Raw genomic sequence first — 71,848 nt, 5'->3', positions numbered from 1 at the left:
AATCAACCACAACCGGTGGAATCCCCAGCCCCCACCCCAGCGACATGGATGTTTGAATCCGTGGGCTCACTGTGGGGCGTGGACCAGACTGGCGGCTCACAGGTGGCTTGACAGGTGGCCAGCGCACAGGACCAGACGAGGCAGGACCAGCATGTGCCCTGACCTCCAGCGAAGAGGACGCGGACACCGCTGGACCGGATGGCATGGCGACCTACAGCTCCAGCAGAGCAGGTCCTCCCCAGCGCTGTCCACCGGGTCAGGTTGAGCAGGTAAGTGAGCAGGCGGTAAAATTGGAGGTTGCTCAGCTGCCCTCCTCCGGGGAACAGGAATGAGTAAAGACATCTGCCGGGCACTAGCCGCTCACACCAAAGCAGTGGGTACAGGTGCAGAGGTAGGCTGTGTCTTGCCGGGTCTCACCCTGGGGACCAGCATGGTGCCAGAACAGATCGGACAGCAGCCACTCACATGCAGTCGAGGGACGTCAGTAAGGGCAGCGGTGGTAGTGGCCAAGACCCGATCTGAGCTGCCAGACTATCTATCAACTGCATACGGCAGTGGGATCTGTCCTGCAGCTGTTTCAACTGCCGGTGAAACACCGCTACCTGCTCCCTCGGCGTAGCCGGGAGCTTGGCCACCACAACCTGGCTGGCCTGGTCGCGGTTCCACCATGCCCCAATACTGGGTTTTGATACCACTGTAAACGATGCATGGTTGACCCGACCACATTGTCACACTTTTATTTCCAGTTGCTGTTTTTACAATACTCAGCTGCAGCTTTTCCAGCTGCCAGCTGCCACAACGACAATAACTTCAGTCAGGACCCTGTACAGACTTAATGCAGAGGAGGCGTGATGAGCTGATGCAGCTCCGGTATGTCAGCCTCCCGGCAGCGGCGCCACATACCATGCCCCGCCCCCACCCCCACCCGTCATTAAATAAAGAAGTCTATATTAAATCGGCAGTAATGCTTTATACATACAAGCTTCTGATCTAAATATATTAACTGCTCATTTTTTATGGGTGTCAGCATACCAAACTAACTCAATTGACTCAGACCCGAAGTTCTTCAAATGAAAAGTCAAAAATGTATTTACAATCACCAGGTAAAATATATCCAAACTGTGGGGGTTGGGATATCCAGGGATCCATGGATAGGAGGGGGAAAAGGTCCATACAGAGCGTCTTAATCACACACACCATGCACCTTTCCAGTGTCACTGGATTAAGTGTCACTCCACACTCCACAACTCCGAAACTGGGAGTATGGAAAATCCATTTAGCTCACACCAGCTTTTTAATAGTTAATATTATGACATTGTATTTAGTTTTACATGGTAAACTCTATCCTGAAAGTAATTGTAAAGCAAAGAATTTATAAACAGAATGTAAAATTATATCAGACCTGCCATGGCTCCAGTGACCGCAAAGTTGCACAGCTGTTCCCACTGAAAGGCCCTCCTCCTGGTTTGCACCCCAGTATGTCATCAAGGGAATATGCCAGTGCATAAACAGCTTTGTACACATTATACTCAGGCCGCAGATTAGAAACATCCAAGAATTCATTGTCCACATTTTCTAGATCTTCCTGTCCAGTGCATAGTGCACCTCCACCTTCCAGCCAGCCTGCTGGAGCTGGTGCAAATCTACACTGAAATGCGAATTCCCAAAACTGGTTCACCTGAAATAATTTTTTATTGTTTTTTACAAATGATGGAAATTGTTCCAACTACTACATTATAAACTTTAACTCTCACCATACTATTTCCATAGCTGTTATTGTGATGTAAGTCAGGACGTATTTGTAACAAGAATTCCCTGAGTCCTGGTATCTCGCCTCGACGAATAGCAATACCCAGTGTACCACGCAGGTATGGCATAAGCTGAGGTGTTTGGAGCACAGCAGCTGCTGTCCAGGCTTCACTGGCCATCCATTGTAGGCCAGTTAGATTTTGCCTCACTACCTGTGAAATAGATTACACCATATTCTATGAAAAGATATTGTAACTACAACTTGTTTAGTGACATTATCATGCTATTTAAGCTATAATTCATCTTTTAAATAAATTCTGCATGAAGTTTTCTGTAATCATTCAAATAATGATCTAATAAATATTTTACACAATACCATGATTCAGACCTTTGTAATTAATAATAACTGGATTGTTTTAAAGCCAAACCTCTTCCATAAGGTTTATCATGCGACTGTAATGTTCAAAGACAATGACAACTCGAGCTGTGGATTTTTTCATCACATCAACAATCCTCCTGAGTTCTTCTGTGTCTTTGTCCCAGGGCAAAACCTCAGTGTAGGCCAGGCAACTTTCACTTAAAAGACTCAGCTCAGATTGAAAGGATCTTGCTGCGTGAAGTCCATAATCATCGTCACTGACAAGCAGACCTACCCAAGTCCAACTGAAATGCTTCAAAATCTTAATCATAGCACGTACCTAAGTGTAAGTGCAGAGACAAGAACAATTTTCCACATGATTATTACACCTTTATGGTAGCAAATTAGCTTTGTTCATAACAAAGTAAAACTGGAACTGAAAAAGCATTTTAGTATCATTGTATGCATATTGTTGCAAAGTAGGCAATTTCTTTAACCAAAACGTCTTTGTTGACAACAAAAACAATTGTTGACAGATTTTCACCTGGAAAGCATCACTTGGGATTGTCCTAAAGAATGATGGGTATTTTTGATGGTTACTCAGGCAGGAACATGTGGAAAAATAACTCACCTGAAAGATACAGACTACAGATTGTACCGATATTGATGTACAGATGTCTTAACTTTGTCATGTTACTTCAAGTGTCTTTAAATTTGCAATTAAATTAAAATAATCCAAGAAAACTGTTACATGGTCAAACAGAAAACTTACCATAGGTACTCTGTACAAACCTAAGACGTTGGAGATGGCAATAGAATTTGTAGAAGATGAATCACCCACAATCCCTATGACAGGAGGATTTCCAACACATGTACTCTTTAATATAATTTTCTTTTCTTGACCACTGGCCAATGACAGTGCTGCACGAAATCCAATTCCAAGTTCAAGGCAGTTATCATACAGAGTATATCCCAGAGTCACATTAGGTAGCAGGTTTGAGTTTCTGTTGATCTCATCAATAGCAAAGGCCATGGTTTGTGCGAGCTTAAATCCTAGGGCATAAACACTAAGAAAAGAAAAATTTAACTGAAAAATACATTTTCATCAAGATAGATTTTCAGATAAGATACTTTACTGCAACATGTGGCAAAATTAGTTATCATTAAAAAACATTATAAACAATTAAGGAAACTGAATAACAACAATTAACAAGATATTTTCATGACAAATAATATAGATGCACCATACAAGATACATGTATTTATCTTGAATAATAACAAATCAGAAAGTAAAGTTACTATAAATTACAATCTCATATTTCCTTTGCACTGATTTCCATTTCCCTTTTTTTCCCCAGCCATACTTACCCATTACAAGTAGGCTGTTGTGGTTTTGAAGTAAAAGACTGAATAGCAACACTTGAAAAGAAGTGGATTTGAAACAGTCCCCCTAGAACCACATCACCAGCCTTGTACATCCCATTTAGATCAAACTGTCCCTGTAACTGACATGAGAGAGAAAACTGTGAAGAGGATATGACCGAGGAAAAGTAGCAAGACAGCAAAACAAGCAAGAGCAAATTGGTTCTCAAAGCTGAGCACATGACAGCTTTCTGAATCACTGATCCCAGTCATTAGGTTTTATTTCAATGCCTTTCCTTTGTCTTTTATTGACTTTTTGTGTTGTTTTGTTCTTGCACACCAACCATTAAGGAAGAAGGATAAGAGTGGGCGGGGCCTAAAAGACGAAATTATTTTTGTAGTTTTGTATCCATATGCAGTTAAGTACTACTGTGAGTCAATTAGGTATGACCCCCCCCCCCACCACCACCACCACACACACACTTGATTGACATCATAAAATTTTTATTTGTGTTTTATTATTTACTTATTTTTATTCATTATTACATTTATCAAGTGATATAAAGCAAGAATGAAGACCAAAACGTATACAGTCATATTTCATGCATAGCAAGGTTCATGCTCAAAAACTCCATATTAAAAACTTCAAGTCCAAATCGCATTTGAAACGGAAAATAAAACCATTTAGAGTGTCAAAAAAATTTAGTTGCTTTGTAAGAAGCTGACTGTAAAGGGAAGACAAGACTGGAAAAGTTAGGGGGAAGACTATGCTGATGGATGTCAAAGGGATGGTTCATTTCAGAAGGACAACCTGTAGGTAGAACAGGGGAGAGGAATCTCTCTGAAAGTTGAGCAGATGTTCAGTAGTAATGATGAAAAGTCATTTGAATCTAAACCAGATGCACTCAGGAAGCCAAGGTGTCAGAGACCGTCAATGGCTACAGATAAAGTGGTCTAGCAATGAGGATGAACCCTTCTGGTGGCTGATTTTTAAGCTCTGGAGGCAACACTTGTGGCCAGTGGAGAGGGCAGTGTTTTGAGTGGTGAAGTAGTAGAAAGGCTCACAGCAAAACAGAGTAGGTAAGTGGCCTGATGTGAAGGCAGAGTTACATATAGGTGATGGACGGGTCCATTCATGTGGTTAAACTTGTGGCTAGCAGAGAAGGCATATGTTCTCATGGGGGTAAACCCAGTGAGATCGACCTGGTGACCAACAGTAAATGGGAATCACTCTAGTGGCAAGGATGGAAAGTGAACCCAATAGTTCTGTAGCCCAGCTTTAAACCTGGAAGAGTAAACAAGGCTGAAAAGTGGCCAGACCGCTGAGGTCAAATACAAAGTACAAAGATTTTTCCAGGCAGCTCAGGTTCTAATGTTGGAAAGGATGTGGGGATGTAAGACTGCAGGAACACAACCTGAGCCTGAAATACTGTGGTATTATTCGAGATTATCTTGGGGCCAGCTCAGACATAAAAACTTTAGCTATAAGGCTATAAGGACAACCTCAAACAAAGAAAGCCCAAATTTAGCCAGTACACAAAAGACACAAGAAACAGTTTCACTGAGTTGGCAGCAGGGAAACTGCTACGGGGAAGACAGCAAAAAGGGGGGATTCGCACAGGAGTAAGCTAATCATCACACAGTAAAACAGTTGTCTGTGGAAGACTGGGAACTCCCATCGTTTTAAAGCGTATTTCTATTATGAGTTAAAAGTGCAATAGAAATACATTTGACTTATGAAACATGAAACTCTGAAACAGTTCCTGGAGTAGCCAGCACAGGATCAGGACACCCAGTCATAGGAGAGGGTAGCTCGTGCACCAGAAAAAAACTCAGGATACACAATCTCAGGGCTAGCTAGCTTAAACGTATATTAAACGTACATTCTCAGTTTTGGGTACCTGCCGCTGAGAAAACATGGAGCAGCTCAGCAATGTGTCAAAAAAGGACAGCGATGCTTCCACCAAATGCTACCATGAAATTCTACCACCCCCCACATTCAACCATAGCTGTGGAAACATAATTTGGGGGTGTTTTTCAGCTAAGAGGATATGGTGTGTAGACGCATTGGTTGACTCTAAAGGGTTAAGGTAATGAAGTGTCTTAGCCACTATCCAGAATAAGTTCTAGAGAAAATGTGGAGAAAGCTGAAACCTCTGAACCTAAAGCATTTAGAGAATTCCTGTAAAGATGAGTGAGGCAAAATCCCTCATGACATGTGTGCAAACCTAGTGACTTACTAAATTGTACTATTGTGATTGCCAACAAGGGTTTTTCCACCAAGACCTAAGCCATGGGGATCAAATACTTTTTTCACTCTCTGACATGCAAATCAATTTATGACTTTTAAGTAATGTGTTTTCTGGATTGTAAGTTTGCTCGCTTCTTTGGAAGAAAGCAAATTTACAAATTCAGTAGTGATATATAGGCTGAGTCCCTCTTGAATGACTAGAATCCTCACCCAATCTCTCAAGGACAGCACAGCCCACCTTTGGAGGAGACTTATTTTCACCATTTGTATCTGCAGTCTCATTCTTTTGGTCAATACCCAGATCTTCGTGAACATAGGTAAGGGTCACAGCATAGATTGACTTGCAAAATCAACAGGTTTGCTGTCTTTCTTCACTCTCTTCATCACCAATGGAGTGTCACCATAGCTGCAGACATGACCCCAATCTGTCTATCAGTTAATAGACAGGGTGAGTCCACACTCTTGAACAAGACCCCAAGATATTAAACTCCTCCACTTTTGGCAGCAACTCGTCCCTTACTTAGATGGGCACTTCAGGGTTTGCCCGCTGAAAACCATTGCCTCTAACTTGGAGAAGTTGATTCTCATTCCTTCCACTTCAAATGTTGCTGCAATGCTGACAACCACCCCAGTATGAGCTGAGACCACAACCCAATGAGGCCAACAGAACCACATCTTTTGCAGAAAATAGAAACAAAAGCCTGAAATGACCAAAGCAAGAACCTTCTTCCACTTGTCCATACAAATCTGTGTCCCTGGCAAAGTCCAAATCCTATTAAGAATGAGTCTGACTTGCTGACAATATCAAACAAGCTCTCAAAGCCCTTCACCTTTGTTGTCCACTCTCCACTATTGATGGATAGTGGACAGGTACCAACTAACTTGGAGCTAGAGCTTAGTGAAGCAACTTCAACAATGGAGGTATGGAAGGTGGTCTAGTTGGACTTACTTTCCTGAGCCTCCCTCTCAAGATTGTTGAAATTTTGCTGGAGGTAGGGATTAAAGATCTTGTAAAGTGCCGTTACTGCCAGATGCTCCCAGCAGACCCTAACTATATGCTTGGGCATCCCAAGCTTGTCCATCACAGAGACAGGCTTGGGACAAAATACAGAGACAAGACTGGACACAGAAGGGAATTGGAAGTGTACAAACTTGGCTTTTACTTTTTCATAATACTCTCTTTGACCAGTGTTGGGGAGTAACGGAATACATGTACCAGTGTTACGTATTTAAAATACAAAATATGAGTAACCTTATTTCGTTACAGTTACTGTTTAAAAAGGTGATATTCAGAATAAAGTTACTTTGTTGAAATAAATGGATTACACAGCGTTCTTTTCCTGTTTCATATGTTAGGCTATGCCCTGTCTATTTTTGGCAATTCCACACCGGTGGAACCCCAAACAAAACATGCATTAAGAGGCTCTAATGCCTGGGTCTCAATCTCGCGGCCCATGTCACCTCTACTAGCAGCCCGAATAATGACTTGAAGAAATATTTTTAAAGAATATTATTAAAAAAATTATTTAATATGAAGGCAATAGGCCAGGGGTCAGCAACCTTTAACACCCAAAGAGCCATTTGGACCCAGTTTCCACGGAAAAGAAAACACTGGGAGCCGCAAATACTTATTGACATCTAAAATGAAAATAACACTGTTATTGTTTTTTTTACCTTTTATATAAACAACTAAAGTGTGTTGCTTATGAAATCCATGAAGTGCTACAGAGAAATCTAAATTTTATTTATGTAATGAACGCATTTTAAACTCCATACTTGGCCTGCCTAGGGTTGAAAATCTCGATAAGTGTACGGCATTTCTGCGGGTATGGTTTATGCGAATGTGACGCTTATTTTGAGCGATGAAAAATAATAACATATAATTTTATATTTATATTTCAAGATCACAATAATCTTCCAATTTAGAACTACAAGTTAAAAAAGAACTAACACAAATAAAATACACTTCAGTTAAATACTTATAAATTTTTTTTTTCAAAGCACGTGGAGCTGCAGTATAAGGACTAAAGAGCTGCATGCAGCTCCGGAGCCGCCTGTTGCTGACCCCTGCAATAGACAGAGTGTTACAGACATCGCCCTAAAGAATGTAGCCTCATGCGTAGTATATTCCATGCTGCAGAAAGAATGGACTGCCATACCCATTATGTGTCTGTGAGCACGAGGGAGGGAGGAAGAAAAAGAGAGTCGAAAAGTACGAGTTGTCACCAACCAGAAACGGGAGATGGAAACATGTATATATAATAACAACCACTGCAGCCAAAAAGAGTGCCTGACAAGCCCAGTGGTAAGAAAGCTATTAAGACTCAACTGCACACTGTGTTAGTGTTTTCCTCCAAAACAATAGGTTCTGTTGTAGCAGCCTTTCAACACCTCTCTCTGTCTCTCGCTAGCAAAGTTGACCCAGACAACAAAGTAAAACTAGTTTTGGCTACGAGCCCAACATGGAATCCCACGTATTAGCCAGAGGTCCCTTTACTACGGTTCGGAGCCGCGGACCTGTTTTATGCATGCACAGAATAGTTTTCTATACGAGATTGCTGCAAAAACTGCAGCCTTACCTAATTTCCACCGCCTTTGACAAATGACCCAGCACACACAGCGTTACAAGTTAAATGATGCAAATGTTTATTCACAGTTGATTTTTAATTCTATTTTCAATTCAATTCTGTTCAACTCAATTAAAATCAGTTTTATTTATACAGCTCCACATCACAAAAACAGTCACCTCAAGGCATTTTATATTGCAAGGTTGTCATGGTTCTGGGACATTGTAACCCAGCTTTTTGAGTTTCTGATGTTTTGTTGTCATTTTGTATTATGGTTTATCATTTAAGATTCATTTAGTAGTTTATTCTATTTTCTTTTCTCGTACATTTAGACTCTCCTTGTGTCTTTGTCGTGTGTCCCTCACTGTGTGTCTGTGTTTCTGTGCGTTTGTGTCAGTCCTTGTGTCTTGTTTCCCTCTTCTGTTCCCATGTTTCTCTCCCTATGTGTCATGCCATTTCCCCTGAGTGTCATGTCTTCTGTGTCACGTTGTTGTTGTGTTATGCTTTCATGTGTGCTCTCTTGTGTCCCCTTGGCTCCTGTGTCATGCAGTATATGAAGTGATCTATGATTTAAATGATTTAACAAACACTTCTAGATACATTTGATTGCACAGTTGATTTTGTGGTCTACACAATAATGAAAAATGTAATCTGGTATAGTCTCCATTTTAACATTATTTATCATCACATTTACACAAGATCATGAGTTTTGGGCCCAATATTCACGCAGATGGGACTCTGTGGGACAACCATTGCTCAAAAATTTTGATGATTGAGCATTGGTTTGATTCATAAGTTGTCACTTGTTTATTAAATAACTCTTTACCCAGTCCAGTGCCACCTCTCTAATCGCATACCTTTCCACTTTATCAAAAAATATCTGTTCAAATGTGTCAAAAATTTTCTTCTACTTAATTTTTTTGTGTTTATGTGTGTGCCCACTCTTGAGCAATTTACATAAAATGCAATTAGATGAAAAACGATATCCACTTTATTCAAGCTGGTGAAGGGGGAAGATCCACCTCCTATGTATTTTTAATGCATTAATTCAAAGTTCATGAGGATGCAGAAATTTGTTGGATGATGTAATTGAACACTAATCAGTATGCATTTAAAGGAACAATATTTTTTTAAATTAAATAAACAAAAAAAATCAACAATCTGTATGTTTAAATTGGGGTTAAATTTCACGAGTAAGCATCAACGAGTAGGTAATTACATATTAAGAGTATGATTAGTGTGTACTGCATCTTAAAAAATAAATGAAAGTAGAATGGATCACAGTATTTGTACATTTGCAATCACGTGACACTAGCGCCAAGATTTAAAAGGAATATTAAATTGATTTAAATATCAATCAAAATCAACAATCTGTATGTTTAAATCGGGGTTAAATTTCGCCAGTAAGCATCACAGAGTCAGTAATTACATATTACTGACTCATGAATGAATCATGATATTTGTACATTTAATGTACATTTTTGTACATTTGTACATATAAAGCAGCCAGGTATGACCTCTGAAAGTCCATAAAAAAAGGCCAGAAAGGACTACAGGGACAAAATGGAGTCCAGCTACCACAGCTTTGACACCAGGCAACTGTGGAATGGACTGCGCTGCATCACTGACTACAAGAAGGTCAACACAGTCAGTGTTCAGCCCACTGCATCTCTGGCAGACGAGCTTAACAATTTCTATGCTCGTTTTGACGCAGACAACAGAGAGCAGATCCTCTACCCTCAGGAGGACAGTGAGGCTGCAACTTTAAGTCTGAAAACAGAAGCTGTGAGATGGACCTTTAAAACGGTCAATCCTCACAAAGCTCCAGGACCGGACGGCATCCCAGGCCGGCTACTCAGAGTGTGTGCAGACGAGCTGGCAGAGGTGTTCACCAACATCTTCAACCTCTCCCTGAGGCAGTCAGTGGTCCCCACATCCCTCAAAACATCCACCATCATTCCCGTTCCCAAAAAATCAGTGGTCTCCTGTCTGAATGACTACCGTCCTGTTGCACTGACATCCGTCATCATGAAGTGCCTGGAGCGGCTGGTCAAAAGTCACATCTGCTCCTCCCTCCCTGACACACTGGACCCTCTTCAGTTCGCCTATCGGACAAACAGAGCCACAGAGGATACCATCGCCCTGGCAACGCACACCACCCTCACTCACCTGGAAAAAGGGAATACATATGCAAGGATGCTCTTCATCGACTACAGCTCAGCATTTAACACCATCATCCCCTCAAAACTTGCCACGAAGCTCGTCGACCTTGGCTGGGAACACCAATCTGCAGATAGATTCTAAACTTCCTCACAAACAGGCCCCAGGTGGTGAGAGTTGGTAAGCACACCTCCTCAACACTCATCCTAAACACAGGTACGCCACAGGGTTGTGTGCTTAGCCCCCTCCTATGTTCCCTGTTCACACACGACTGTGTTGCTAAACATGAGTCCAACATCATCATCAAGTTTGCGGATGACACAACCATCATAGGCCTCATCACAGACAATGATGAGACAGCCTATAGAGAGGAGGTGATGGCACTGTACGAGTGGTGTCTGGAAAATAACCTGACTCTCAACATCAGCAAAACCAGAGAAATGATAGTGGACTACCGGAAACGACCAGTCAGGGAACACCAGCCCATCCACATCAACGGTGTCAAGGTCGAAAGGGTCAGCAGCTTCAAATTCCTTGGAGTCAACATCACCGAGGACTTCTCCTGGACCCTTCACACAGACACTGCTATCAGAAAAGCTCGCCAGCGGCTTTACTTCCTGAGGAGGCTGAGGAAGTTTGGCATGAACACCAACATCACCTCAAATTTCTACAGGTGTGCAATCGAGAGCTTGCTGACGAGTTGCATTACAGTTTGGTACGGAAGCTGCTCTGCCAGCAGCCGTAAATCACTACAGAGGGTGGTGAAGGCAGCAGAGCACATCACTGGCATGAGGCTTCCTGCCATTCAGAACATTTATCTCCAGCGATGCCTCGGTAAAGCACACAGCATCATCAAGGACCACAGCCACCCAGCACATCAGCTGTTCTCCTTGTTACCATCTGGCAGACGTTACAGGAGTCTGTCTGCTCGGACTACAAGACTTAAAAACAGTGTATACCACCAAGCCATACGACATCTCAACCACAACAGTTAAACACACACAGCACACTCCACAGGACGCACTCAGAAGCTACCCTGCAGCTTCACAAGTACTCTGTTTAATCTGCACTGGTCACTCCACTTTATTGTTATTGATATTTATATTTAAAAGTGCAATACTGTAATTTTCTGCTGCTCATTCCTGTGCAATATCCCATCTGCCCCCCCGTCATATTTCTTTTCAAGATTTTCTTATTTAATCACTAGTGTACATATATTTATATTTATAGATACATATATATTTAGTCGTCTTTTCTCTTTTACCACGTCTCTCTAATATTTTGCTCTTTACTATTTTTCTATTTATTTTTTTATTATTTTATTTTATTTTATTATATTTTCTTCTATTGTACCATGCTGCTGAGTGACTGCTGCTCGTCAAACACATTTCATTGCAATGTTGACCCTGTGCTAACTTGCATATGACAAATAAAACTGAAACTGAACTGAACATTTGCAGTCATGTGACACTAGCACCAAGCTTTAAAAGGATTTAAAAGGAATATTAAATTTATTTAAATACACATTTTTTTCTGCCTGGAGAAAAACTGGAGAGAGAAACTTTTCTCTTTTCTTTCTTTTGAAATTAGTGAACTGTTTATGACTCAATGCCACGACCCATAATAGATTTCTTTGTGTTCATCTCTGGTCTCAACAGGATTATGTAACATTTAGGTCCAAACAGTGTGATCAAAAGTCCAAAACTTGAAGCCAGGATGGCAAATACCTCCACTGCATCTGCAAGTTTTCCTGGTGAGCTGACATAAGCAGGAACAAAGGCCACCCACACAGCACAGAAGATCAGCATGCTGAATGTGATGAGCTTGGCCTCATTAAAACTATCAGGGAGATTCCTCACCAGGAATGCAATTAGAAAACTGAGGAAAGCCAGCATGCCAATATAACCCAATAAAACTGCAAAACCCACAGTGGACCCCACTGCACACTCATAAACAATCTTATCATTGTGGTATTGGGTGTTTTTATGTGGAGTTGGAGAGGAAGACACAAGCCAGGTAGCACAGATGGCTGCCTGAATTGATGTAAGAAACAGAACTGTTCCTCTCTGCTGCATAGCACCAAACCACTTCAAACTGGTTCCCCCTCCTGGCTTAGAAGCTTTGAACACAGCCAGAACAACCATGGTTTTTACTAAGATGCATGAGACACAAAGCACAAAGCTGATCCCAAATGCTGCGTGTCTGAGTTGGCATGTCCACAGCCTGGGTCGTCCGATAAACAGCAACGAACAAAGGAAACACAACTTAAGTGACAACAATAGCTGGAAACTAAGTTCTGAATTGTTGGCACGTACTATGGGTGTTCTGCGATGGCAGATAAAGATCCCTAGAACAACAGCACATATAAGTGTTCCCAGTAACGAGGTTGCCGTCAAACAAATGCCCAAAGGGTCATGATAGGAAAGAAACTCTGTCTTCTTAGCAATGCATACATCACGCTGGGGGTTTGACCAAAAATCCTCTGGACAACTGGTACACTCCAAGGAGTCTGATACAAAAGGGAACATTGGTGAAATGCATATTATTCTTCATAATAATTAAATTGAATATGTCATGCAAAAAGAAAAATACGTACTGCTCTTATTAGTGATTTTTCCTTCAGAACAAGGGATGCAGTCAAAACAGCATTGGGGTTTCCCCTTCTCTCTCACCATGTGGGTACCAGGAGGACAGCTCTCACTACATACTGATCGAGGTGGCTGTAGGACGAAATTAAATAGCTTTGCTATGAGTTAATTAGCTTTTACACTGATATATACTGGACATATGCCAAAAGTTAACTTTTAAAGCTCATATCGAACCTTTTTCGATTCAAAGTTCCAGAAGATTCTGTTTTCATCAAGTATGAGTTCTTCACCTTCACCTGACCCCTTAACCTCACCCACACTTTGAACTTTAGTGCTTCCATCAGGGAGCCACAACCAGTTCATCACATCATAAATAGGCTCCACATCACCATTCTCATCAAATGACACTTGATCACCAAACGGAGTGGTGAAGTTCACTCTTTCCAAGTAATAAAGAAGCTGTTAAAAAGGAATGTATAATAAATAAATTACTTTTCACACTGAGGTGAAAAGTAACCCAGTATGGCATCCAGTATTAAATAATCAAATAGAATATTACATCACTAGTAATGATTCATGCATACATGCCTCTGATCTAAATTTATCAACTGCTAATTTTGGGGGGGAGTGCGGAAAATCTGTTTAGCTCACTCTAGCTTTTTCATACTTAATATTATCACATTGTATTTAATCCTACATGTTAAATTCTGTGGTAAATTCTATGCTGAAAATAATTTTAAAGCAAAGAATTTATGAACAGATTGTAAAATGATATCACACCTGCCATGGCTCCAGTGACCGCAAAGTGGCACAGCTGTTCCCACTGAAAGGCCCTCTTCCTGGCTTACACCGCAGCATGTCATCAAGGGAATATGCCAGTGCATATACAGCTTTGTACACATTATACTCAGGCCGCAGGTTGGAAACGTCCAAGAACTCATTGTCCACATTTTGCAGATTTTCCTTTCCAGTGCATAATGCACCTCCACCTTCCAGCCAGCCTGCTGGAGCTGGTGCAAATCTGCACTGAAATGCAAATTCCCAAAACTGGTTCACCTGAAATATTTTAATATTGTTTTTTACATATCATGAAACTATACGATTCTTCCAACTACCATATTAAAAATTTAAACTCCCACCATGCTATTTCCATAGCTATTGTTGTGATGTAGATCAGGACGTATTTGTAACAGGAATTCCCTGAGTCCTGGTATTTCTCCTCGACGAATAGCGATCCCCAGTGTACCACTCAGGTATGGCATAAGCTGAGGTGTTTGGAGCACATCAGGTACTGTTACTGTCCAGCTTTCACTGGCGATCCACTGTATGCCAGTTAGATTTTGCCTCACTACCTGTGAATTAGATTACACCTAATTCCATACATACACCTCCACCATCTATGAAGTGATATTGTAACTACAACTTCTTTAGTGACATTATCATGCCATTGAAGTCATTATTCATCTTCAAATAAATTCTGCTTGACTGGTTTTCTGTACTCATTCAACTAGGATGTAATACATGTTTTACACAATATACTTTTGTGATTCAGACCTATGAAACTAGTAATAATTAAAGATTTGTAAAGCCAAACCTCTTCCATAAGATTTATCACGCGACTGTAATGTTCAAAGACAATGACAACTCGAGCTGTGGATTTTTTCATCACAGCAACGATCCTCCTGAGTTCATCTGTGTTTTTGTTCCAGGGCAAAACCTCAGTGTAGGCCAGGCAAGCTTCACCCGAAAGATTCAGCTCAGACTGAAAGGATCTTGCTGCATGAAGTCCATAATCATCATCAGTGACAAGCAGACCTGCCCAAGTCCAGCCAAAGTGTTTTAGAATCTGGATCATAGCACGTACCTAAGTGTAAATGCATAAACAAGAACAATTTTCCACATGATTATTTTTGCATCAGTTTCCAGTGCACACCTCATGGTCACAATTTAGCTTTTTTCATACAGAAAAACTGTAACTGAAAAAAAACATTTTACATCATTGTAAGCATATTGTTGCAAAGCAGGTAATTTCTTTAACCAGAATTCATTAGCTTTTCCATTTTAACTTTGTTAACAGATTTTCACCTGGAAAGCATCACTTGGGATCGTCCTAAAGAAGGATGGATACTTTTGATGGTCACTCAGGCAGGAACATGTAGCAAAATAACTCACCTGTTAAAAATAGAGACTATATGCAGTAATATCCAAAAATTTTTAACTTTGTCATGCATTGTTTTGTACAAGTGGCTCTACATTTGCTATTAAATGAAAACAATCAAAGAAAACTGTTACATGGTCAAGCAGAAAACTTACCATAGGTACTCTGTACAAACCTAAGACATTGGAGATTGCAATTGAAGGTGTAGAGGACTGATCACCCACAATCCCTATGACTGAAGGATTTCCAACACATGTATCATTCAATATAATTTTCTCCTCTTGACTATTGGCCAATGACAATGCTGCACGGAATCCAATTCCAAGTTCAAGGCAGCTATCATACAGAGTATATCCCAGAGTCACATTTGGTAGCAGGTTTGAGTTTCTGTTGATTTCATCAATAGCAAAGGCCATGGTTTGTGCGAGCTTAAATCCTAGGGCATAAACACTAAGACAAGAAAAAGTTAGTTATTGAAAAAATAAATTTTCATCAAGATAGATATTCATCTAAGATACTTTACATGTGACAAAATTACTTATTTTTATAGACCAATAAAGAAACTGAATAACAATTAACAGGATATTTTGATGAACAAATATAAATTTATAATTCAAGATACATGCATTTATCCTGAACGATTTTAAACTGAAAAGTACAGTTACCTTAGGCATAAATTAAAAGCTCATATTTCCATTACAATAATTTTCTCTTTTTTTTTCTTTTTCTATGCTGTTTTCCTGTCATACTTACCCACTGCAAGTAGGCTGTTGTGGTTGTGAAGTAAAAGACTGAATAGCAACACTTGAAAAGAAGTGGATTTGAAACAGTCCCCCCAGAACCACATCTCCAGTCTTGTACATCCCATTTAGATCAAACTGTCCCTGTAACTGACATGAGAGGGAAAACTGAGAAGAGGATATGACCGAGGAAAAGTAGCAAGACAGCAAAACAAGCAAGAGCAAATTGGTTCTCAAAGTTGAGCACATGACAGCTTTCTGAATCACTGATCCCAGTCATTAGGTTTTATTTCTGTGTCATTCGCTTTTATTGACATTTTGTTTTGTTTAATCTTGCACACCAACCATTAAGGAAGAAGGATGAGTATGGGTGGGGCCTAAAAGACTTGTCATTTGAGACATTTTGTTTTTCTATCCAGTAACTTTTTTTTTTTTTTTTTTTTTTTTCCTTTGTCTGTCCCATTTGGTTCTTTAGCCGTCAGAATTGTTGTCTGAAGACCAACAAGGATACCAAATGGATTTATTCTGCCAAATGGATCATCATGGCATTGCCGTATTGGTCCATTTGATCAAACTTTGTTGTTATTATTTATTTTATTTTCAGTTGTTACAGATGGGACAGACATGACTGGGGGATAGGAAAAGGAGAAAGAAAGAGAGGAAGGAAAAGAAAAACAGAAGGGAAAAGGGACAGTGAGAAAGGGCACTTACAAAGACAAAGAGAAAGAAAAAAAAAATCTCCTGGATCACCTGTTGAGAGAAAAAGAAGAGAAGACAAGCAAAAAAAAAACCAAACAAAAACAAAGCAACATACTAAACACAACACCATCACGTTAATCTAGCTAAGTGTGAACATCAGTAAATACTAAATATTGAAAGTTGTTGTGCAGCACGCAGGACAGACAGCGCACAATGTGCTTTGAAGTAGCAGCTAAGAAAAGTGTAGTTTATGTCTACGAACAGTGAACACCCGTGTGCACACCTGTGTGGATCAACGCCCTTGTATACAAAAGGTTTCCCCATGTAACGGTCTGCTAGAGGGTGTGGAGGCCCATAGCCCCGTCCCCCAGGGCATGAAGCAGGCATGGAGGAGATCCAGGCTCCAGACATCCAGAGGCCCCAGAGTGCGAGAGCCCAAGGAGTACCTATCCAGTAACTTAATTATTTACTACTGTGAGTTAATTAGTTATCAGCAAAAAATCAGAGTAACATTTCTGTGTTTTGTTTATTTATTTTTTTGTTTATAAGTGTCATAAAGGAAGAATGAAGACCAAATCACATAAAATCTTATTTAATTTATACCAAAGTTTAATTTATAACTTATTGTGTTATAGCACCACTGGGGGGGGCTGCTATTGTAGTAGTTGGGGGAGTCTCCTACTGAGTGTGTGAGTATTGTGTGGCAGCCATTACATGCTGTTCATGTGTCTGTTCCGAGAGAGACCTCACCATTGTAACGGGCTGGCACAGGCGCCTACCTATCCCAGCAAATGTATGTACAGATGGAGTGGAGCCATGGAGACCTGGCTTGTATGGTCTTATGTTGCTGACATCAAATAAAGGTCTGTTGTTCGATTTAACTGACTGGCCTCGCGTTATCCAGCTAATCTCTGCACCACATGCCCCCTGGACCTGCTAGCTGCTCCTTCCTCGGAAAACTGCTGTTACAAACTAGCGCCTGAACAGGGACTGTTACAGGTTCATGTTCAAAAAGGCCATATTAAAAGCTTCCACTCTAAAATTGAGTTGAAACAGAAAATAAAACAATTGAGGGCGTCAAAAAATCCAGTGCATGGGTAGGTAGCTGACTGCAAAGGGCAAGGGGAGACTGGAAAAGTTAGTGGGGAAGGGTGTCCTGAGGGCAAAGCAGAATTGAGGGAGAGTCCAAGGGATGGCCAAGTTCAGGGGCAGAACTGGGCAAAGAAACCTCTCTGGAAGTCGAGCAGTTGTTCTGTAGTGGAAATGAAAGCCCATCTGAAGCCAAACCAGATGCACTCAGTCAGCCAAGATGGTGATTTAGGCAAAAACTGACAACAACAAGGCAGGGCACATGGTTACAGATGAAGTGGCCCAGAGGACTAGCAATCAGAGTGAACCCTTCTGGTGTCTCATTTTTAAGGCAATACTCCGCAGTAGAAAGGTCGAGTAAAAGGCATCAATATGATGTCAGGCGGCTCACATTCTGGAGCTGGAAAGGATGTGGGGATGTGAGACTGCAGCACCAAACAACATATTGTGGACTGCTGTATTCCAATATATATTCCAATATATATACATATGAATACATCTGACTTATGAAACATGAAACTCATGAAACAGTTCCTGGAATAGCCAGCACTGGAGTACTGAAGTTATGTAACTGTCCTCTGACATAGAGCACCATCCAGTCAACCATCCAATTTTTGTCAGAAGCGAAGATGGGGTGCAACAGTTTCAGCGTAGATAATAAGGCAAGGCAAGGCAAGGCAAGTTTATTTATATAGCACAATTCAACAGCAAGGTGATTCAAAGTGCTTTACAGAGATATTAAAAAACAAAAACAAATAAAAAGCATGATTTAAAATGGGAAAAAAAAGGAACAGTAGATAAAATCAGTAGTCAGAATGTAAGTTTTGAAATTTAAGCAGTGCGGATTTGGTGCTTTATTCAAATGCAGCTGAGAACAGGTGAGTCTTCAACCTGGATTTAAATAAACTGAGTGTTTCAGCTGATCTGAGGCTTTCTGGGGGTTGGTTCCAGAAATATGGAGCATAAAAGCTGAATGCAGCTTCTCCATGTCTGGTTCTGACTCTGGGAACTGATAAAAAACAGGATCCAGATGACCTAAGGGATCTGGAAGGTTCATACTGGGTCAGGAGGTCACTGATGTATTTTGGTCCTAAACCATTCAGAGCTTTATAGACCATCATCAGAACTTTAAAGTCTTTCCTCTGACGGACAGGCAGCCAGTGTAAAGACCTCAGAGTTGGACTGATGTGGTCCACTTTTTTGGTCTTAGTGAGGACTCGAGCAGCAGAGTTCTGAATGAGCTGTAGTTGTCTGACTGATGTTTTAGGTAGACCTGTAAAGATGCTGTTACAGTAATCAAGCCTACTAAAGATGAATGCATGGACTAGTTTTTCTAGGTCCTGTTGAGACATCAGATCTTTTATCCTTGAAATATTCTCGAGGTGATAGTAAGCTGACTTTGTTATTGTCTTAATGTGTTTTTCTAAGTTTAGGTCTGCATCCATCACTACACCCAAATTTCTTGCCTGGTTGGTGGTTTTTAGGTGTATAGATTGAAGTTCTCTGGTGACCTGTAATCGTTTTTCTTTGGCACCAAAGACTATTACTTCAGTTTTGTTTTTGTTTAGCTGGAGAAAATTGTGGCGCAACGAGTCTTTAATTTCCTCAATGCATTTACCAAGAGCCTGTACAGGGCCTCGGTCTCCTGGTGACATTGTGATATATATTTGTGTGTCATCTGCATAGCTGTGATAGCAGAGAAGATTTCTTCTGCCAGTTTACAAGACTGTGCTGAGAAGAGAGAAAGTGAGGAAACACCGCATAAAGGTTTGGAGTGACGATGCCTCTTTAGCCCTGCAGGGCTGCTTTGACTGTACAGACTGGTCGGTGTTTATAGAATCATGTAGAGACATTAATGAACTCACTGACGTTGTCTGCAGTTATATCTCCTTTTGCAGAGACATGATTATCCCTTCAAAGGTTGTGCATTTTTTCCCTAATAACAAACCATGGTCTTCAAAAGCTCTTATGAGGCTGATTCATGAAAGGAAAAAAGCTTTTATTGAAGGGAATATCTTGAAAGTTAGAGAAATTAGGAAGGAGATCAGATCAGAAATTAAAAAAGCCAAAATAAAATACAAGGATAAGGTAGAGGCGGAGATGGGTAGCAATAACTTAAGGGTGGCCTGGGCAGGCATGAAACACATAGAAGGGTGGGAAATCTTTTTAAAATGAGTAAGACTAATAAAAGTCCAGGTCCTGATAATATATGTGGCCAGGTGCTTAGAACATGCGCTGAGCAATTATGCAGTATTTTTTATTATATCTTTCTTTTATCTCTTCAGCAACAGAAGGTTCCAGAGATATGGAAAAAATCAATTATTTCTCCAGTTGCTAAGACCACAAAACCTACATCATTAAATGATTTTAGGCCTGTCACTTTAACTTCCTTAGTGATGAAGTCTTTTGAAAAACTTGTCAGGAAGGAGATCCTGCAGCAAGTAGAGAAGCTTATAGATCCACTACAATTTGCATACAGGCCTTGTAGAGGTGTGGATGATGCAGTGGTCACTCTGTTGAACTACCTTTATCGCCATCTTGATGGCGCCAAAGCTCATGCTCGGCTCTTATTCATTGATTTTTCTTCAGCTTTTAATACTATCCAGCCACATCTTTTAGTTGATAAGCTTCTTAACCACTTTAAACTTGATTTTAATCTCGTTGGTTGGATTTTAGACTTTTTAACTGACAGATCTCAGTGTGTGAGAGTAAACGGCTGTTTTTCCAAACAGCTGAACTCTTCTACTGGCTCACCACAAGGTTGTTGTCTCTCTCCTCTACTGTATATTTTGTACACTAATGACTGTCGCAGTACACAGGCCAACAGGCATTTCATTAAATACGCAGATGACACAGTCATTGTAAGCCTCCTTCATGGTGAAGAGGATTCCCATGGGCCTGTTGTGGATGAGTTTGTTTCGTGGTGTGATCAGTCATTCTTAATGATTAACACCTTAAAAACCAAGGACATGGTTATTGACTTCAGGAAGACATCCCCCCATCCTGCACTAACAGTGGTAAATGGTGCAGCCATTGAACTGGTCGACAGTTACAAGTATTTGGGGGTTGTTCTTGATAAGGCTCTGTCCTTTGAGTCACATCTTGCTGTTACAGTGAAAAAGGTTCAACAAAGACTGTACTTTTTAAGGAGGTTGAGAGGTTTTAATGTTTCATCTGAAATGATGACTCTTTTTTATAAAAGTTTTATTGAATCTGTTTTAACTTTCTGTATCATTGCTTGGTACGGTAATATGTCCCTGAATAATAAGACCAGACTTAACAACCTGGTTAAAGTGGCTGGCAAGATTTCAGGGAGGCCTCAGGTCCAGCTTGTGGACTTTTATAACAGGCAGGTGCTGAGGAAGGCAACCTCTGTCCTGTTGTGTTCAGATCATCCTCTCTTTAATGATTTTCAACTGCTTCCATCAGATCGTCGTTATAAAGTGCCTGCAGTGAAGACAAAGAGACATAGACTGTCTTTTGTACCTAGTTCTATTATCACAGTTAATAACACTAAACCATAAGTGTTGTTGCCATTGCACATTGCACTTTTTTGATGAAAAATCTAGGTTGTTTTATCAGGCTTATATTATATTATTTTGGTGAGTGTATGTGATGAGTTGGTTGTCTGTTTGTTTGTTTGTTTGTTTGTACGGACATACTGCAAATCAATTTCCCGTTAGGGACAATAAAGTTACCATTGACCATTGACCACCATTGACGATAGTTTATTTTGTTGTTCTTTATAATCTGTGCCAGTGGGAGCATGTAAATGTTAAACAGAAGAGGTCCCAAGATGGAACCTTGGGGAACTCCACATGTGATACTTGTCTGCTCAGATGTGAAGTTACCTATTGATACAAAGTATTTCCTGTTTTCTAAGTATGTTTTGAACCAGTTTAGTACAGTTCCTGAAAGACCTGCCCAGTTCTCCAGTCGTTTGAGTAATATGTTGTGGTCAACTGTATCAAATGCTGCACTGAGATCCAGTAAAACTAAAACTGAAATTTTTCCACTGTCTGTATTCAGACATATGTCATTAAACACTTTGGTCAGAGCAGTTTCAGTGCTGTGGTTCTGTCTGAAACCAGACTGGAAGGCATCATAGCAGTTATTCTGTGTTAAGAAGTAACTGAGCTGTTGAGAAACTGCTTTTTCAATGATCTTACTTAAAAATGGGAGATTTGAGATCGGCCTGTAGTTGTTCATTTGTGTCTTGTCAAGACTGTCCTTTTTCAGTATAGGTTTAATTACAGCAGTTTTTAGTGGTTCTGGAAACACACCTGACATTAAAGAAAAGTTGACGATCTGTAAAAGGTCTGACTCCAAAGTCTTTGAGACCTTTTTGAAAAAACTTGTTGGCAGGACACCTAAACAGCAAGAGGAAGAGTTCAGATGACCTAAGACACAGGTGTCGAACTCCAGGCCTCGAGGGCCAGTGTCCTGCAGGTTTTAGATGTGTTCTTGATCCAACACGGCTGATTTAAATGGCCAAATTACCTCATCAACATGTCTTGAAGTTCTCCAGAGGCCTGGTAATGAACTAATCATTTGATTCAGGTGTGTTGACCCAGGGTGAGATCTAAAACCTGCAGGACACCGGCCCTCGAGGCCTGGAGTTCCACACCCCTGACCTAAGATGTCCTCCAGGTCCTTGCTACTAATAGGGTGAAACTGTTTTATGGTGTTTAAATTGTTTTTCGGTGGACACAGTACATATCCTGAATCCGCTGTTGATGTACCAATTGCTTGTCTAATCTTTTGGATTTTGTCTGTGAAGAATTTGGCAAAGTCATTGCAGGCCATGGTTGAATGAAGTTCAGCTGCCACTGACACGGGAGGGTTTGTTAGCCTGTCAACTGTAGCAAATAAGACCTGAGCATTATGACTGTTTTTGGTGATGATGTCAGAGAAGTAGGACCTCCTTGCACTCCTCAGTTGTAAATTATAATTGTGAAGTTTCTCTTTATAGATGTCATAAGCTAAGCTGTTAGCCGTTAGCATGCGTCCGTACTACCTGCCCCGGGAATTCTCGCATGTTATCGCGATAACAGCGTATGTCCCCCCCTCGGCCAACGCGGATGCAGCCTGTGACTCTCTCCACTCTGTGGTCAGCAGACTGCAAACACAATCTCCGAGAGCCCTTCTCATAATATCAGGGGACTTTAATCATGCCTCACTGGACTCCACACTGCCCACCTTCACCCAGTATGTGACCTGCCCAACCAGAGACAATAAAACACTGGACTTACTGTATGCCAATGCAGAAGAGGCATACAGTTCATCACCTCTCCCTCCCCTGGGCAGATCTGATCATAACCTGGTGCACCTTGTCCCTGTGTATGAGCCCTTAGTGCGCAGGGAGCCACCAGCCACCCGCACAGTACAGAGATGGTCGGAGGAGAGCGAGGAGGCTCTTAAGGATTGTTTTGAGTCCACTGTGTGGGAGGTGATCTGTGACGACCACGGAGAGGACATCGACAGCCTTACTACATGCATTACTGACTATATTAATTTCTGTGTGGACAACACCGTACCTACCAGGACTGTACGGTGTTTCTCCAACAACAAACCTTGGATTACTCCAGAAATTAAAGCTGTCCTCAAGCAGAAGAGGAGGGCCTTCAAATCCAAAGACAAAGAGGAGTTGAAAAGGGTGCAGAGAGAGTTGAGGGGACTGATAAGGAATGGGAAGGATAGCTACAGGCAAAAGATGGAGAACCAGCTTCAGCAAAACAACGTTGGTGAAGTCTGGAGAGGCCTCAGAACCATCTCAGGCCACAAACATCAGAACTCTCTGCCTGGGAGGGATGTGAGGTGGGCAAATGAACTGAATCATTTCTTCAACAGATTTGATTCAGCCACGAGGCAGTCTCCAACATCGGCTGCAGATTCACCCACCCCCACTGCTGCTGTTCCACCTCAGACACTTCACACCTCCTCTATTCACCCTGCTCACTCCTCCCAACCCCCAACAACAGCATCCAATACACACTCAACACAAGGCTCCAGCCTGTCTCTCTCAACCACCCAGGTTAGGAGGGAACTGAGGAGGATTAAAGCCAAGAAGGCAGCGGGTCCAGATGGCATCAGCTCGAGGGTCGTCAGGTCCTGCGCGGACCAACTGTGCGGGGTGATGGAGCACCTCTTCAACCTGAGCCTGAGGCTGGGAAGAGTCCCACAGCTCTGGAAAACCTCCTGTGTTGTTCCAGTGCCAAAGACTTCACGCCCCAAGGACCTCAACAGCTACAGGCCGGTGGCTCTGACATCCCACCTGATGAAGACCCTGGAGCGGTTGGTCCTGGCTCAGCTTCGGCGCCTTGTGAGCTCATCACTGGACCCACTTCAGTTTGCCTACCAGCCTGGCATTGGAGCCGATGATGCCATCATTCACCTCCTACATCGTTCCCTCGCTCACCTGGAGACCGCTGGGAGCACTGTGAGAATCATGTTCTTTGATTTCTCCAGTGCCTTCAACACTATTCTTCCCTCGGTTCTGAAGGACAAGCTGGAGAACTCAGGAGTGGACCATCACCTCACTACCTGGATTTTGGACTACCTCACCGACCGACCACAGTATGTGAGGACTCAGGGCTGTGTGTCGGACAGGGTCGTCTGCAGCACGGGGGCCCCACAGGGAACGGTTCTGGCTCCGTTCCTCTTCACCATCTACACTGCAGACTTCTCCCACAACTCCACCCAGTGCTTCCTGCAGAAGTTCTCTGATGACTCTGCAATAGTCGGCCTCATCACTGATGGGGATGACAAGGAGTACAGAGGACTGACTCAGGACTTTGTGGACTGGTGCCAGCTGAACTACCTCCAGATAAATGCCAGTAAAACCAAGGAGCTGGTGGTAGACTTCCGCAGGCACAAACATCCTCCACTGCAACCACTGAACATCCAAGGTATGGACATTGAGGCTGTGGACAGCTACAGGTACCTTGGTGTTCATCTGAACAACAAACTGGACTGGACTCATAACTCAGACGCCCTCTACAGGAAAGGGCAGAGCAGACTGTACCTGCTGCGGAGACTCAGGTCGTTTGGAGTGGAGGGCCCACTCCTGAAGACCTTCTATGACTCTGTGGTGGCCTCAGCCATCTTTTACGGTGTGGTCTGCTGGGGTGGCAGCATCTCTGCTGGGGACAGGAAGAGACTGAACAGGCTGATCCGAAGGGCCAGCTCTGTTCTAGGATGCCCTCTGGACCCAGTGGAGGTGGTGAGTGACAGGAGAATGGTGGCTAAGCTGTCATCCCTGATGGACAACATCTCCCACCCCATGCATGAGACTGTGACAGCACTGAGCAGCTCCTTCAGTGGGAGACTGCGGCACCCACGGTGCGGGACGGAGAGATTTCGCAGGTCTTTCCTCCCCACTGCTGTCAGACTCCACAACAAAGACTTTAACTGATCAAACACACACATGTGCAATAACACTAAGTGCAATAATCTTCCTGGCATCGTTGTATTTTTTACTCAGTTGTATATAGCATTTGTATTCTATTTTTATCTTATTGTATATTTTATTCTATTTTATTCTACTGTATATAGTATTTTATTTTATTCTATTCTGTACAGTTGTGTACTGTATTTATTCTTATTTTATTTTATTCTAATTTTTGCTTCATAACTTTTGCACTGTCCACTTCCTGCTGTGACAAAACAAATTTCCCACATGTGGGACTAATAAAGGTTATCTTATCTTATCTTATCTTAATGAACCTGGAGGTTTGTTTTTCTCCATCTGCGCTCAGCTTTCCGACACTCTCTTTTTTCATTTTTCACCAGTGTGGAGTTTCTCCATGGAGACTTCTTCCTTCCAGAGATAACCTTCACCTTAATGGAAGCAATAGTGTCCATAAAATGTAACATTTTAGCATTGAAGCTATTGACAAGCTCATTGACTGAACCTGTGGACAGGCCAGGTGTTAATGGGAAGAGCTGGTTAAAGATCTCACTACTGTTTTCAGTTATACACCGTTTTGTGATCACTGCTGTTGACATATTTGTGTGCACTGAAATTTTACTTTCAAAGAAAACACAGTAATGATCAGACAGGCCCACATCAGACACAGTAACCTTTGAAATGCTCAGGCCCTTAGAGATCAGTAGGTCAAGAGTGTGTCCTCTATTATGTGTGGTCTCTGTTACATGCTGAGTCAGCCCAAAGTTGCCCAGAGTGTTACTCAGGTCTTTAGTCCCTTTGTCCTGAGGGTTGTCCAAATGGTTGTTAAAATCCACAACAATAATTACACAGATCACAGACAGTAGTTCACTGAGATCATTAAAAAAGTCTGTGCAGTATTTGGGAGGCCTGTAAACATTAAGAAATACAACTTTGGATGGGGCCTTCAGCTGTAAAGCCACATACTGAAAACTTCCAGGACATAGCTGCTTACATTGAAATGATTCATTAAATAAGACAGCAACCCCTCCTCCTCTCCTACTCACCCTGGCCTCACTGATAAAACTGTAGTTAGGAGGGGTCGTCTAGATGAGAACAGCTCCACTGTTATTTTGGTCCAACCAAGTTTCAGTTAAAAACATAAAATCCAGGCTGTGCTCAGTGATTAAATCATTAATTAAAAATGTTTTCCCAGCTAAAGATCTAACATTTAATAAAGCCAACTTAAGTGTTTTAGAGGTATTATTTTCCCCCTCGTGTTTGGGAGCAGTCTGTGGCACACAAGGTATGTTTACTATATTTAAAGATCTTTTAGAGTGCAGCTCTCTGTGTTTTGACCAGGCCACGTCTCCTTCTGTCACCTAAAAGTACAGAAATTTTAAAACCTTCTAGTAAACAGGGTCCCAGCTTCTCCTGGGAAAAGTCACCACTGCCATAATCCTCGCAGCCCGGACCCTCCACACATCACACATCAGACTGCGGAGACAGAGCATGAAGGTGGTAAAGAGGGACTAAAGGGGGCAGAGCTGGGCAATGTAACTTCGATTGCTCTGTTGGAGGTGGGGCTCGATGGCGAACCTTTGGCCGCTCTGGTGGGGGGTTTATGGGGGACAAAAAGGGATTGGGCCGGGGGATAGATCTGAGCCCAGCATTGACCCGCTCCATCATCTCCTCAGTGAACTTCAGGTGTGGGGAGGAGGAAGAAAGGGAGGGGGAGGAGGGTGATGTGACCTGTCAGGTGTTTGGGGGACTGGGGAAGGTCGTGGTTCCTGGTCCTGGTCATTGGTGTTGAGAGAGTTCAAGGCAAATAGGGACCCTTCTTGCCTCTGATGTCTCTCCTTTCTGAAGCTCTTCCCAGGTGGGGGCAGATGAAGCTCCTCCTCAAGGTTTCTGCTGGGCTTTGTCTGTTCTTGCAGTACTGTTTGTTCCTCTTTATGAGATAACTCCTCGTTTATCTCAGCCTTGGCGCCAAGCACAGATGGATGAGGTATGAAGTAAAACAAATTGGAGCTGAACAGTTTCACTCCTGACTTGCTAAAATTAAATCCATTTGCTTTAAACAGATGCCTGCGTTCCCAAAAAATATTAAAATTGTTGATAAAATGCACTGAGTGGTCAGCACATGCTGATATAAGCCATTTATTCAGTGCATTGAATCTGCTGAATCTCTCGTCTCCTCCTCTGACGGGGTCCACTGATGAATACAGCTGCATTCAGAGTTTACTGTATTTAATAATCGAGTAAAGTCCCGTTTCAGAACCTCCGACTGTTGTTTGGACACATCGTTTGACCCTGTATGCAGAACAATGTTTGTCACAGTTGGATATTCATCTGCAATTTGAAGAATTCTCTCCTTCAGATTGTTGACCATAGCCTTAGGAAAGCAGAGGACTTTAGTGTTCTTACCGCACATCCTTTGTACATCCTTTACAGCAGAGTCACCCACAATCAGAGTTTCAGGCCTAGCCTTAAGCTTTCCCTGTGGCCTTCTACTTTTCAACAGATTTTCAGCCCTTACTTTGCTACTTTTAGGTGGATGGTTGTCCGATAGAGATCCAGGGTCCTTTGATAGTGGAGCAAATCTGTTCTGCAGTTTCACATTCAGTTGTTTTGGAGGTTTGTTGTTAACCTTCCCATTCACGGTTTTCCAGTCCTGTTTCCTCCCGTATACAGGGGTAGAAGAGCTTCTCTGTCTCGTAGGAAGTGAAGGCCAGTCAGTTTCAGAGATTTCAGCTCGCTGTGCCCTGCCTTCTTCCAGGAAACATGATTAACGACAGTCCAAGGGGGGATTATCGCTTGAGGATTTATTACAATGCACAGAGTCTTCTTTCTTGGTCATGTTATCTGTACTGCTTAGCCGTGTACTAGCTTGCTCATTGCCATTGTTTTGAATCAATGGCAAGGTTGTTTCATTCCCACACAGTTCATTTTACCTCCACGTTTACTTCTAAGCGATTAATTTTTGTCTCCAGTACTGCAATCTTCTGTGGTAGTCATCTGTGGAGAGGGGAGGCATCTTGTTGCTAGTTAGCCTAGCAGTTAGCACCTTCAAAGGCTATTGAGTCTGCTCGGTGCCCAGACGCTGTAAATTGGGCTTCAGCTGTGTGTAGGCCACACACGGAGCACTGAAGATAAGGTAACTATAAAAATGTTGCTGTTTCTGTTAAGAACACTTTAGTCCTAATGATCTATAAGTGTCCAGAAGCTAGCGCAGGTAAGCTCATATGGAAAAAAGGGAAAAAATCAGCATACAAATTAATAAAAATCAATAAAAGAAGCAAAACATTTAAAGAGCAAAGAGAGGAAGCGTCCACACTCACAAAACGAGGAGAAAGAAAAAAGCAAGGCAGGGCACATGGCTACAGATAAAGTGGTCTAGCAGAGGACTAGCAATGAGGGTGAACCCTTCTGGTGGCTGATTTTTAAGCTCTGGAGGCAACACTTGTGGCCAGAGGAGAGAGCAGTGTTTCTCGAGTGGTCAAGTAGTAGAAAGGCTCACAGCCAAATAGAGTAGGTAAGTGGCCTGATATGAAGGTAGAGTTACACGTAAGTGATGGATGGGTCCATTCACGTGGTTGAACTTGTGGCCAGAGGAGAAGGCAGATCTTTTTAGTGGGGTGACCCCAGTGAGGAAGACCTGGTGTCCTGGTGAATGGGAATCAGTCTGACCCAGTGTGTTTTGATTAGTTATATATTTGGATTTGTTGGTTTTCATAGTTTTGATTCTCATTATTGTTTTCTGCTTATGTTATATTCTTAGTTTCTAGTCCTTAGGTTTCTGTTACCTCGCTTTCCCTGTGTTCCACGTTTCATGTTCCATGTTCGCTCTGTCTTCCGTGTCAGCCATGTCTCCTTGTCAAGTCTACATCTCCATGCCTTTCTTGTATTTCCTGTTTTACTTTGATGGTCTCATGCACTGTGTTCATTGTTTTCAGTTTTGCTTCCTCCCTGTCTTGTTATGTCAGATTAGTCCCAACTGTGTTTCCCTCCTGTTTCCCATTCCCTCGCCACTCCCTGGTGTATTTAAGCCCTGTGTTTTCCACTGTCCATTGTCGCGTCATTACCCTTTCTGTGCTGTGTGTTTCCTCCGAGCTCTTGTTTCCGTTGTTACTCGCCAACTCCTCTACTCTCTACTACTCCTTCGTAGTTTTCTAATTTCTAGTCATGTTTTGTTTCCTGTATTTTGTATTCAAGTTTTTTATAGGCCAATAAAAGCTGCCTCCTTTAGTTCATCCCTCTGTGTCGTAAGTCCTGCCCTGCACTCGGGTCCTACATCCTGCCTGCCATAAAGCAAAAATAACAGGAAGAGTAAATGAGGCTGAAAAGTTGTCATGGCCCTGCGACAGACTGGCGACCTGTCCAGGGTGTACCCTGCCTCTCGGCCTATGACAGCTGGGATAGGCTCCAGTGCCCCCCGCGACCCTGAAAAGGATAAGCGGAAGCGAATGGATGGATGGATGGATGGATGGATGGAAGTTGTCATGCGCCGTGGCGTGCGTGCACTGAAGGATCCAGATGCACACTCAAGTGCTAGCAGAAAAGATACTTTGTTATAATAACAAAAGGCGACCCGGGAAAACTAGAGAGCAAAACGAGGAACTAAAAACCCAGGGAAACAATGACACGAGGAAGCCGGAATCGGGACCGTGGGAGGCTGCAACAGAAAGGGGAGAGGATTATTAGGGAGCCGGGAAGCGGGGGAAACACATCAAGACTGAGTTAGGGTAGTTGGCTTACGATAGAGCGGGACCGTGGGAGCTCGGGAGGGAAGTGTGGCAGTCCGTGAGAAGGGAGTCCGTGGAGGTAGTGAAAGGGCCAGATGATGCACCGAGTGATCCAATTGAGCAGGAGGACAGGCAGGTGGCAGACGCTGAACGAATCTGCTGGACCGTATAGGCCGGGTGACTGTCGACAAGCCGGGCGGGAGGAGGGGGCTCGGACGGAGGGCACAACGGGCTGTGGCGGACAGGTTTGACCTGGAAAACGTGGAACGTGGGATGTATGCGCCAGGAAACAGGGAGTTTGAGCCGAACTGCCGCTGGGTTAACAACTGTATCAACTTCATACGGGCCGATGAAGCGGGGAGCCAGTTTCTGGGGTGACACACGCAGCGGAACGTATTTGGCAGCAGCCAGACCTTCTGCCCCAGCTGGTATTCGGGGGCGGGGGTGCGACGGCGGTTGGCATGGCGTGTGTGCTGGTCCTTCGTCCGCAGGAGAGCTTGGCGGACTCTGAGCCAGACCCGCTGGCAGCGCCGGAGATGATGCTGTGCGGAGGGGACTGCGAGATCGAATTCATTTTCAGGGAAAAGTGGAGACTGATAACCGAGGGAAGCTTCGAACGGGAACAAATCAGTGGCAGACGAGGTGAGTGAGTTATGTGCGTATTCCACCCAGGGTAAATAAGTGACCCAGGAGGTGGGGTTGTGGGACGCTACACATTGTAGCGCAGCCTCAAGCTCCTGGTTAAGCCGCTCAGTCTGGCCATTAGATTGCGGATGGAAACCTGAGCCTAAACTAACTCTTGCGCCCAGAATGGAACAAAAGGTCCTCCATACTTGTGATGTAAACTGCGGGCCTTGGTCTGAGACGATGTCAAGGGGAATACCATGGAGCCGGAAAACGTTTTCAATCAGGGCTTGGGCTGTGTCAGAAGCGGAGGGCAGTTTTTTTAGCGGAATGAAGTGAACGGCTTTAGAGAATTGGTCGATGATGGTGAGGATGACGCTCTTTCCCGAGGAACGAGGAAGACCTGTAACGAAATCTAATGAAATATGAGGCCAAGGCCGGTGAGGTGTGCTGAGCGGGTGGAGCAGGCCCGCTGGGTGCTTAGTGGATAATTTATTGCGGGGGCAAACGGTGCAGGCAGACACGTACTCCCTCACATCTTTTCGTAAAGTCCTCCACCAGAAATTTCGTTTGAGAAGATCAATGGTTCTACTCACGCCAGGGTGACATGAAAAGTGTGCGGTGTGGATCCAATGAATTACTGCTTCACGGGTGGCAGCGGGGACAATATGCCGTCCGGGCGGTCCGGTACCTGGGTCAGGGTCTCCTGGGAGGGCCTGGCGGATAACCTCCTCAACATCCCAGGAGAGGGCGCCCACCACACAGGCGAGGGGGGGAGAATGGTGGTTGGTGACGATGTTTCCGTGTCTGGGGAGTACTGACGGGAGAGCGCATCTGGCTTGACATTCTGTGAACCTGGGCGATACGAGAGAGTGAAGTTAAAGCGGGTAAAAAACAGAGACCAGCGGGCTTGTCGGGAGTTTAACCTTTTAGCAGTCCTAAGATAAATCAGATTCTTATGGTCCGTCCATATGAGAAAAGGTTGCTCGGCTCCCTCCAGCCAGTGGTGCCACTCCTCCAAAGCAAGTTTTATGGCCAAGAGCTCCCTATCGCCTACGTCATAATTTCTTTCAGTAGGAGTGAGCCGGCTAGAGAAGTAGATGCACGGCTGGAGCTTACCTTGAGGCCCAGACCGCTGAGAGAGAACAGCCTCGACACCGGTGTCGGACGCATCCACCTCAACGATGAACTGTTTGGTGGTGTTGGGGTGGAGCAGAACAGGTGCCGTAGTAAACAGTTCTTTTAACTTAGTGAATGCTGTGTGGGCCTCTGGGGGCCAGGTGAAAGGTACCTTAGAAGAAGTGAGGTGAGTGAGCGGTGCGGCGACTTGACTGTAGTTTCGGATGAAACGTCGGTAGAAGTTTGCGAACCCGAGAAAGCGTTGAAGCTTCTTCCGCGAATCTGGGACTGGCCACTCCAGAACTGCCGTGATCTTAGCTGGGTCCGTCTTCACCTGCCCTCCTGCTAAGATATAGCTGAAAAAGGAAACTGATGAGGCGTGGAACTCGCATTTCTCTGCTTTGACAAATAGTCTGTTCTCCAGTAACCGTTGCAGGACGCTCCGGATGTGAACACGATGCTCCTCCATGGTCCTGGAAAAAACGAGGATGTCATCCAAGTATACAAAAACAAACACGTTCAGGAAGTCTCGAAGCACATCGTTCACTAGAGTTTGAAAAACCGCGGGGGCATTCGTTAAGCTGAATGGCATAACCAAATACTCAAAGTGGCCCAGTGGTGTGTTAAAAGCGGTCTTCCACTCGTCCCCCTCCCTTATCCGGACCAGATGGTATGCGTCTCGCAGATCCAGCTTCGTGAAAACGGTGGCTTCCTGGAGAGATTCAAAAACAGAGTTAATCAGCGGAAGAGGGTATTTGTTCTTTACAGCGATGTCATTTAAGCCCCGGTAATCTATGCATGGCCGCAATGAACCGTCCTTTTTCCCCACGAAGAAGAAACCTGCAGCTACTGGGGAAGAAGAGGGTCGAATAATACCGGCTGCGAGTGATTCTTGGATATAGTTTTCCATCGACTCCCTCTCAGGGCGAGACAGGTTGTACAACCTGCTAGAGGGCAGTGGGGCTCCAGGTAACAGGTCAATAAGGGCGGTGAGGTGGCAGAGAGCAAGCCTTGTCCTTGTTAAACACTTCCTGTAAATCATGGTACTCGAGTGGGAAGGAGGAAAGGTCAGGTGCTTGTGAAACAGGTGGGGTCAGATTAGCTGGTGGAGCGGGAACTGCTGATCTCAGGCAATTAGCTAGGCAGAACAAACTCCAACTGGCGATCTTGCTCCCTGCCCAATCAACGTGGGGATTATGTCTTTGCAGCCACGGGTAACCTAAAATGAGTGGGGTGTCGGGAGACGGGAAGGTAAAGAATGAAAGCGATTCATTATGATCCCCGGAAGTGACTAATTTTACAGGCGCAGTCTGATGGGTGATGAAAGCAAACACTTGGTTATTCAGAGCTGACGCAAGAATGGGAGGTTCCAACAGAGTGAGTGGTAATTCCAGCTCTTTAGCCAGCTTCTCATCCATAAGATTCTGCTCCGCCCCAGAATCCACTAATTCGCTGCATGTAACGGTCTTTTTGTTGGTTACTATGGCAGCGGACAAAACTAATCAGGGTCTGATAGAATTTAATGTGCTGCCCACCTGTATCCCCGAACCTACCGGTGAGCTGGTCCGTTTGGGCGAACCGGGCAGCTGGCGATGCGGTGTCCTGGCTTCCTACAGTGTAAGCAGTCCCCGGCCCGAAAACGGCATTCCCTCTCCTCCGGCAAGAGCCGAGAGCGCCCGATCTGCATCGGCTCCGGCGGAGGTGACGGTGACGGTGAGCAAGCGCACGCCACTGGAGAACTAAATGGGGACAGGGGCGGGGACACGCGAAACTCTGGGTGCAACATGGGTTTCGGTGGCTTGGGCCGCCGTTCGGCCTCTCTCTCTCGCAGACGCTTATCTATTCTACGGGTGAGTGACACCAGATCCTCGAATGATTTAGCTGCCTCGTGAAATGCGAGCTGATCTTTCATCTGATCATTCAGGGAGCGTAAAAAATTCCCCTTAGGGCCAAATCGGGCCAGCCAACAGCGGCTGCAACGGTGCGAAACTCCACTAAATACTCCGCAACACTACGCCGGCCTTGGCGGAGCGCCAGTAGCTTTTGAGCGGCATCATCCTTGGAAACCGGTGGAGAGAAAGTTGCTTTGAATTCTTCGAGGAAGTCATCGAAGTCGCAACTCCGTATCGGGTTGGAAGATAAATAGGCTTCAACCCACGCCAACGCTCTTCCCCTCAGCAGTCACACAAAGTGGGAAATTTTGGCCACGTCAGTGGGGAAGGTGAGTGGCGAGCAACTGAAGAAAAGGGTACACTGAAAAAGGAACCCCCCACACTGGTCCAATTCGCCGTGGAAGGGTTCCGGCAGTGGAGACGTCACACAACGGTATGCCAGGTTGGGTTGTTTAGCGCGCATCTCTCCCTGTGTCTCGCTAAGCTCTTGATACTGATCCTGAAGCGATTGAAGTAACTGATCGTGTCGGCCGAGCATGGCACCCTGCTTATTAATAGCTGAACGTATCTGCTGGATCCATTCTGGCCAGTCCGTACTGTCATGCGCCGTGGCACGCGTGCACTAAAGGATCCAGACGCAGACTCAAGTGCTAGCAGAAAAGACACTTTATTATAATAACGAAAGGCGACCCGGGAAAACTAGAGAGCAAAACGAGGAACTAAAAACCCAGGGAAACAATGACACGAGGAAGCTGGAATCGGGACCGTGGGAGGCTGCAACAGAAAGGGGAGAGGATTACTAGGGAGCCGGGAAGCGGGGGAAACACATCAAGACTGAGTTAGGGTAGTTGGCTTACAATAGAGCGGGACCGTGGGAGCTCGGGAGGGAAGTGTGGCAGTCCGTGAGAAGGGAGTCCGTGGAGGTAGTGAAAGGGCCAGATGATGCACCGAGTGATCCAATTGAGCAGGAGGACAGGCAGGTGGCAGACGCTGAGCGCCGGGTCGAAACCTAGACACAAGTAGGCAGATTAAACACAGCTCCAACCAGATGTTAATGCAACACTTTCGCGGGAGTCTAGTTACCGCAGTGAGGTGATTAATGGACTGGCGTGGAGCATCCGTCAGCACCGGGTTAAGTAGCTCTTCAGGTAATCACCCCGATGGAGAGCAAGTGTGCCGGTGATGGCCCAGCCCGGGGGTGTGGCTACCCGAGCATCACACATTCCACAGACACAGGACCACGGACCATGACAAAAGTGGCCAGACCGCTGAGATCAAATACAAGGTATAAAGATGATGTCAGCCAGCTCAGGTTCTAATGTTGTAAAGGAAGTGTGGATGTAAGACAGCAACACCACATCCTAAACCTGAAATATTGTGGGCTGCTGTATTCTAGATCAGCGGTCACCACCTTTTTTCCACCATGGACCAGTTTAATGTCAGACAATATTTTCACGGACCGGCCTTTAAGGTGTCGCGGATGAATACAACAAAATAAAATGAAAAGGCAAAAACTGTGGTATGTTGTAAATATAATAATAAACCCAAATACACTGTGTAATTGTTTAACTTTATTAGCAGCGAAATGCAGCAACAACACTGAGAGTGACATCTTCCTCTCTGCCCCTTAATGCTCTCTGGTCACTATGGTCAATATTTCTTTAAAATTAAGACACGCAATCACAACACAGGAAAAGACCCAGGGAAACTGAGTTAACAATAAAAAACTATTGTTAACTTGTTAACTATAAATAAAAAATAAAAATAAATTTCACACCCAAGCCTCAGCTCTCGCGGCCTGGTACCAAACAACTCACGGACCGGTACCAATCCGTGGCCTGGGGGTTGGGCACCGCTGTTCTAGATTATCTTGGGGCTAGCTCAAGCACAGAAACTGAAGCTATGAGGATTAGCTCAGACAAAGAAAGCCCAAATTCAGCAGCAGCCAGTACATAACAAACGGTTTTGATGATTTGGCAGCAGGGAAACTGCTACGCCCAGTCACAGGGGAGGCTAGCTCATGGACCAGAAACAGACTCAGGATACACAGTCTTGCGGCTAGCTAGCTCAGGCAATAAAAGCACATTCTCAGTTTTAGGGCAGCAGCAGCACAGAAAGACTGGAGCAACTCAGCAATATGTCTGTAAAAAAGGACAGTGATTTTCCCAAATGTAGTGGGGAGGCAGGAGAGATGATGCAATTTTGAAGCAGAAAGGTTGACCATGGCCTGAGTGGCACCTGATTAAGAAGCTGGAGGGTCAGGTGAAACTAGATCTTCAACTTTAAGCCACAAGCCACCCAGCACAAGAGGAACAGAAGAAAAGGGAGTCATTCTGTGGGTATGAGGTAGAAGATTTGATCTCAGGTAAGGGGAGATAATCAAACTGAAGGTATGTAGTTGCCCCTTTACATAGAGCACCATCCAACCAACCATCCAATGTTTGTCAGAAGCCAGCATGGTGCGCAACAGTCAGCATAGAAAATGAGACCTTTCTCTCCCCAGCCACTTGCTTAAGTTCATCCATGGGGATTCTGAACCCTTCACTGGCAAACACTGGTGAGTTTGCCAATGAAGACCTAAATTATTCAGAAAAGGCTTGGGAAAAAGAGTTGTCTTAATATGAAACCCAAATTGAGCTCTTTGGTATCAACTTGACCCACTTTGAGAAGAGACATGCTGAGTATGACCCAAAGGACACCACCCCCACATTCAAGCATGGCTCTGAAAACATATTTTGGGCTGTTTTTCTACTGAGAAAGATATGATGCATGGGTGCATTTGGTTACTCTAGAGGGTTAAGGTCATGAAATGTCCTAGCCACTCTTCAGACTGTGGGGTGAAGAAAGATGTTTTTGTTATCATTTAATCAGTAGCATATATATTGTATTAATCAAGTACAGCTTCAGACTATATTAAGAAGAGCAAACATACTGGCAACTTGTAACCCTTGTTAAAGGAATGGCTATAATCATTTTATGTTCAATTTATAACACATTGCATCCCGTGCTTTTAAAGGAGTTGTGGCTCGGTCTGTTAATTGAGGGTCAAAAACTTTTGGCTGGCGTTATGATCAGCCAATCTACTGTGAGGTTGACTAAGAGCTGTGGAAGGAATTGCATGCACGCTTACAACACATTTATACCAGGTTATTCGTTATTATCCTTATCTTTTATCACCAGTTATATTCTTATACTAGACAGAAGATTAAGTTTTGAGTAACGGCAGTTAGGACATTTCAGTGAAACATTTAGTCAATATGCTACATAGGCAGTTTTAGACTGATACACATATGAGAGCGGCCTCGGTATGACTGTGAGCCTTAGAGGTGAGACGTGAAACTGAGGGCAGAGGCTGACACACACACCCAGATGCACACACACACACACACACAGTAGTTAGATTAATAGGTAGAGTAGGTAAGAGTTTAATCATATTTTGCTTGTAACTGCAAAATTGTGCCTGCATACATGACAGTTTGTTGCAGAGCCGAGCTTGATGTTCCAGACAGATAAGCGAGCGTCCGTTGATGACAGGAAGACACCAGGATGGAGACGAGAGATGATGTTCTTTTAAACTGTGTCAAGAGTCGTTAGGAGATGTTTGTGGTTTTGGATTGATGCATGCATGTATGGTATCTGGTTAATGCAAAAGGGGCGTTGTATTACCCCCAAGGGTATAAAATCTTGGTTCCATGTATTGTTAAGTGAGATCAATGCTGATTCTGTTCAGTGGTTTGTCTCCCACACGTGTGTTCATTAAATCTTCGTTTGACCTTACCTCTTGGACCAGAGTTGTTATTTTAGACTTCCTCCAGTACTCCTCCTTTAATATTTTGAACCTTAACAAGACCTAAGTAACATAGGAAATCTGTGGAGGTCACTGAAACCTTTGAACCTAAAGGATTTAGAGAATTCCTGTAAAGAGAAGTAGGGCAAAATCCCTCATGTCATGTGTGCAAACCTGGTGACTGACTACAAGAAACATTATACTACTGTGATTGCCAACAAGCGTTTCTCCATCAAGACCTCGGTCATGGGGATCAAACAGTCCTTTTACTTAGTGACATGCAAATCAATTCATAACTTGTATGTAATGTGTTTTCTGGATTTTTGAGCTCCGTCAAAATGGAACACTTGTCCCACCTCCATCCAGCAATCCTGCCCCAACACGTGTGGCTCTCGGAGAGTGAAGTGCAGCATCTGTAGCTGCCACAAACTGATCATCCACAAACTGAAATAGCAGAGGAGGAGTGGTTAGTCAAAGCAACCAGTCGGTGCCCGGCAGCAGCAGGATATAGTGACGATGTGTTCTGGAGCCACCTTCTTGGTGAGGGGACTGGACAATTTTCCCCCTGCTGGTTATGACTGTCCCACCAACTCTCTTGGCCAGACCGACAGGTTGTCCTCTGCCTATGACACTGTGATGTTCAAGTTGACTGGTAGGTTGTAGCGGACCCAGTCAGCCATGTCTGACGGAAGGCCACCCACAAACTGCTCAAGCACGATGAGGTTCAGCAATCAACCTTCTCCCTCCACAAATATTCATTGTCTTATAAAATCTAAAAAAAAATACAAATTAAAACATCCTAAAATGAAGCTCTCTCTCCCTTAAATCCTAAACAGCACTATCATAAAGCAACTGTCTCTGCTCGCCTTTCTGTAAAAGTCACTGCACACCACGTCTACACAAAAATGTAACTATATAATATAAGTGAACAGTAAAGTATATGAAGTGTTTTATGATTTAATTTAACAAATGCTTCTTGACCATTTTGATTGTACATATTTTATTTGAAGTTTCCAGTTGATTTTGTAGTCTACAAAAAATCTGGTATACTCTCTGTCTCTATTTATCACATTTACATCCATGCCTGTCCTTTTTGTTTTGCTTAAAATTGGTGATAATTTGTTTTATCTAACAATCATTCTAGTTTAGTCCATTTTTGTGAGGATCTCCAAAAAGTGCTGTTTATGCTCTCATGACATAAAATGTGTCATCCAAAAATAAATTGAACTGTAATATATCTTATGCTCCACATCATTTTATACCAATTTTTACCCATGTGGGCCTTCACAACCAATGCTCAAACATTTTGATGAATGTTTACCCATCTTCATAATTTGTTGCTTGTTGTTTAAATAACTATTCACCTATCTAATGGCATTTCCAATTTATTAAATAATATCTGGTCAATTGCATCAAAAGCTTTTTTCAAGTTTCAAGTTTCAATGTATTATTGTAGGGTCTACCTTACAATATAAAGGCCTTGAGGCAACTTTTTTGTGATTTGGCGCTATATAAATGAAATTGAATTGAATTGAATTGAATTAAATTGAATTGAATTGAATTGAATTGAATTGAAGTTGATAAAAGCTCTGGCTGTGTACTTTCTTTGATCAATACAATGTTATGTGTTTATGTGTGTAGCCAGTCTATTATGTGAACGACGATGTCCACTGTATGAAGGATGGTGAAGGCGGAACATCCCTCTCTGATGTGTTTTTAATAAATTAAGTCAAGGTTTATGAGAATATAGAAATTTGTTGGAAGATGAAATAAACACTAATCAGTATATGTTTATAGGAACAATATTTAATTTCATTTTGTTCTATTTTTCAACTGTATCATGAAAAACAATTACAGTAGAATAAATCAATATATTTGCACATTTGCAGTTATTTAACACCAGCACAGAGATTTAAAAGGAATATTAAAGTCATTTAAATATAGGATTTTTATTATTTTTTTCTGTCTATACTACAAAGAGAAGATGTGCTTTTCTTTCTTTTGAAATTAGCTGACTTTTTATGACCCAATGCCACGGGCCATAACAGCTTTCTTTGTGTTCATCTCCGGTCTCAACAGGATTATGTAACATTTGGGTCCAAACAGTGTGATCAAGAGTCCAAAACTTGAAGCAAGAATGGCAAATACCTCCACTGCATCTGCAAGTTTTCCTGGTGAGCTGATATAAGCAGGAACAAAGGCCACCCACACAGCACAGAAGATCAGCATGCTGAATGTGATGAGCTTGGCCTCATTAAAACTATCAGGGAGATTCCTCACCAGGAACGCAATTAGAAAACTGAGGAAAGCCAGCATGCCAATATAACCCAATAACACTGCAAAACCAACAGTGGACCCAACTGCACACTCATACACTATCTTGTCATTGTGGTATTGGGTGTTTTTATGTGGAGTTGGAGAGGAAGAGACAAGCCAGGTAGTGCAGATGGCTGCCTGAATAGCTGTAAGAACTAGAACTGTTCCTCTCTGCTGCATTGAACCAAACCACTTCAGACTGGCTCCCCCTCCTGGCTTGGAGGCTTTGAACACAGCCAGAACAACCATGGTTTTTACCAGGATGCATGAGACACACAGCACAAAGCTGATCCCAAATGCTGCATGCCTGAGTTGGCATGTCCACAGCCTGGGTCGTCCGATAAACAGCAATGAACACAGGAAACACAACTTAAGTGACAACAATAGCTGGAAACTAAGTTCTGAATTGTTGGCACGAACTATAGGTGTTCTACGATAATAAATGAAGATCCCCAGAACAACAGCACATATAAATACTCCGAGCAGTGAGGTTGTTGTCAAACAAATACCCAGAGGGTCAAGATAGGAGAGAAACTCTGTCTTCTTAGTAACACAGTGGTCACGCTGGGGGTTTGACCAAAAATCCTCTGGACAACTGCTGCACTCCAAGGAGTCTGATACAAAAGGGAACATTGGTGAAATGCATATTATTTTTCATAATAATGAAATTAAATATGTCATGCAAAAAGAAAAATACGTACTGCTCTTATTAGTAATTTTTCCTTCAGAACAAGGAATGCAGTCAAAACAGCATTGGGGTTTCCCCTTCTCTCTCACCATGTGGGTACCAGGAGGACAACTCTCACTACATACTGATCGAGGTGGCTATAGGATGAAATTAAATATTAGTCATTACACCGATATATACTAGACATGTGGCAAAAGTTAAATCTAAAAAAACCATATCTAACCTTTTTGGATTCAAAGTTCCAGAAGATTCTGTCTTCATCAAGTATGAGTTCTTCACCTTTTAAAGCTGACCTCTTAACCTCACCCACATTCTGAACTTTAGTGCTTCCATCAGGGAGCCACAACCAGTTCATCACATCATAAATTGGCAATGCATCACCATTCTCATCAAATGACACTTGATCGCCAAATGGAGTGGTGAAGTTCACTCTTTCCAAGTAATAAACAAGCTTTGAAAAAGGGATGCATAACAAGTAAATTACTTTTAAAAGTGCAAATGTTGGCACCTTGTAAATTATGCATGGCAGAGCCGAACACATTATCACTTGTTTAAACACTTTTATTTCCAGTAGCTGTTTTTACAAACCTCAGCTTTAGCTTTCCAACTGCCACCCACACATACACAACAAGAACAACAACTTCAGTCAGGACCCAGTACAGACCTAAATGCAATGGAGGCGTGATGAGCTGCTGCAGCTCTGGTGTGTCAGCCTCCCAACTACAACCTGGCTGGCCTGGTCGCGGTTCCACCATGCCCCAATACTGGGTTTTGATACCACTGTAAACGATGCATGGCTGACCCGACCACATTGTCACACTTTTATTTCCAGCTGCTGTTTTTACAATACTCAGCTGCAGCTTTTCCAGCTGCCAGCTGCCACAACGACAATAACTTCAGTCAGGACCCTGTACAGACTTAAATGCAGAGGAGGCGTGATGAGCTGATGCAGCTCCGGTATGTCAGCCTCCCGGCAGTGGCGCCACATACCATGCCCCGCCCCCACCCCCACCCATTATTAAACAAAGAAATCTATATTACATCGCTAGTAATGCTTTATATATACAAGCTTCTGATCTAAATATATTAACTGCTCATTTTTTATGGGTGTCAGCATACCAAACTAACTCAATTGACTCAGACCCGAAGTTCTCCAAATGAAAAGCCAAAAATTTATTTACAGTTGCCATGTAAAATATATCCAAAGTGTGGGGGTTGGGATATCCAGGGATCCATGGATAGGAGGGGGAAAAGGTCAATACAGAGCGTCTTAATCACACACGCCATGCACCTTTCCAGTGTCACTTGATTAAGTGTCACTCCACAACTCCGAAACTGGGAGTATGGAAAATCCATTTAGCTCACACCAGCGTTTTAATAGTTAATATTATGACATTGTATTTAGTTTTACATGGTAAACTCTATCCTGAAAGTAATTGTAAAGCAAGGAATTTATAAACAGAATGTAAAATTATATCAGACCTGCCATGGCTCCAGTGACCGCAAAGTTGCACAGCTGTTCCCACTGAAAGGCCCTCTCCCTGGCTTGCAATGCAATATGTCATCAAGGGAATATGCCAGTGCATAAACAGCTTTGTACACATTATACTCAGGCCGCAGGTTGGAAACGTCCAAGAATTCATTGTCCACATTTTCTAGATCTTCTTGTCCAGTACATATTGCACCTCCACCTTCCAGCCAGCCTGCTGGAGCTGGTGCAAATCTACACTGAAATGTGAATTCCCAAAACTGATTTACCTGAAATATATTGAAAATTATTTGCTACAGGTGATGAAAATATATATTTGTTGTGACTACCACAGTGAAAGGGTTCAACTCTCACCATGCTATTTCCATAGCTACTGTTGTGATGTAGATCAGGATGTATTTGTAACAAGAATTCCCTGAGTCCTGGTATCTCGCCTCGACGAATAGCAATACCCAGTGTACCACGCAGGTATGGCATAAGCTGAGGTGTTTGGAGCACAGCAGCTGCTGTCCAGGCTTCACTGGCCATCCATTGTAGGCCAGTTAGATTTTGCCTCACTACCTGTGAAATAGATTATACCACATTCTATGAAAAGATATTGTAACTACAACTTGTTTAGTGACATTACCACGCTATTTAAGCTATAATTCATCTTTTAAATAAATTCTGCATGAAGTTTTCTGTAATCATTCAAATAATGATCTAATAAATATTTTACACAATACCATGATTCAGACCTTTGTAATTAATAATAACTGGATTGTTTTAAAGCCAAACCTCTTCCATAAGGTTTATCATGCGACTGTAATGTTCAAAGACAATGACAACTCGAGCTGTGGATTTTTTCATCACATCAACAATCCTCCTGAGTTCTTCTGTGTCTTTGTCCCAGGGCAAAACCTCAGTGTAGGCCAGGCAAGCTTCACCCGAAAGACTCAGCTCAGATTGAAAGGATCTTGCTGCGTGAAGTCCATAATCATCGTCACTGACAAGCAGACCTACCCAAGTCCAACTGAAATGCTTCAAAATCTTAATCATAGCACGTACCTAAGTGTAAGTGCATAGACAAGAACAATTTTCCACATGATTATTACACCTTTATGGTAGCAAATTAGCTTTGTTCATAACAAAGTAACACTGGAACTGAAAAAACCTTTTAGTATCATTGTAAGCATATTGTTGCAAAGTAGACAATTTCTTTAACCAAAACGTCTTGTTGACAGATTTTCACCTGGAAAGCATCACTTGGGATAGTCCTAAAGAATGATGGGTATTTTTGACGGTTACTCAGGCAGGAACATGTGGAAAAATAACTCACCTGAAATCAAATCAAATCAATTTATTTATATAGCACTTTTCACAGGATAAAAACCACAAAGTGCTTAGCGGTAATATAAAAACAGAAATACATAAAATACATTAATAATCAAACATACAGCACAAATCTAATTAAAAGTCGATCTAAATAAATGAGTCTTAAGCTGCTTTTTAAAAGAATAAATACAATCAAGTCAACGTAATGACGTAATGATGGAGGGAGAGCATTCCACAACCTGAAAGATACAGACTACAGATTGTACCGATATTGATGTACAGATGTCTTAACTTTGTCATGTTACTTCAAGTGTCTTTAAATTTGCAATTAAATTAAAATAATATAAGAAAACTATTACATGGTCGAAGAGAGGACTTACCATAGGTACTCTGTACAAACCTAAGACGTTGGTGATGGCAATAGAATTTGTAGAAGATGAATCACCCACAATCCCTATGACAGGAGGATTTCCAACACATGTACCATTTAATATAATTTTCTCTTCTTGACCACTGGCCAATGACAATGCTGCACGAAATCCAATTCCAAGTTCAAGGCAGCTATCATACAGAGTATATCCCAGAGTCACATTAGGTAGCAGGTTTGAGTTTCTGTTGATCTCATCAATAGCAAAGGCCATGGTTTGTGCGAGCTTAAATCCTAGGGCATAAACACTAAGAAAAGAAAAATTTAACTGAAAAATACATTTTCATCAAGATAGATTTTCAGATAAGATACTTTACTGCAACATGTGGCAAAATTACTTATTATTAAAAAACATTATAAATAATTAAGGAAACTGAATAACAACAATTAAGAAGATATTTTCATGACAAATAATATAGATGCACCATACAAGATACACACATTTATCCTGAATGATAATAAATCAGAAAGTACAGTTACTATAAATTACAATCTCATATTTCCTTTGCACTGATTTCCATTTCCCTTTTTTCTCCAGCCATGCTTACCCATTACAAGTAGGTTGTTGTGGTTTTGAAGTAAAAGACTGAATAGCAACACTTGAAAAGAAGTGGATTTGAAACAGTCCCCCTAGAACCACATCACCAGCCTTGTACATCCCATTTAGATCAAACTGTCCCTGTAACTGACATGAGAGAGAAAACTGAGAAGAGGATATCACCAAAGAAAAGTAAGAAGATAGCAAAACAAGCAAGAGCAAACTGGTTTGTAAAGAAGAGGCCATAACAGCTTTCTGATTTTCTGAGCTTAGTCATTAGGTTTTATTTCAATGCCTTTCCTTTGTCTTTTATTGACTTTTTGTGTTGTTCAATCTTGCACACCACCCATTAAGGAAGAAGGATAAGAGGGGGCGGGGCCTAAAAGCACGATATGCAGTTAAGTACTAAGATATGACCCCCCCCCCCCCCCCCCCCCCACCACCACCACACACACACTTGATTGACATCATAAAATTTTTATTTGTGTTTTATTATTTACTTATTTTTATTCATTATTACATTTATCAAGTGACATAAAGCAAGAATGAAGACCAAAACATATACAGTCTTATTTCATGCATAGCAAGGTTCATGCTCAAAAACTCCATATTAAAAACTTCAAGTCCAAATCGCATTTGAAACGGAAAATAAAACCATGTAGAGTGTGAAAAAAATTTAGTTGCTTTGTAAGAAGCTGACTGTAAAGGGAAGACAAGACTGGAAAAGTTAGGGGGAAGACTATGCTGATGGATGTCAAAGGGATGGTTCATTTCAGAAGGACAACCTGTAGGTAGAACAGGGGAGAGGAATCTCTCTGAAAGTTGAGCAGATGTTCAGTAGTAATGATGAAAAGTCATTTGAAGCTAAACCAGATGCACTCAGGCAGCCAATGGCAAGGCAGGGCACATGGCTACAGATAAAGTGGTCTAGCAGAGGACTAGCAATGAGGATGAACCCTTCTGGTGGCTGATTTTTAAGCTCTGGAGGCAACACTTGTGGCCAGTGGAGAGGGCAGCGTTTCTCGAGTGGTCAAGTAGTAGAAATGCTCACAGCAAAACAGAGTAGGTAAGTGGTCTGATGTGAAGGCAGAGTTACATGTAAGTTATGGACGGGTCCATTCATGTGGTTAAACTTGTGGCTAGCAGAGAAGGCATATCTTCTCATGGGGGTGACCCCAGTGAGGAAAACCTGGTGACCAACAGTAAATGGGAATCACTCTAGTGGCAAGGATGGAAAGTGAACCCAATAGTTCTGTAGCCCAGCTTTAAACCTGGAAGAGTAAACAAGGCTGAAAAGTGGCCAGACCGCTGAGGTCAAATACAAAGTACAAAGATTTTTCCAGGCAGCTCAGGTTCTAATGTTGGAAAGGATGTGGGGATGTAAGACTGCAGGAACCCAACCTGAGCCTGAAGTATTGTGGTATTATTGGAGATTATCCTGGGGCCAGCTCAGGCATAAAAACTTAGGCTATAAGGACAACCTCAAACAAAGAAAGCCCAAATTTAGCCAGTACACAAAAGACACAAGAAATAGTTTCACTGAGTTGGCAGCAGGGAAACTGCTACGGGGAAGACAGCAAAAAGGGGGGATTCGCACAGGAGTAAGCTAATCATCACACAGTAAAACAGTTGTCTGTGGAAGACTGGGAACTCCCATCGTTTTAAAGCGTATTTCTATTATGAGTTAAAAGTGCAATAGAAATACATTTGACTTATGAAACATGAAACTCTGAAACAGTTCCTGGAGTAGCCAGTACAGGATCAGGACACCCAGTCACAGGAGAGGGTAGCTCGTGCACCAGAAAAAAACTCAGGATACACAATCTCAGGGTTAGCTAGCTTAAACGTATATTAAACGTACATTCTCAGTTTTGGGTACCTGCCGCTGAGAAAGCATGGAGCAGCTAGCAATGTGTCAAAAAAGGACAGTGATGCTTCCACCAAATGCTACCACGAAATTCTACCACCCCCCACATTCAACCATAGCTGTGGAAACATTATATTTGGGGGTGTTTTTCAGCTAAGAGGATATGGTGTGTAGACGCATTGGTTGACTCTAAAGGGTTAAGGTAATGAAGTGTCTTAGCCACTATCCAGAATAAGTTCTAGAGAAAATGTGGAGAAAGCTGAAACCTCTGAACCTAAAGCATTTAGAGAATTCCTGTAAAGATGAGTGAGGCAAAATCCCTCATGACATGTGTGCAAACCTGGTGACTTACTACATTGTACTACTGTGATTGCCAACAAGGGTTTTTCCACCAAGACCTAAGCCATGGGGATCAAATACTTTTTTCACTCAGTGACATGCAAATCAATTTATGACTTTTAAGTAATGTGTTTTCTGGATTGTAAGTTTGCTCACTTCTTTGGAAGAGAGCAAATTTACAAATTCAGTAGTGATTCAAATAATTATTTCCCCAAAGTATATAAACTCTGTAGTGTATCCTGGGGCCTCCTTCTGAACATGCTTTTAACACCTCACCAAGGAGGCATCCTATTCAAATTCCTAAACCAGTCAAACTGGCTCATTTCGATGTGGGTGAGAAGTAGCTATAGGCTGAGTCCCTTTTGAATGACTAGAATCCTCACCCAATCTCTAAAGGACAGCACAACCCCCTTTGGAGGAGACTTATTTTCACCATTTGTATCTGCAGTCTCATTCTTTTGGTCAATACCCAGATCTTCATGAACAAGGGTCACAGCATAGACTGACTTGCAAAATCAACAGGTTTGCTGTCTTTCTCCACTCTTTTCATCACCAATGGAGTAGGGGTGGGTTTAAAAAATCGATTCATCGATTAAAATCGATTCTAACTGGAATAAAACGATATCGATTCATTAAATCCTGAAATCGATTTTTTTTTATACATATGTAGTTTGCCGCGTATGAAACTTGCAAGTGGTTAACATGAGGAAGTCACGCGAGAGTTAAGTGACCTGGACGCATGAACCATCATGGCTACTCCCCTGAATGTGCCACCGAGCCTAAAGTCAGATGTCTGGCAATACTTTGGATTTAAGAACTGTGAAGACAATGAAGAGCCGTATGTAAGATGTGCAAAATGGAAGTAAAGCACTGTGGAAATACCACAAATCTCAGAAATCATTTAACGCGGCATCATCCAGATATCCCGCTAGCAAAAACGGCCGACGCCAAGCAACGCTCACTCGAAAAGGCATTTGCAGTAAAGTTGGCATCCACTTCTCCACGTGCCCAAAAAATAACCCAGTCTGTCGCTACTTTCATATGTAAAGATAGACGTCCGTACAGCGTTGTTGAAAATGATGGCTTCCAAAACCTCATTAATACGCTAGAACCACGCTATGTTTTACCAACACGCAAACATTTGAGTGAAGTGGTAATCCCAAACATGTATGAAAAAGTGAAACACGATGTTACAGCCTCACTCAAGTCAGCAGAGAGAGTCGCTATAACCACCTCGCATCATATCGACCAGGAGTGGAGACTCGTGTCTTATGTCTTACAGACAAGAACCACTGAAGCAAGCCACACAGCAGTTAATTTATCTGAAATTATGTTCAAAGCAATCGAAGAATGGGAGCTTACAAACAAAAATCCAGTCATCGTAACTGACAATGCTGCAAATATGGTGCGAGCTGTTGCACATTGGTTGTTTTGCCCATACACTCAATTTAGCTTCACAAGCAGGACTGAAAGTTCCAGCTGTTGCTCAGCTGCTTGGCCGAGTGAGACGCATAGCATCCTTTTTTCATCGCAGCACTGTTGCAAGTCGCAAGCTTAAAGAGAAGCAAAAGATACTGAATCTACCTGCCCATAAGCTGGTGACTGATGGGGTGACCAGATGGAACAGCACGTTGGAGATGCTGGAACGCTTCCTAGAGCAACAACCAGCAATCTCTGCAGCTCTGCTCTCACCTGAAGTGAGGAGAAGTGACAGTAATCTCTGTAGTCTTACAGAGGCTGACATAACTGATGGAGAAGATATAGTGAAAGCTTTGAAGCCGCTGAAAGCAGCCACACTGGTTATGTCTGAAGAAAAGTCCCCGACCCTTTCCATCATTGCACCTCTGCATACACAGCTGCTGGAGAAGATGATCAGTGTCTCTCACGACTCCTCACTGATTAAAGACCTCAAGACTGCTGTATACGACAACTTGAAGTCAAGGTATGTTTATGAATTGTGTGTATATGCCATGAATGAGTGTAACTGTATGGATGCATGTATTACATGAAAATTCTTACTATAGTGAAAAAATATATATATTATAAAAATGTTAGTTAAGCCCTCTTGTCTAGTAATAGGTCTTTTGATTTTATATCTCTCTATCTATAGATGTTTATATATAAATTATGGAAACAAAGTCGTATATTAATGTTTCTGATCTTGCATGAGTGTATATGTAACCATGCACATGTATATCCAACATAATAAACTGAGTTAAATGTGCAAAATCTCTTTTCAAGATATGTGGCCCTAAAGGACAAGCTAAAGGACAAGGACAAGGACATTGCATCAGCATTAGCTCCTCACTTTAAGGCCCTGCCATTCTTGTCCAAAGAGACCTGTGACAACACATTCTCTCAGTTGGTGTTGGAAGCAGCAGGTTTGGAGAACGTGGACACAGCTATTGTGAGTTACAGAATAAAAAACAAAAAATTATTGTTTTTTGCACTACTTGAGTTAGAATATAAATAGTAATTTCTTTATTAAATAAGTTTTCATTTTTCTACAGCGAGAGTCTGATGGTGACACATCTGAGGAAACTGTCCCTGACATCTCTCTTGGTGGTGTTGATGAAGTGGATTATGCCCCTCCAATTAAGAGGTCAAAGGACTCTGCATTAATTTTTCTCCTTGGGCCAGCCTACTCAACAAAGACCACAGCACCACAGAAAACACCAACTCAGAAGGCAAAGGAAGAAGTGAATCGATACAGGGACGTTGAGCCTGTTGCACTTTCTGAGGATCCTTTGATCTGGTGGAGGGACCATGAAAGGGAGTATCCTCTTTTGGCTCTACAAGCAAAGCAGTATCTTTCCATACCTGGGACCAATGTTCCTTCTGAACGAGTGTTTTCAACTGCTGGTGACATTGTTACCGCACAAAGGAGCTGCCTGACTCCACAACATGTAGACCAGCTTCTCTTCTTGCAGAAAAACCTTACAGTCTCAAAGAAGTGAGGGGGTAGTTATAAATAAGGCTAAATTGCATGAGTTTCACAGATGTTTTGCAATACCGTTCAGTATGTTTTCATTTTTTGAAGTATTTTAAAAGGCAGTTTTTCATTTTCTGATCGGTCAGTTTCTGTCAGTTCACTTGTACACGCTGTGTTATCCTGTGTGTCTCCAAACCACAATAGTGGATTTCAGAAAAAGCTGTGTGAGACACTAACAGCAAAACTATTTCTCTGAGGTTTTACTGATGTTTACATGATAAACTGATGTTCTATTTGCACTGGATCCCTGATCCACTTGAAATGTATGTATGAAAATAAATATATACTAATGTTAATTAAAAATTACATTATTGTAACTGCTTTAGTATCTGTTCTTAATTTTGAATTTTATATAATTGATTCACAAGGCTTAGAGGGTTCTTTTGACAGTACATATACAAGGTGAATTATCATAATTTTATATATATTATGGTTCACATACTAATATTTCGGACGGATTCAAAATCGAATCGAATCGAATCGAATTGAATCGAATCGTGGATCGAATCGATTCGGGACCTTGTGAATCGGAATTGAATCGATTCTAGAAATCAGTGACGATACCCAGCCCTACAATGGAGTGTCACCATAGCTGCAGACATGACCCCAATATATCACTAGTGATAGACAGGGTGAGTCCACACTCTTGAACAAGACCCCAAGATATTAAACTCCTCCACTTTTGGCAGCAACTCATCCCTTACTTAGATTGGGCAATTCAGAGTTTGCCCGCTGAAAACCATTGCCTCTAACTTGGAGTAATTGATTCTCATTCCTTCCACTTCAAATTTTGCTGCAATGCTGACAACCACCCCAGTATGAGCTGAGACCACAACCTAATCAGGCCAAGAGAACCACATCATCTGCAGAAAGTAGAAACAAAAGCCTGAAATGACCAAAGCAAGAACCTTCTTCCACTTGTCCATACAAATCTGTGTCCCTGGCAAAGTCTAAATCCTATTAAGAATGAGTCTGACTTGCTGACAATATCAAACAAGCTCTCAAAGCCCTTCACCTTTGTTGTCCACGAGTGATATGAGAGTGATTTCCTGAGCCTCCCTCTCAAGATTGTTGAAATTTTGCTGGAGGTAGGGATTAAAGATCTTGTAAAGTGCCATTACTGCCAGATGCTCCCAGCAGACCCTAACTATATGCTTGGGAATCCCAAGCTTGTCCATCACAGAGACAGGCTTGGGACAAAACACAGAGACAAGACTGGACACAGAAGGGAATTGGAAGTGTACAAACCTGTCTTTTATATGCACGGAATAGTTTTCTATACAAGATCGCTGCAAAAAGTGCAGCCTTACCTAATGTCCACCCTACTGTTACTCATTGAATAACGCAACAGAATACGTTACAAAATACATTTTTTGGCATGTATTCTGTAATCTGTAGTGGAATACATTTTTTAAAAAAAAACCTTCCATCCTGACCAAACTGGTTTCATAAAAGGTAGGCACTCATCAACAAATACACGTAGATTACTTAATTTGATAGACTACTCATACAGTAAAAACCTTGAAACTACAATATTTTCTTTAGATGCAGAAAAAGCGTTTGACAGAGTTAACTGGAAATTTCTATTTACAACTTTAAACAAATTTGGTGTTGGATCTTCTTTCATCAGCTGGTTAAAAATATTATATAATTCCCCAACAGCTTGTGTCAGAACAAATGACCAGACATCCTCCAGCTTTTGTCTCCTGAGGGGCACCAGGCAGGGATGCCCACTCTCCCCTTCACTGTTTGCAATTTTTATCGAACCACTAGCAGCAGCAATTAGACAGAATTCAGTAATTAAGGGCATAAAATGCAAGAACATGGAACATAAAATCAGCCTTTATGCGGATGATGTGTTACTCTTTCTCCAAAATTCACAAACCAATATCTCTGGGGTGATTGAACTGATAAACTCTTTTGCAAGAATATCAGATTACTCAATTAACTGGTCAAAATCTACAGTCCTTCCGATTAATTGCTCCTTCCATAATTCCTCTTCTACTCCACTGCAATCGGGAAATATAAAATATTTAGGTATTGTTTCTCCCAAGCTTGCAGATCTAACTAAATTAAACCATATCCCACTTTTAAAGAAAGTAGAAGGTGATCTGGCTAGGTGGAAATGTCTACCCATATCACTCATGGGAAGGGTTGCCGCTATAAAAATGATGGTATTACCAAAAATAAATTATTTATTCTCAATGATCCCAACTAAACCGCCGCAAGATTGGTTCAGATCTCTAGATTCATATATGTCCAAATTCCTTTGGAAAAATAAGCCCCCACGTATAAGCTTAAAAACATTACAAAAGACCAAGGATAAAGGAGGATTAGAACTACCTAACTTTCAGCACTACTTCTTAGCCAACAGGCTTCAGTTTATCTCAGGATGGCAAAAACATACCCTCTTAGATGAACCTTGGCTAGATGTAGAACAAGCACTTTGCAATAATCTAGAGATTTCAAATCTACCATTTATTAGCTCAAACATCCAACGACATGAATGCTTCAAAAGCATCAACATCAGCTCTTCTCTGACAGCATGGTGGGAGTTTCTGAAGTTGACAGAGTCTTCATTAATCCCACGCAAACGTACACCTATCTGGAACAACCCTGACATATTACAAAACAATAATATGATAAACTTTTCAGATTGGAGTGGTAAAGGAATCAAATATTTAGAACATATACTAGAAGGAACAGAATTTATTTCATTTGACAGACTAGTTACACAATACGGGATCAGCAAGAAAAGATTTTTAGAATATCAGCAAATTAAATCCATAGTAAAAAAGAGATTTAAACCAGGTCAAGATGAACTACAAACACCACCAAGTGTGGTTCAATTTCTGACTCTTAAAACCCCCAAATTACTGTCCAAAATATACAGAATGCTTTCTAAAATAGATGAATCAATATCACTTCCTATTGCAAAATGGGAAGCGGATTTATCAGTTAACTTAGACCAAAACTTCTGGTCTCAGATTTGCTCAAAAACCTTTCATCTAATTAGAAATCCCAGTCTTCAATTAATTCAATACAAAATACTACATAGAGTGCACTATACAGGTCATCGGATGTTTAAGATGGGCTTTACATCTACCAACAACTGCTCACACTGCCAAACCAATTCACCGGACAATTATATCCACGCTCTTTGGTTCTGTCCACCAGTTCAGAAGTTTTGGCGCGAGATATGTGAAGACTTATCAAAGTGTCTGAAATGTAACATTCCAACTTCCCCTTTAGTGTGTTTGTTGGGCAGCTTAGCTAATGTCACTACGGAAAAGAATATAGCCCATATGGTTTTCACTGCACTATGCATAGCCAAGAAAACAGTCCTCATGAACTGGAAAAATAAAAATAATCTTAATTTTAACCAATATAGAAATTATCTATTAGATTACATTAGTCTTGATACAGCCTCTGCCACCACATCAGATCAATTGCTCTGGGCTCCTTTGATCAGCTCCATCACCTAGTGGGGGTGGGGGGTCATAGTTTGGTCCCACCTTCACTGTTGTGATAGGTGTGGGGGTAGGGACAGGCTTAGGGCATCGGGGGGTTCCCCAGGAGCATCTTCCTTGGGGGGCTCAACCCGGGGTAGCGGTCATGGCCAATTAAGGGCTCTGTTGGCTCTTGGGTGACGGTTTCCTCGTGGCTGCGTGCAGCGGGGCTAGGGGAGGGTCTGTGCTGACGGACGTGGGTTACTGACCTGGTAGCCTGGCTGCCCCTGGGTGGGTCCGGGATGGGCGTGAGGTTCTGGGGGCACTCCGTCTCTGGGCTGGGGCCCTGGCCAAGCCTCAGGGGCCTGGGTCCTGGTTGGTGTGTTGCCGGGGTTGTGGGCGGGTGGGTGTATGGGGGCCCAGCCCTGGCGCAGGGTGCCGCCGGTGCATCGAGCCACCTGGGGGCTCTTCAACTGGTGGGGGAGGTTGTCACACCTTGCAGGAGCTTTCCTCTCTTCGGGAACTCTCTCTGCAGGAGGGGGAGATACAGGAGAGGTGGAGGAAGCTCTCAGCCTGGGCGTCTATTGTCTTGTGTAGTCTGGAAGATGAGTGGATGATGGGGTGGGTGTAGTTTTCTCTGTGGTGGGGTCGGGTGGACTGTCCCGGGCTCTGTGGGGCTGGGCGGCGCTGCTGCACTGGGCCCCGGTCCGGATGGGCCTGGGCCCCCCTTTCCCTGGCGGGTTGCAGAGTATGGGGGTGCCTACTGGGGTCAGCGGGGGAGCTGGCCCCAGGGAGGGGTCACTTGCCCCTCCCTTCCTTCCCTCCCCATCTCCAGCTGCCTCCCTCTTCTCGCTCCACCACAGTCACCCACACATGCAGGGCCTTGGGGTAGGGGTGTGTCACCAGGGTGCAGGGGAGGCATCCCCCCCCCTCTGTCCCCTTCTGGCTGCCTCTGCCTCAATTTTATCCCACAACTTAGACATTCACATTACTCACACTCTCATTACACATACATATAGGATCTTGGGGGTGGGCACGCCACACAGAATCCAAATTACCATCAGGGTGTACACCTCACCCCTGGCGTCGTTGCCCACCTCTCAATTTTAAATACACGTAGACATTGAGGGCTAGCAGGAGGGGCTATGCGCCTACCTGCTGCTCTGGCAGGTGGCTCCATGCCCTCCTGGGTTTTAAATGCACCTTAGAACACACATACATCAACACTACATATGAGCAGGTGGAGGGAGGTTTGGAGTCTTCACACACCCCCGTTCTCTGCGGCCTGCTGGAGCGGGGGGGCTAGGAGGAGGAGTTGGCCGTCCGACTGGGGTCTGGAATGTGGGGCCTCCCTGCTGCTGCGGAGTCGGGGCGGTCTGCTTCTCCCCACCGCAGGGAAAAGGGTAACACCACCTGGGTCTGGGTGCAGTTTCCCCCTCCAGGGGCAAGGGTACCCGGACCCGGTTCATAGAGTACGCTTGGGGAGAGTGATTGGTCGTGTCCAAATTCATGGGCTGCATCCTCCTGAGGCCGCATTTGTAGACCAATTACGTCACAGCGACGCGCCGAAGGCTGTCCAAATTCGTAGACTCCTCCGAATGCAGCCGACAAATGCGTCCTCCTTTTCCCCGAATTTGAAGGATGGGTCGGGTGTGTCCTTCGTGGCCCACCATATCCCAGAATTCATAGCGCGGCCCAGCCAAACTCCAGTTTCCGGCAATGGCGGCCGCTACTAAGTTTTAAAATTACTTTTATTAATCTTTCTGGGTCACAAAATAAACTTTTAACATATTTTCAGGCGAGAATGTAGCTGTGTAAACTTCAAATATCTGCTCGGTTTATCAAGGTATTGCATATTTGCAAAAGTGCTTCGACGTTTTCGGAGACGTCTGTTACCCACGAGCTTGATAGCTAACCGATAGCTAACCGAGAGCTCGAGGGTCACTGAAGCCGCCGAGAACGGCACAAGTCCCGGCACATCATTTTCAGATCACCGCGGACTTTCGCTACTGAGGTTAAACGTAATATATAAGTCACTTAGACAACCTAAAAATGATATTGTTTGGCTTTTTTCAGTGTTTTATTTGTTCATGAGTAAATCGGTTTGGCTGAGATTAAAGATATTAGATTAGATTAGATAAAATAAAACTTTATTAATCCCCCGGGTGGTTTTCACACAGCTGAATAAACGTCAAACAGAAAACCGATTAAACAGAAGTGTGAGATGGTCGAGAATTTACGCCAGTGTCCTGTTATATTTTAGATAGCAAGGAGCAGACGGCTGTTTATTAAACTCCACCGAGACAGCGGTGACGTTAATCAGAAGGCTAGACCGTCCAATTTCACAGCCGTTTACTTCCGGCCTACCCGACCTTCTGAGGACCCGGCCCACGTAGACCGCGAAGGCCGGGTCCTCAGGAGGATGCAGCCCATGAATTTGGACACGACCATTGTGTGTACAGCGTCTCTTTATGTCTGTCTCCGCCTTGGTTGAGTGTGGAATAATTGCCTATGAGAGCATGAGGATGGGAATGGATGTTTGTATCTGTGTGTGCCTGTATGTCTGTGTCTATATGTCAGGTTGGGTATCAGACGCCACCTCTCTGGGGACATCTCAGGCCCTCCAAGGTTTGGAGGCCTATCTCCCCCCACCACTTCCCCTGCCGTTGGTGGACGCCCTCAGACATCGGTGCGTTGGTGGTTCTCTGTGTCCGGGGGTGGGCGCCCAGGTACACACCGGCTCACTCCTTGGCGGCTGCTTATCGGGGCCTGGAGCCTGGGGCTCGCTCGGGCCACTTCGGAGGCGGGGTGCCCTCGGCCTCTCGGCCCGGGGCTCGGTCACTCAGGCACAGCTGGCTGCCGGCGGAGCTCACGGGCACGTCACTGCAACCCCCCTGGCTTCTGCTCCGCGGCTGCTGAGTGACCCCTCATCTGGGACTCTCCTCAGCTCTTTCTGGGATAGTGACGCGGCTGCCCCTCTGTTGGTCTTCCTTGGTCTCTTGTGTTCTGGGGCCCTCTGGATGTCTGGAGTTTTGATCTCCTCCATACCTGCTTCATGCCCTGGAGGACGGGGCAGTGGCCCCCCACACCCTCTAGCAGATCATTACATGAAGGAACCTTTTAAAAACAAGTGCGTTCATGCTCACAGGTGTACACACAGGTGATCACACACAAACTACACCCTTTTTGGCTCTTACCTCAAAGCACACTGTGCGCTGTCGATCTTACGTGCTGCACAATAATGTTTAATATTTAGTATTTACTGTCATATTCCCATAGATCATTGTGATGTTGTTTATTACTCTCGTTTTCTTCTGCTTGCTTTCTCTTTTTCTCAACAGGTGATCCAGATGATCGATATATGTATTTTTTTGTCTGCTTATTCTGTTGGTTTTTGGTTTTTTGCCCTTTTTCCCCGTCCCTCTTCCCCGCTGTTTTTCTTTCCCTCTTTCTTTCTCCCCTTTCTTTCCCCCAGTTAAGTCTGTCCCGTATTCAGCAAGTGAAAATAAAATAAACAATAAAAGGTGAATCAAATGGACCATTACGGCAAGGCTGGGATGGTCAATTTGGTAAAGTAAATCCGTTGGGCATCTTTCTTCGCCTTTAGACAATAATTCTGATGGCAAAAGAACCAAACAGGACAGGTTAAAAAAACAAAAAAAAAACAAAAAACCTTCCCAACACTGTCTTTGACAAAGGATCCGGCACACACAGCGTTACAAGTTAAATGATGCAAATGTTTATTCACAGTTGATTTTTAATTCAATTTTCAATTCTGTTCAACTCAGTTAAAATCAGTTTTATTTATACAGCGCCAACAAACAGTCAACTCAAGGAACTTTATATTGCAAGGTTGTCATGGTTTTGGGACATTGTAACCCAGCTTTTTGAATTTCTGATGTTTTGTTGTCATTTTGAATTATGGTTTATTATTCAAGATTCATTTAGTAGTTTATTTTATTTTATTTTCTCATACATTTAGATTCTCCTTGTGTCTTTGTCGTGTGTTCCTCGCTGTGTGTCTGTGTTTCTGTGCGTTTGTGTCAGTCCTTGTGTCTTGTTTCCCTCTTCTGTTCCCATGTTTCTCTCCCTATGTGTCATGCCATTTCCCCTGAGTGTCATGTCTTCTATGCAGGGGCGGATCTAGAGAAATTTTCTTAGGGTGGCATGAGGGTGGCAAAGAAATCAAATGGGGTGGCAAAATCAAAGTCTTTTTTTTCAAACACATACGCAAGCGGTTACATATGGTTAAAATGATCCAAATGCAGTAAGTATACACGTTTTTCATATAAATATAGCCTATAACTTAATTATTGTCTGTAGCCCACATAATTACACACTTTAGTTACATAAAACATGTAAGTTTTGTTCTTATGTACTGTATAGCCTGTATAAGAAATAAATATGTAGCCCAATAAGTATAAAATCCAGAAAGCTACAAAGCATGGGGTGGTTCATTTACAAACACAAGTCTAACTTAAGTTTCACACTGTTATTTGTTAGAAAACAATCACATTGTTACAGCTTAAATTACACAAAATGTCAAAAATCTGCACTGTCATGAACAAAAATTTAAACCTAATTTTTCATGATTTGTTGGATTAACCCACTGAGGTCTGAAATACAACCGCCCATTTTTGACTCCTTTTGAGTTTACATTTGTATTTCACCCTCAAATTGTTTCATTTTATTTTTTTCCCCCTTGCCTTGTTTGGTACCATTCTTTTCAGCTCAACTGAATTTAGCTGTTTTTTTCACTGACATACTGCATTAGTATTACTGATCTGAAATCACACAAAGAACTTAAAATCCTAGTAGTATTTTTTTTACTGTAAAAAAAAAACACAGACATGTTGAGTAAATGTTTATAACTTGAAATGCAAACATAAATTGTACATTTTGTAAACATATACAACTATTAATCTAAAAATGCAGCCAATACACCTGCTGTTTTTTTCATTTTGTACAACCATTTAAAAAATATTACTAAAACTAAAATGAGAGAACAATCAGGTGTCACAATAAGATGCCCCACAAATGATGTGTGCCAGTAAAAAAAAGATTGTCCACCAAAAGACAGAGGAGAACAGCACAGGGATAAACCTGCAGGCCTGACAACAGGAGGTGTATCACTCCGCTGGTTTTCTACTTAGTGACAGTGTTTACACTGCAAATGTGCCTTTGTGACATTCATTAGTGCCCTCACTGACACACAAAACAAAACAACTACTGGAACTACTTTTTCCACCGATAGGAAAGAGGTGACTTTCTTTCCTTTCTTTACTGTTTCCGCGCTGTCCTTAGAAAACACTTAAAACACACACACAAAAACGTGATGACAGTATTTAGAAAAAAACATGGCTTATATTATATTATCATAACTCTGGATTTACTGGCCTGTAATAAAATTTAAAAACTTTGAAGTCCGAACTTTCAATGTGGGCTGAAACAGAGACTCAGCGTGGCTGCAGCTTGTTGCTGTGTCAGCTTAAAATAGTCATGTGATTTGGAGGTGCAGCGTGTCCCTGGACCACAGAGGGTTAATAACACTCACCTTCCTTCCATTTCCAGAGTGTAACATCCAACCACCTGTGTAAAATCCGAAATTCCCATGGTGTTGTTCAAAATGTGCTCTGGCACAATCATAAGCATGGCTTGCTACTGAAAACAAGAAAAAAGCCGGTCCTGCTATGGGCTGAACCATTTGTTAATGGTGGAGGGGGGGAACACTATCCATTTATATTCACATTGACTGTAACTATGCTCAAACTGTTAATGCTATCTTATTTTAATAAACAACACTGTCATATGCAAAACTGGGGTGGCACTTGGGGTGGCAAGGGATCATTTTAGGGTGGCACTTGCCACCCCATGCCACCCTTCTAGATCCGCCCCTGCTTCTGTGTCGCGTCGTTGTTGTGTTATGCTTTCATGTGTGTTCTCTTGTGTCCCCTCGGCTCCTGTGTCATGCAGTATATGAAGTGATTTATGATTTAAATGATTCAACAAATACTTCTAGATAAATTTGATTGCACATATTTTATTTTAAGCTTCCAGTTGATTTTGTAGTCTCCAAAATAATAAAAAATGTAATCTGGTATAGTTTCTGTTTTAACGTTATTTATCATCACATTTACACAAGATCATGAGTTTTGGGCCCAATATTCACGCAGATTTGTGGGACAAATGTTGTTTAAAACTTTTGATGATTGAGCATTGGTTTGATTCATAAGTTGTCGCTTGTTTATTAAATAACTCCTTACCCAGTCCAATGCCACCTCTCTCATCGCATACCTTTCCAGTTTATCAAAAAATATCTGGTTAAATGTGTCAAAAATTTTCTTCTAGTTAGACTGTGTGCCCACTCTCTAGCAATTTACATGAAATGCAGTTAGGTGAAAAACGATGTCAACTTTATTCAAGCTGGTGAAGGGGGAAGATCCACCTCCTATGTATTTTTAATGGATTAATTCAAAGTTCATTAGGATGCAGAAATTGATTGGATGATGTAATTGAACCCTAATCAGTATGCATTTACAGGAACAATATTTTTTTTAATTAAACAAAAAAAATCAACAATCTGTATGTTTAAATTGGGGTTACATTTCACGAGTAAGCCTCAATGAGTAGGTAATTACATATTAAGAGTATGATTAGTGCGTACTTTAGCTGCATCTTAAAAAATCATTGAAAGTAGAATTCATCACAATATTTGTACATTTGCAATCACGTGACACCAGCGCCAAGATTTAAAAGGAATATTAAATTGATTTAAATATCAATCAAAATCAACAATCTGTATGTTTATATTGGGGTTAAATTTCACCAGTAAGCATCACAGAGTCAGTAATTACATATTACTGACTCATGAATGAATCATGATATTTGTACATTTGCAGTCATGTGACACTAGCACCAAGCTTTAAAAGGATTTAAAAGGAATATTAAATGTATTTAAATACACATTTTTTTTCTGTCTGGAGCAAAAACTGGAGAGTGAAATTTTTCTCTTTTCTTTCTTTTGAAATTAGTGAACTGTTTATGACTCAATGCCACGACCCATAATAGATTTCTTTGTGTTCATCTCTGGTCTCAACAGGATTATGTAACATTTGGGTCCAAACAGTGTGATCAAAAGTCCAAAACTTGAAGCCAGGATGGCAAACACCTCCACTGCATCTGCAAGTTTTCCTGGTGAGCTGACATAAGCAGGAACAAAGGCCACCCACACAGCACAGAAGATCAGCATGCTGAATGTGATGAGCTTGGCCTCATTAAAACTATCAGGGAGATTCCTCACCAGAAATGCAATTAGAAAACTGAGGACAGCCAGCATGCCAATATAACCCAATAACACTGCAAAACCAACAGTGGACCCCACTGCACACTCATAAACAATCTTATCATTGTGGTATTGGGTGTTTTTATGTGGAGTTGGAGAGGAAGAGACAAGCCAGGTAGTGCAGATGGCTGCCTGAATAGATGTAAGAAACAGAACTGTTCCTCTCTGCTGCATAGCACCAAACCACTTCAGACTGGCTCCCCCTCCTGGCTTGGAGGCTTTGAACACAGCCAGAACAACCATGGTTTTTACTAAGATGCATGAGACACAAAGCACAAAGCTGATCCCAAATGCTGCGTGTCTGAGTTGGCATGTCCACAGCCTGGGTCGTCCGATAAACAGCAACGAACAAAGAAAACATAACTTAAGTGACAGTAATAGCTGGAAACTAAGTTCTGAATTGTTGGCACGCACTATGGGTGTTCTGCGATGGTAGATAAAGATCCCTAGAACAACAGCACATACAAATGTGCCCAGTAAGGAGGTTGCTGTCAAACAAATGCCCAAAGGGTCATGATAGGAGAGGAACTCTGTCTTCTTAGGAACACAGTGGTCACGCTGGGGGTTTGACCAAAAATCCTCTGGACAACTGGTGCACTCCAAGGAGTCTGATACAAAAGGGAACATTGGTGAAATGCATATTATACTTCATAATAATTAAACTGAATATGTCATGCAAAAAGAAAAATACGTACTGCTCTTATTAGTGATTTTTCCTTCAGAACAAGGAATGCAGTCAAAACAGCATTGGGGTTTCCCCTTCTCTCTCACCATGTGGGTACCAGGAGGACAACTCTCACTACATACTGATCGAGGTGGCTATAGGACGAAATTAAATAGCTTTGCTATGAGTTAATTAGCTTTTACACTGATATATACTGGACATATGCCAAAAGTTAACTTTTAAAGCTCATATCGAACCTTTTTCGATTCAAAGTTCCAGAAGATTCTGTTTTCATCAAGTATGAGTTCTTCACCTTCACCTGACCCCTTAACCTCACCCACACTTTGAACTTTAGTGCTTCCATCAGGTAGCCACAACCAGTTCATCACATCATAAATTGGCTCCACATCACCATTCTCATCAAATGACACTTGATCACCAAATGGGGCGGTGAAGTTCACTCTTTCCAAGTAATAAAGAAGCTGTTAAAAAGGTATGCATAACAAATAGATTACTTTTCACCCTGAGGTGAAAAGTAACTCAGTATGGCATCCAGTATTAAATAATCAAATAGAATATTACATCACTAGTAATGATTCATGCATACATGCCTCTGATCTAAATATATCAACTGCTAATTTTGTTTTGGGAGTGCGGAAAATTTATTTAGCTCACTCTAGTTTTTTCATAGTTAATATTATCACATTGTATTTAATCCTACATGTTAAATTCTGTGTTTATAAATTCTTTGCTTTATAATTACTTTCAGGATAGACTCTACCAGAGTGTAAAATGATATCACACCTGCCAAGGCTCCAGTGACTGCAAAGTGGCACAGCTGTTCCCACTGAAAGGCCCTCTTCCTGGCTTGCACCGCAGCATGTCATCAAGGGAATATGCCAGTGCATATACAGCTTTGTACACATTATACTCAGGCCGCAGGTTGGAAACGTCCAAAAACTCATTGTCCACATTTTCAAGATTTTCCTCTCCAGTGCATAATGCACCTCCACCTTCCAGCCAGCCTGCTGGAGCTGGAGCAAACCTGCACTGAAATGCAAATTCCCAAAACTGGTTCACCTGAAATATTTTAATATTGTTTTTTACACATCATGAAAATATACGATTCTTCCAACTACCATATTAAAAAGTTAAACTCCCACCATGCTATTTCCATAGCTATTGTTGTGATGTAGATCAGGACGTATTTGTAACAGGAATTCCCTGAGACCTTGTATTTCTCCTCTACGAATAGCGATCCCCAGTGTACCACCCAGGTATGGCATAAGCTGAGGTATTTGGAGCACATCAGGTACTGTTACTGTCCAGCTTTCACTGGCCATCCACTGTAGGCCAGTTAGATTTTGTCTCACTACCTGTGAATTAGGTGTACACCATCTATGAAGTGATATTGTAACTACAACTTCTTTAGTGACATTATCATGCCATTGAAGTCATTATTCATCTTTAAATAAATTCTTCTTGACTGGTTTCTGTACTCATTCAAATAGGATGTAATACATGTTTTACACAATATACTTTTGTGATTCAGACCTATGAAACTAGTAATATTTAAAGATTTGTAAAGCCAAACCTCTTCCATAAGATTTATCACGCGACTGTAATGTTCAAAGACAATGACAACTCGAGCTGTGGATTTTTTCATCACAGCAACGATCCTCCTGAGTTCATCTGTGTCTTTGTTCCAGGGCAAAACCTCAGTGTAGGCCAGGCAAGCTTCACCCGAAAGATTCAGCTCAGACTGAAAGGATCTTGCTGCATGAAGTCCATAATCATCATCAGTGACAAGCAGACCTACCCAAGTCCAGCCAAAGTGTTTTAGAATCTGGATCATAGCACGTACCTAAGTGTAAATGCATAAACAAGAACAATTTTCCACATGATTATTTTTGCATCAGTTTCCAATGCACACCACAGCTTCATGGTCGCAATTTAGCTTTTTTCATACAAAAAAACTGTAACTGAAAAAAAACATTTTGCGTCATTGTAAGCATATTGTTGCAAAGCAGGTAATTTCTTTAACCAGAATTCATTAGCTTTTCCATTTTAATTTTTTTGACAGATTTTCACCTGGAAAGCATCACTTGGGATTGTCCTAAAGAAGGATGGATACTTTTGATGGTCACTCAGGCAGGAACATGTGGCAAAATAACTCACCTGTTAAAAATAGAGACTATATGCAGTAATATCCAACATTTTTTAACATTGTCTTGCATTGTTTTCTACAAGTGGTTTACTATTAAATGAAAACAATCAAAGAAAACTGTTACATGGTCAAGCAGAAAACTTACCATAGGTACTCTGTACAAACCTAAGACGTTGGAGATGGCAATTGAAGGTGTAGAGGACGGATCACCCACAATCCCTATGACTGGAGGATTTCCAGAACATGTACCATTTAATATAATTTTCTCTTCTTGACTATTGGCTAATGACAATGCTGCACGGAATCCAATTCCAAGTTCTTGGCAGCTATCATACAGAGTATATCCCAGGGTCACATTTGATAGCAGGTTTGAGTTTCTGTTGATTTCATCAATAGCAAAGGCCATGGTTTGTGCGAGCTTAAATCCTAGGGCATAAACACTAAGACAAGAAAAAGTTAATTATTGAAAAAATACATTTTCATCAAGATAGATATTCATTTAAGATACTTTACATGTGACAAAATTACTTATTTTTATAGACAAATAAAGAAACTGAATAACAATTAATAGGATATTTTGATGAACAAATATAAATTCATCATTCAAGATACATGCATTTATCCTGAACGATTTTAAACTGAAAAGTACAGTTACCTTAGGCATAAATTACAAACTCATATTTCCATTACAATAATTTTCATTTCCTTTTGTCTTTTTTATGGTTTTTTCCTGTCATACTTACCCACTGCAAGTAGGCTGTTGTGGTTGTGAAGTAAAAGACTGAATAGCAACACTTGAAAAGAAGTGGATTTGAAACAGCCCCCCTAGAATCACATCTCCAGTCTTGTACATCCCATTTAGATCAAACTGTCCCTGTAACTGACATGAGAGGGAAAACTGAGAAGAGGATATGACCGAGGAAAAGTAGAAAGACATCAAAACAAGCAAGAGCAAATTGATTCTCAAAGTTGAGCACATGACAGCTTTCTGAATTACTGATCCCAGTCATTAGGTTTTATTTTCATGTCATTCTCTTTTATTGAGATTTTGTGTTGTTTAATCTTGCACACCACCCATTAAGGAAGAAGGGTGAGTATAGGTGGGGCCTAAAAGACTTGTCATTTGAGAAATTTTGTTTTTCTATCCAGTAATTTAATTATTTACTACTGTGAGTTAATTAGTTACCAGCAAAAATCAGTGAAGAGTAACATTTTTGTGTTTTGTTTATTTATTTTTTTGTTTATAAGTGTCATAAAGGAAGAATGAAGACCAACTCACATAAAATGTTATTTAATTTATACCAAGGTTTGTAACAACCCTTATTGTGTTATAGCACCACTGGGGGGGTCAGCCATTACATGCTGCCTGTGTGTCTGTTCTGAGAGAGACCTCACCATTGTAACGGGCTGGCATGGGCGCCTACCCATCCCCACACATGTATGTAGAGCCGTGGAGACCTGGCTTGTATGGTCTTATGTTGCTGATATCAAATAAAGGTCTGTTGTTCGATTTAACTGACTGGCCTCGAGTTATCCAGCTAATCTCCGCACCACATGCCCCCTGGACCTGCTAGCCGCTTCTTCCTCGGCAGACTGCTGTTACAAACTGGCGCCTGAACAGGGACTGTTACAGGTTCATGTTCAAAAAGGCCATATTAAAAGCTTCCACTCTAAAATTGAGTTGAAACAGAAAATAAAACAATTGAGGGTGTCAAAAAACCCAGCGCATGCAGGAAGCTGACTGCAAAGGGCAAGAGGAGACTGGAAAAGTTACTGGATGGGGAAGAGTGTCCTGAGGGCAAAGCAGAATTGAGGGACAGTCCAAGGGATGACCAAGTTCAGGGGCACAGCCTGTAGGCAGAACTGGGCAAAGAAACCTCTCTGGAAGTCGAGCAGTTGTTCATTAGTGGAAATGAAAGCCCATCTGAAGCCAAACCAAATGCACTCAGTCAGCCAAGGTGGTGATTTAGGCAAAGACTGGCAACAACAAGGCAGGGCACATGGTTACAGATGAAGTGACAGAGGACTAGCAATCAGAGTGAACCCTTCTGGTGTCTCATTTTTACGCTGAGGAAGCAAGACTCTCTCCAAGTGGCCAGTGGAGAGAGCAGTGTTTCTCGAGTCAAGGCAGTAGAAAGGTTGAGTAAAAGGCATCAATATGATGTCAGGTGGCTCACATTCTGGAGCTGGAAAGGATGTGGGGATGTGAGACTGCAGCACCAAACCACATATTGTGGACTGCTGTATTTCAATATATTCTCGGGCCAGCTCAGGCACAGAAACCAAAGCTATGAGGACAAGCTTAGACAAAGAAAGCCCAGTTTAAGCAGGAGTCAGAACATACACAAGAAATTGTTTTGATGAGCTGGCAGCAGGGAAAATCAGGACTGGCACAGGGGTAAGCTAATCATCACAGAGTAAAACAGTTGTCTATGAAGTCTCCTGTAGTTTTACTACCGCTCGTTTTGATGTGTTGTGTACAGGGTGGGCCATTTATATGGATACACCGTGATAAAATGGGAATGGTTGGTGATATTAAAGTCCTGTTTGTGGCACATTAGTATATGTGAGGGGGCAAACTCCTCAAGATGGGTGGTGACCATGGTGGCCATTTAGAAGTCGGACATCTTGGATACAACTTTTGTTTTTTCAATAGGAAGAGGGCCATGTGACACATCAAACTTATTGGTAATGTCACAAGAAAAACAATGGTGTGCTTGGTTTCAACGTAACTTTATTCTTTCATGAGTTATTTACAAGTTTCTGACCACTTATAAAATGTGTTCAATGTGCTGCCCATTGTGTTGGATTGTCAATGCAACCCTCTTCTCCCACTCTTCACACACTGATAGCAACACCGCAGGAGAAATGCCAGCACAGGCATCCAGTATCCATAGTTTCAGGTGCTGCACATCTCATATCTTAGACCAGAGGTTCCCAAAGTGTGGAGCCCGCCCCCTAGGGGGGGCGCAGAGCCACTGCAGGGGGGCGCGGTATGAAAAGAAAAAAAAAAAAAAGAGCGCTTGGACACTGTGGACAGGTTTTTGACGAGGCTCCCACACAAACGCAAAGCAGGAGATGAAGCATGGCTGAATATGTTTCCAAACCAACTTCCTTCCAAGCCAAAGACTAGAAAATATTGTGAAGCATATCTTCCCTTTGGCTTCACCTGCACAAGTGCCAAGGTAGGTCTCCCCTGCAAAATTAGTTTCCCTGCGTCGGGAGCACGCGCTGGGTTCTCCAAATCACGGACAAACAGTATCCCACATTCTTGATTTTTAGTTGACAAACACTTCTTGTAATAACTAACTACTCCTGACATTTTGGACATGTTAGCTCTTTATGCAGTAAAGTTACAGTGGGATACAAATAATATCAGGCTGATCCTGCCGTAATTTGTTCCCCCGGTTCAAATCAGGGACTAACAGTATCCCACAGCTGTTTATGTGTTTAAACCCATTTTGCACAGAGAGGCATTTTTTGAAAAATGTATTGATAGCAATGTTGAATATTATTACACAGGAAAAAAAAACAACTACACGTAAAATAATCACACCGTGACGCCTCGGCCTTTCTAAATGGAGGGACAGTAACTGCGTGTGTATTTGTACGCGTGTAAAACCTGAAGATAGATTAACAGAAACAGTATTTTGTCTCTATCTGCCATTCTGCAATTCACCTCATGTAAACAATAACGTGGCGCACAGCGTGACGTGAAAAGAGGCACATACCTTTGACGTTGCGTGACGAACTCTGTAATCCTCGTCCACACGTAAACGCAAAAAAGGAGTTTTAAATAATCTCCGTTTTCGGTGAATCGCAACGCCGTTTACGTGTTGACGAAAGGCCCAAACGCATAGAAACAGCTGAGTTTTCAAAAATACCCGTGTAGGTGTGGACATAGCGTAAAAGAGTTAGTAGTGTATTTTATTACTACCTGTAATTTATTGCCGTTTACTTGTATTTGCTTAGTTGTTTACTAAATGTTTGAGGTGTGAAATAAACCGCAATGGAGTTTGTAAACAAAATATGGGTGTGTGTGTTTGGAGGATGTGTTTGTGCGGGGGGGGGGGGGGGGTTAGGTGGTGGGGGCGCGAACATTTTTCTTGTAACAAAGGGGGCCTGGCAAAAAAGTTTGGGAACCACTGTCTTAGACAATTGCCTTCAGATGACCCCAAAGATAAAAGTCTAAGGGGGTCAGATCGGGAGACCTTGGGGGCCATTCAACTGGCCCACGACGACCAATCCACTTTCCAGGAAACTGTTCATCTAGGAATGCTCGGACCTGGCATCCATAATGTGGTGGTGCACCATCTTGCTGGAAAAACTCAGGGAACGTGCAAGCTTCAGTGCATAAAGAGGGAAACACATCATCATGTAGCAATTTCAAATATCCAGTGGCCTTGAGGTTTCCATTGATGAAGAATGGATCCACTATCGTTGTACCCCATATACCACACCAAACCATCACTTTTGTTGTTCCAACAGTCTTGGAGGGATCCATCCAGTGTGGGTTACTGTCAGACCAATAGCGGTGGTTTTGTTTGTTAACTTCACCATCCACACATAAAAGTTTGCCTCATCACTGAACAAAATCTTCTGCGTGAACTGAGGGTCCTGTTCCAATTTTTGTTTTGCCCATTCTGCAAATTCTCTCACCGATCTGGGTCATCCTCGTTGAGATGCTGCAGTAGCTGGAGTTTGTAAGGGTGCCATTTGTGAGTAGCTAATATCTGCCGAAGGGATGTTTGACTAATGCCACTCTCTAGTGACATGCGGTGAGTGCTACGCTGTGGGCTCTTGCTGAATGAAGCTAGGACAGCCACTGATGTTTCTTCATTAGTGACAGTTTTCTTGCGTCCACATTTTGGCAAATCCAACACTGAACCAGTTTCACGAAACGTAGCAAGCAGTTTGCTAACTGTAGCATGGGAGATGGGTAGTCTCGTAGGGTCTCTTGCATTGAAATCTGCTGCAATGGCCCGGTTACTGCGTTCACCAGATATCAACACAATTTCGATCCACTCCTCACGTATTAACCTCTTCGACATGTCAATGGCTGTGAACAAAGAGAAACTTGTAAATAACTCATGAAAGAATAAAGTTACGTTGAAACCAAGCACACCATTGTTTTTCTTGTGACATTACCAATAAGTTTGATGTGTCACATGGCCCTCTTCCTATTGAAAAAACAAAAGTTGTATCCAAGATGTCCGACTTCTAAATGGCCACCATGGTCACCACCCATCTTGAGGAGTTTGCCCCCTCACATATACTAATGTGCCACAAACAGGACTTTAATATCACCAACCAGTCTCATTTTATCACGGTGTATCCATATAAATGGCCCACCCTGTATATACACATTTGACTTAAGAAACATGAAACTCGTGAAACAGTTCCTGGAATAGCCAGCACTCGAGTACTGAAATTATGTAACTGTCCTCTGACATAGAGCACCATCCAATTTTTGTCAGAAGCAAAGACTGGGCGCAACAGTTTCAGCATAGAAAATAAGACCCTCCCTTTTCCCAGCCACCTTCTCTAGCTCATCTGTGGGGATACTGAAACCTGGTACTGATACTGATTACCATCCCCACATTCAAGCATGGCTTTGTGTGTGTGTGTGTTTTGGGGTTGTTTTTCTGATAATTAGGATGTAGTCCGTGGGCACATCTGTTGACTCTAGAGGGTTAAAGTCATGAAGCGTCTTAGCCACTCTCCAGACTTAAGTTCTACAGAAAATGTGGAGAAAGTTGAAACCTCTGAACCTAAAGGATTTAGAGAATTCCTATAAAGATGAGTGGGAGAAATTTCCTCAAATGTCCTTGTGTTTTCTGTTTTTTTGGTTCATAAAAATGAAAAAATATTTATTGCTTTGGGACGGGGGAAACTTGACTGACTGGACTCTTCACACAATCTCTAAAGGACAGCCCAGGACACCCTGTAGTTGGGAAGGACCCAAAACATTTAGTATTGCCAGTGAAACTATATATTTATACTGTTTATTTGCTGTCCTGTCAGCTTTTCAGCTGCCACACACACACTGCCCAGCTCCCTGTCCTGGCATCACTGAAATAAGAAGAGCATTATTAGCATTTTGGGTTCAGCTTCCCTATCAGTCTGCTGGGCACTGCCCCTTGAGCCCAGACCACAAACATGCCACACACTCATTTCCACCACTTGTATCTGCAATCTCATTCTTTTGCTTAATACCCAGATCATCATGAACATAGGTAAGGGTAACAGCATAGATTGATTGGAAGAATTGACAATTTTGCTATGTCGGCCTGGTGCCTGCCAAGCTGACAGCACCTGGGTTAAAAACAGTGAATCAGGGATAGCTGGTGAAGGACCTGAATTATCTGTCTCTGTTAGTTGAACCACCAAATAACCATGCTTATTCTGAACTCACCAGTGTTTCCTTTGTTCATTTAGATATTTGTCATGTTAATTTGAAACAGAATTATTTTGAATTACATCACTGTCAAGTTGACAATTGTAGTTTGAACACCACAGATGTTTTGGGGCATGTAGGCCCTGAACCAGTCTCTGACGGATAGAGCTTAATCGAGCCTGTATATTTAGTATCTGAGTACACCATGACCCGTCCTACGGATTCAGTAGGTGTTATGTGTCCAAATCCATTTGTCAACAGATCTGTCAAGGACAGTGATGTTATGAATGTTTTCTGTGTGTCCGAGACTGTTTCTACTGAGACTGAAACCACTCATAGAATTAAAAGTGGTTCAACCCAACCCAAAATTCCAACCCACAATCGTCAGTCAAATAAATGGCGATAGGCAATATATTCATGCAGGTGACTTTTTGATGGGCGGAGCAATGTAATCATGCACGGACTGACTTGCGCATTTAGAATTTATATACGTTTTGTGTGGAGGGAATATTTTACCTTCTTTTCTTGTTTGTTTCAGTATTAATACAGCTACTTTTTGGATTATTAATTCATTTATTTATTGATTTGAGATGCGCCAAATCACACAACAGACTTAACTTTCCATCTGAGATTTTAGTTTTATGTTCACTGGAAGACACATTTTGATTTTTAACTTACTTTTTGTTTTATTTTGTACTTGCTGTTTGGTCAAGAGTGTAAGACAGATAAACACTGAAGCGGCCTGTAAACACGGTTATAGTGGAAAAAAGAAGCCAGTTTCTCTTTGTTTCCCTCTATACCATTGTGTTTTTTAAAAATTTAAATACAATGTTTTTGTTTTTTTCTGAACATAGGCTACTGTCTTTCTTTTTTTCTGTTATGAGTTTGAGTAAATGAATCGCTGCATTTGCACTCTGAGGAGGGTGCATTTGTTCACAGCTGGAAGAGGGTGCCGTTAAAACAGCACTATCATTTTTTTCCATAACTGCTTCTCTTTGCTTCCACCAACATTATTAGCAAATTTACTCATGGGAAAATAAATCGCTCTTGTAAAAACGATGGGTGAAAGACTCAGCCAATTGTCAATAGTCAATATATTTGTCCAATTGCCCAACCTTATTGTCTTCCTAAAGAAGTGGTTTGAAAAATTCCTCAACCACTTGTCATTGTCAGCTAACAATAAATAGGTATTTTAAATGTAGTAAATATTTAGTAATCTGTATTAGTAATAATAATTAGTGCTGTCAATAGAAAAAAATTAACTAATTAATCTCACAATTTTCTGTAATTAGTCGCAATTAATCTGAATTACTTGATCAATAGCCTGGTTGCAATTATATTTTTTCAACTTTACATTTAAGCTTGTAACTGACATTTATACAATATAATGAAGTAAATGCAGAGTAAACACAAAGAATGTATGCTTAAATTCAAAGAGAATTTGAATAGTTTTCTTCAATCTTTTGACTATCTCTCCTGTATTTCTCTTCTGTGAAATACAACTTTTTAAAAAACCCATATACTAATAGGTAAGTATACACTAATATATAATATATATTAGTGCTGTCAAAATTTTTTTAATGAGATTCATCACAGGGTTACTGTGGATTAATTTTGATTAATCACAATTAAATACCATTCATTTTTATTCTATATTAATAGCGTTTCATTTTGCATGAGCAAACAGACTCGAGAAAAAATGTAAAATATACGCACTTAACATGTTTATTGAACATCTTGAACATTCATGTTAACAAAAAACTCTGTAAACATTTATGCACTCTCTCTCTGTCACTCTTGGGGAGGCACTTTAAAGCTATGTAACGCACGCGTTCTTAACGATATTAATAGGTCTGCAGTTTCTTGCAATCCACTTGGCAATTGTGTCAGTCAATATCCGAGGTAGACTTACTGAGTCCCCGATGCTCCGTGAGTGGTTTGTCGCAAGCTGGGTGACACGTTAGCCAAAGTGCTGGCAGCCTCCCCGACTAACGTATGCTTTGCGTCAATGTGATATTTTAAGCTGGAGGTGCTTCGGTGAAAACAAAATTCCTTTATGCACAATGTGCATAATCAGGGTGCACATAAGTGGTCTGCAGGTGCGCATTTGCTGTCAAAATAAAACTCGCGCACCAGATAAGAAGTTGCAACGCGCGTTTGCGTACATATAAAAGGCACTGTTTTTGTCCGCTGAGTGGGATTTTCACGGCATATTCTGCACCACATCTCTGTGCGTTCATCATTTGTTTGAAGCCAGCTCACCTCCTGCAACCACTTTTCTGAGAATACGCGCTTCTTTTGCGGTTCAGACTCCTTCTGACATTTCTTTGGAGGTGGAGGAACACCAAAGTAATTGCTTAAAGGAGCTTGCTTCTTCGACATCTTTAAGAGTTCTAAACAAATGTCTGTCCTCCTCCAGAAGATCTTATGTACGCAAACGCGCGTTGCAACTTCTTATCTGATGCGCGTGTTTTATTTTGACTGCAAATGCGCAACTGCGGACCACTTATGTGCACCCCTGTGCATAATACTTTATGTCGGTCAACTGTTCCGTCTTTTTATTTTTTTAATACTCAAATTTCCC

At 42.2% G+C, this 71,848-nt stretch overlaps 4 protein-coding genes across 4 annotated transcripts in view; all 4 read right to left on the bottom strand.

Moving 5' to 3' along the window:
* LOC109204975 (extracellular calcium-sensing receptor-like) overlaps positions 1-3,711 on the bottom strand; it is a 5,440-nt gene extending 1,729 nt beyond the window's left edge. Inside the window, exons 1-6 of the mRNA XM_019367241.1 lie at positions 3,476-3,711; positions 2,880-3,174; positions 2,652-2,738; positions 2,178-2,447; positions 1,755-1,961; positions 1,403-1,678 (exon numbers count right to left, since the gene is read on the bottom strand). Coding sequence (XP_019222786.1) covers positions 1,403-1,678; positions 1,755-1,961; positions 2,178-2,447; positions 2,652-2,738; positions 2,880-3,174; positions 3,476-3,711 — 1,371 coding nt within the window. The remainder of the gene's footprint in view (positions 1-1,402; positions 1,679-1,754; positions 1,962-2,177; positions 2,448-2,651; positions 2,739-2,879; positions 3,175-3,475) is intronic.
* An 8,284-nt stretch (positions 3,712-11,995) lies between these two features.
* Positions 11,996-16,083, bottom strand: LOC100705358 (extracellular calcium-sensing receptor-like). The gene is made up of 9 exons (XM_003455087.5): positions 15,947-16,083; positions 15,349-15,643; positions 15,121-15,207; positions 14,630-14,899; positions 14,175-14,387; positions 13,816-14,091; positions 13,270-13,494; positions 13,044-13,167; positions 11,996-12,956 (listed from the first exon to the last, which is right to left on the bottom strand). The coding sequence occupies exons 1-9, from the start codon at positions 16,054-16,056 to the stop codon at positions 12,046-12,048; spliced, it is 2,511 nt and encodes an 836-aa protein (XP_003455135.4). The 5' UTR covers positions 16,057-16,083; the 3' UTR covers positions 11,996-12,045.
* Positions 16,084-39,294: 23,211 nt separating this feature from the next.
* LOC109204976 (extracellular calcium-sensing receptor-like) lies at positions 39,295-58,290 on the bottom strand. Its single transcript, XM_019367242.2, has 10 exons — positions 58,249-58,290; positions 44,058-44,188; positions 43,463-43,757; positions 43,000-43,086; positions 42,546-42,815; positions 42,123-42,329; positions 41,762-42,037; positions 40,503-40,730; positions 40,293-40,416; positions 39,295-40,205 (listed from the first exon to the last, which is right to left on the bottom strand). The coding sequence occupies exons 1-10, from the start codon at positions 58,273-58,275 to the stop codon at positions 39,295-39,297; spliced, it is 2,556 nt and encodes an 851-aa protein (XP_019222787.2). The 5' UTR covers positions 58,276-58,290.
* A 601-nt stretch (positions 58,291-58,891) lies between these two features.
* Positions 58,892-64,287, bottom strand: LOC109205036 (extracellular calcium-sensing receptor-like). The gene is made up of 9 exons (XM_025897861.1): positions 64,263-64,287; positions 63,611-63,747; positions 63,013-63,307; positions 62,792-62,878; positions 62,295-62,564; positions 61,505-61,780; positions 60,958-61,182; positions 60,732-60,855; positions 58,892-60,644 (listed from the first exon to the last, which is right to left on the bottom strand). Exons 1-9 carry the CDS (start codon positions 64,263-64,265, stop codon positions 59,734-59,736), a joined length of 2,328 nt encoding a protein of 775 aa, XP_025753646.1. The 5' UTR covers positions 64,266-64,287; the 3' UTR covers positions 58,892-59,733.
* Between the last annotated feature and the right edge of the window lie 7,561 nt (positions 64,288-71,848).

Source organism: Oreochromis niloticus, linkage group LG14 (genome assembly GCF_001858045.2).
Source record: "Oreochromis niloticus isolate F11D_XX linkage group LG14, O_niloticus_UMD_NMBU, whole genome shotgun sequence".
In the NCBI taxonomy this organism is placed as follows: domain Eukaryota; kingdom Metazoa; phylum Chordata; class Actinopteri; order Cichliformes; family Cichlidae; genus Oreochromis; species Oreochromis niloticus.
Note: the sequence above shows the minus strand (reverse complement) of the source record. Positions and strands in the feature narration are given on the sequence as shown.

Bases quoted from the DNA above. Each gene is read 5' to 3' on its own strand.
- LOC100705358 (XM_003455087.5), bottom strand. From the start codon at position 16,056: ATGTACAAGACTGGAGATGTGGTTCTGGGGGGACTGTTTCAAATCCAC. The intron at 14,388-14,629 runs GTTTGGCTTTAC...TCTAATTCACAG, and splicing joins TGATAAATCTTATGGAAGAG to GTAGTGAGGCAAAATCTAAC. The intron at 13,168-13,269 runs GTTCGATATGAG...TTCGTCCTACAG, and splicing joins GGAACTTTGAATCGAAAAAG to CCACCTCGATCAGTATGTAG.
- LOC109204976 (XM_019367242.2), bottom strand. From the start codon at position 58,275: ATGTTACACTCTGGAAATGGAAGGAAG. The intron at 43,087-43,462 runs GTAAGTCCTCTC...ATTTGATTTCAG, and splicing joins GTTTGTACAGAGTACCTATG to GTGAGTTATTTTTCCACATG. The intron at 40,417-40,502 runs GTTAGATATGGT...TTCATCCTATAG, and splicing joins GGAACTTTGAATCCAAAAAG to CCACCTCGATCAGTATGTAG.
- LOC109205036 (XM_025897861.1), bottom strand. The intron at 60,856-60,957 runs GTTCGATATGAG...TTCGTCCTATAG, and splicing joins GGAACTTTGAATCGAAAAAG to CCACCTCGATCAGTATGTAG. The intron at 60,645-60,731 runs GTACGTATTTTT...CTTTTGTATCAG, and splicing joins AAAAATCACTAATAAGAGCA to ACTCCTTGGAGTGCACCAGT.